The following is a 72,089-nucleotide window of genomic DNA, read 5'->3' as shown; positions in this document are numbered from 1 at the left end:
GAATCTTATTCAGTGCTTGGAGGATTATTATGGTGATGATGAATTTACAGATGAAGAAATTTTAGAGGCTCTTCATGACAATGTTTTTCAGCACCAAGAAGAAGGTATAACACTCCATGAAGCACCGCATGAAGAGCAACAAGAGTTTACCTGTGAAAACCATGTTTTATCCTTTGATATTGATGTAGAGATGCAGCAGATTGGTCCGGCTTCAGATCATGATGAAAATGAAATTGATTGCACCCAGCAAGAAGAAATATTGGAGGAAATTTTCTATGACCCTCAGGGAGAGGAAAAGCTTGCTCAATTTTGTAATTCCTTGCAGCAGCTTACTCCAAATAATAATCATAATAGTGAGGAAAATTCCATTGTTTATTGGAATGATTCAGAAAAGCAGCTGGATAGCACATCAAAAGAACCTTGTGTGGTTGCGAATCAGTTGTCTAAAGATGTGGAATATTATGATGATCATCAACATAACCATGTCTTCTTGGACCCTGTAAGTGAATATATGGACAAGCTTTGCACTCCGGTCTTTCATTTTCATTTGCATTATGAAGATCAAGTATATTATGAGTTGAGTTGGTCATCCCACTACCATGGTTATGTTGAGGTTGAATGCAGTCAGGAGCCTCCCATATCAGAAAAGACAATTGATTGGCTTTATTGGAAATATCATGTTGCTTGAGCTACAAGTGGAGCTTGCAGCCGTTAGGGTAGGTAGGTAGGTAAATGCAAATAAGCTCAAGGTTAATTGAGTATTTTTCTTTTTCAGTAGATGTAGCTTTCTTTCTCCTACAGTCATGTTGGTCAAGCAAGTTTTTGTTTGTCAAATAAATTCTATAAGGCACTGGAGCTGCATGTTCTTAGTGTACCACAAGGGCACACTATCCCAAGTGGAGCCACTGTTATCACTAAAAATTCTAATGCTAAATTTCTCAGACTAGCTTGAAGACAGTTTCGCAGCGCAACATCTTCTAGGTGATTTCGTAGCGCATAATCCATATTTTTCACTGGCTGCGCTACGAAATTGGGGATTTGTTCGAATCCATAGCAACTGTCATGCAAAATAGCTCTGGGGTGGATGCATTTTACAGGTGGCATGTTCTCAAGCTCCTACATGTATGCTTGTCATCAGTTTGGTCAGTGTGGGTTTCTTAGAGAGGGTGAAATAATTGGTTTATTGATGGATGCATGACCAATGCCTATCATACAGCCATTTGGGCAGCAATCTTTGTTCAATAAATATGTGGACAGCTATTATAATGATGCTAATGGATCTGTTCGTTCTTCATATCATACAAAGACTCTTATGGCAAATTTTTGTGCAATTCTGTTTTGGCAACGGTTTTTGAAGGACAAGCATCGATTGCAACGACTCATTCAAGTGGCTGGCAATGAGATCTTCACAACTCAGACACATGATTTTGCTTCAATTTCTCCTAGGCTTGAGTAGGAGTGGTCTTCTTTCCACCATTTGGTGCCATCATCACTTCGTGCTATTGCTGAGACATGCCCAAGTTTCTCTGCATGTTGGAAGGTTCACCATTGTATTACAATGATTATGATTTCAAGCACACATGCTTTCTCTCTCCAAGACAACGTGAAGCAAACTTGAGTTTTGACTGTTGGCACTGAACTAGCAGATGATATTGTAACAAATGTTTACATTAAGGCTTCATGTATTGACTCAAGGTCCTGTCATCATGATATTGAAACAAGGCATATTTCTCTGTTTTAAGTTGTCAACTTCCAGGAGGTATTTAGAGCAGATGAAAGTGTATTTTCAAAAATTGAAAGAGGCTTTTATTCCTAACATACTGAACTAGAAAAACCTCTTTCAGTTTCCTGAAATCCGTTACGAGCTGAGAAAATCGAATGACTAAAGTTGCGCTACAAAACTGCTGTAGATGCAGTTTTTAATTTCCTGTTTCACACATCTTTTTCAAGGCTCGATTCTGGGCAGCTGGAGTAGTTTTTCAAAAAACCAAAAGAGGTTTTTGTTAAGAACGGGTTGGTTCACAAAAACCTCCTTTAGTTTTGCCAAATACGTTTTCTGTGAGAAGCTATGAGCTCTGTCCCAAGAGCTATTTTTCAGGCAGAATAACAGTTTCGTAGCTGTAATGAAAGGTAGCAAAAGCTTTGCTAGTCAGGTAGATGCAGTGGCTGAGGTGTACACCTGGACGGTTTCAGCCATCAAACAAGCCAAACATGTCAGAAAGATGAACATGAGCCTGAGATCAGAAAACAAGATGTTAAGGAAAGAAGTCAGCAGTTTGAAAGGGAAGCTAGGCAAACTAGCTAAATGATTCAAGGACAAATATGCTTTCCAAATTTTGGTATATTTTAGCTGTCAACATTTTAAAGCTTTTTGAGACTTTTTGATATCCTTACACCTGTGTAGAATGACTGAAGAAATCACTGTGTTAAATTATTGTTGCTTTAAGGTTCTTATCTTAGTTTTGATTACCTACAGCAGTTTCGTAGCGCGCTACGAAACTGCTGTAGATGACTGTTTATATTGAAAACTTGAGTTTGAAGGCTGAGGTCAGCAAATATTTAAAGGAACAACTTAAGGCTAGCATGGAGACTATAGAAAGTCATTCAGATGTTTAAAAAGGTGCCAGGTGTAAGTATTGGAAGAAAAGGTGAAATTTTTTGTCTTTTGTTAAAGTCTTCTTAAAGTCACTTTATGACCGAATTATTAGGGTTTTGGTTATAGTCTTCGGTGATTTGGTTTGAACACATGTTCAGCTCAGAAGGCTTCCATCTCATTTAATAAGTGTGATGATATGCGTTGTTTGGGAAGAATTAAAGAGCAGGGGACATGTCATTAAAGTGATGAAGAATAATGGGAGACAGAGTCCGTAAAAATAGGAGCACATCTTTTGGCCAATTAATGAGCCATCAGCGCTTTCAAGCATCCAATATCAGTATTCATTGTATCTATAGATCAGCCTTCTCAACTCAATCAGCAAAAGGACATGTGTCAGCATCCAAGAAGAATCATATTACGAGGAGAAAGGAATTAGTATTTTAGTTTGATTGGGACTTTATGTAATCATAACTCAGCACTTTTGTAATTAATGAGTTGGTTTAGAAATAGATAAGGGTAATTAAGGGTAGATCATCGAGTTCTCCCTTCATGCTTGTTGAGGAGACTCAAGATAGATAGAGTTTGCTTGCCTATATATGGATGAATGTTAGAGGTAGAAAGGGTTGGATACCTAATAGAAAAACAGTGTTGTTTTGGGCCATTGTAAGACCTTTTTTGACAGTAATAGTAAAACAAAGTTATTCTCTTCTCAAGATTCTCGAAGGATTGTCATGATCAAATGTAGTGATGATGTGTGGTACCTTATGTTATTTTATGGTTTTGTTGTATGCAATCACTCAGAATTCATAAATATATGCTCTGACTTCCTGTGTATACAGCAAGCTATGTTTTGGTGAAATATGTTTGATATGTAATGCTAAGAGCCTTGATTTCTATGAGGTCACTGTGTTTTCCTTGTTTACTTGATATTATAGACTCCATAGCCCAATGAGAACTAGTTTAATGTGTTTCCAACCAGTTATGTTTTCATAAGTGAATAAAGAGTTAGCCATCTAGTGTTTGAAGGATTTTATCAAGAATTGTGAGAGAGCCCTCTCTGATCAAAGAGGCTAATCTTTGGTCTAAAGATTGGTTGAAATAGTTACATGAAATCATGCTTGGTTGCAGCCCTCGGTTGTGATTTTGTGATAACAGGTGTGATCGTTGTCGCTTTTCCAGGTGAGTTTTTATTTTGTCATCTTTTGCCACTTTTTCTGTCCATTTTTGTTGTTTAATTTGTGTGAGTGTTGTTTCACTTGTTTCTCTACATGATTGATGGTGTTTTAACTTGTTTTAGCTTGTAGAAGTGCTGTTTCAAATTATAGATTTCCTTTCCCAAGTGTCGCATGAGTTTTCCTGTTTTTGCACCAACGGTCATTGTTGTGACGACTCTCCTCACATTCTTCGTTTTCCTTTAGTTTTATCAATTTCTGCACTTTTTTCACATGTATGCATCAACACTTGGTCAGATTTACATCCAGATTCACACCATCTTTTAGATCTTCTTGTTTTCCACACTCCCCTTGGGCAGATCTGGGTCCCCTTTCTTGGATCTCACAGTGCCCAGCTTGCACTGCGCAATATGGAGACTTAAGCCTCTGGCTTGGCTTTTGGAATTGTGCAGAGCATAGCTTAGGCTGGCTCCAACTGCACACTACACAGTTCCATGAGCCATCCTCCCAGCTTGGCCATTAAGACTGCACAATGCGTAGTCTCTCCCAAGCCTTGGCTCGAACTAAACTACACATTTCCCAATTCCAGACATCAAGCTACCACACTGACTGCTGGGACTACACAGTTCCGACAGTTACTCAGTCACCCTTGTCAGTCAAAATCGCACAATCCTTCCCATCATGAGCCCGACTTTCTCCTTGAACTTGTCTTGAAGTTGTTTTTCTTTTGGTTGACATTTGCTTGCCATGAGTTTCCTCTTTATCCCACAGGTAAAATAGTTGTTGAGCATCTCTATTATAGTCACAATTAACATGCCACCCAAGAGAGCTACATCAAAGGAAACCGTTGAGAGTAGTACTCGAGAAGCAGTTGAGCAAACATCAATTGATTTACCTGTATATGCAGATACTAAGCTGTTTATTGAGAAGGGAGCAACACTGACATGAAAACATATAAAAGACACTTTTTTAGATGACTTTAAGGCTAACTTAGAGGATTAACATGTTTATCATAGTATCCAGTGGCTAGGGTTATACAAGATTGCATGAAGGTACTCTGCCTTCCTGTTTGCGGACATCATCAACTAGATTGTCTCACATAAGAATGAACAAACTATGACATTGAGCAGTGACAATAAGAGAAATCTTGCCACCTTCAGGGTAGAGGAATTTCAACAGATGTATCACGTACCTGAGTTTGTGAAGTGCGTGAAATCCCTCTTCTATGCTACCCATAGCTATGTGAAAACGAGAGACATTGTCAAGTGCTGGGTGAAAGAACCATTGAAGTTTAGACATACACCCACCCTTGTTTAGAAGACAAAGTTCCTCAGGAAGTCTTACCAGTTCTTGATCATATTTTCCTGCAGAATATATGGTTAAGAGAGCATAGAAACCTTCCCTGAAAGGTGGGTAGTCTTACTGGACTAGTTTGTGAATGATGGGAGGCCATTCAATTGGTCAGATATATTGGCTCATCAATTGAATTCCCATGTGGCTAAGGCTCAGAATCCTCCAAATAATTACTAAGAAAGGTTTTACATGTACCCATACTTACTGGATACAATCTGTGCACAACAACAATTCCCTGGAATGAGCTGGATATGGACACCAAAAGAGAATGTTGTGAACATACATTGCAATTTTCTTTCTGATTGCAACTATCAAGGGGGATGGCAAGGCTAACTGACCAATTTATCATCCCATTATACAAGCTTATATTTGAGCAAGATCCGCCTTGCATGTCTCGAGAAGAAATGGAGGTGATAGTAAAAATTGTAGACTGGTATGCTTCACTAGGTGGCACCTTCATTAGAGTGTTTGGAGGAGAGAAGCCTTTGCATGTCCTAACAAGGTATGCCACTGAAAAATTGATCATGAAAGAAGTTTCATACCACCTTGCTACACGGTTGTCAACATGATTTCATCCAAAGAAGAAAGCGCCATAGCCCGCTCTTCCTTTGTGGATCATATTATACGATATTAGGAGCTTGAAAGGTGCAGATGTCGAGGCTAAGTACATAGTGAAATTCGAGTTCGGCACCAATAATTTTAATCCATATGATCCCCATGGTATTTGCAAGGACCACTGTATGAGAGTTTACTTTCCGTGGATCCACGATACATTTCATTGGCCAGAGGAAGATCCTTGGAGGTACTGCTACAATGCCTCCAAACTCAATGAGCCAATCAGTATAGCAAGAACTTGGAAGGATGCTCTACAGAAAGAAACAACTCCAGAAGCAACAACAATAACAACATAAGGCAACAATCCAGTGCAGGACAATGGAAAGAGGAAGATTGCTGAGGACCCAGAGGGAGAGAAAAGCTGCAAAATGAAGGTGGATCCTATCCTCAAGAAGGAAGCTTTGGCAACAAAAGAAAACAGGGAGAAACAGATGAAGAGAGAAGAGTGGAGGAAGAGAGAAAAATAGATGCTGCAAGAAGTAGAATTGAAGCTACAGGAAACAGAGAAGAAGCTGAAGGAAGAACAAGAGTTGAGGAGGAGGGAAAGAGAAGAGAAGGATAAGTAGGAAGAATAAAAAAGGAAACGTGCGATGATAGAGGAAACAACATCGATACATGTTGATAAGATGGAACAACCAACAAATAAGGAAGAGGGTGAAAAGTTGTAGGATTGAAAGCTTGCTCAACAGATTGAGAAATTAATTGAAGTGAGATACATGGAGTTGAAATAGGAGTTGCAGCGTGAAGATACTGACCTGATGTTGAAATCACCATAGGTCATCTCTTAGTCTCCACCACCTCTAGTAGCAAAGCCAGCCTCGAGCGAGCAAGGAGATGTTGTTCCCCTTGATGGTGATTCGGTCATGGATATGTAAAATCTATCATTTGATGAGTTCCAAAAGAGGATTGTACAAGTGCGGAGGAAGATCTTTTTGGATGATCACGTATCACCTGCATTCATCATGGAAAGGGTGATAGTGTCAGACACTAGGAAGCATCCAACTTCTATTGCCCAAGCCAACTTGGCCTATGTAGAAGCAACAAGCTCAAATGTTTAGTACTTGATGACTGAGAATGAGCAACTTGAAAAGAATTTGCAGGCTTCTAGGAAAAATCCGAAAGAACTCCGAGCATCGACACCGAATGGAGTTTCTGCATTGGGGGAGATGAGGACAACGATACTTGCTGAAATATCAACACTTGGTGATACCATGCGGAAGCTCTGTGATGGATTTGTCACCGTGCATAAATAAATTGCCCGTTTGCATGGCCTACAATAGCGGAGAAAATAGTTTGTTCAAACTCTCAAGAGCATACATGCTGCCATAAACCATGTACAATAGTGGACAATGCAGTACAAAGGGGTCCCAGTTGACTTAGCATAAAATATGAAGTCAAAGGATGAGATGGATAAAGCGAAGGTCTGAATGTTGATTCAAAACAACAAGCAACTCCCCTCATTCATTGGTAGCACATAGGCCTCATATGCACAATTGTACAATAGCATGGATGTATTGGTGATAAAACACCAAACCCCATCAATCGGTTCCCTCATCGATGCTAAACCCAAGAATGATGTCCGACTAGAGATCAATGAGTACTTGGAGCAACTAAGATGAGAGTACACTAGGGAAGACTTGGAGATGAATGCACAAAACATGCAAAAGTACATCGGTGGACCTGTCAAAGTCAAGACATTTCTTCTCATGCTTCAAAATGAGTTGGATACAAGTTCCAAGACCATATACTTGGATACCATGGAGGCTAGAGTCCACTTCCAGAAATACACCGTCAAGTAGTTTGGGGACACCATCACACAGTACCAAGATTGGCACCGATATGTGACCGAGAAGCAACAAGAGGAGGTTATTGAGATGGACTTCCCCCAAACTCCAGAAACATGGTGTTCTGTCTTGTTAGGATTCCTCTATCCTATTTTGTCTTATATGGGTACATGTGGAAAATGTAATATTATTTGTAAATATGTTGTAAGTGAAATTCAAAGTGTGAATATTGGAATATGAAAATTCATCATGTAATGTAATGTGTCATTTAGTGAATAAGTTGAAGAGTCACGAGGGAAGTCAAAGAGTCATAAAGGGGAATGTTAAGGGTCACCCTTCCCTTTTTATAATATAACCTCATAACTCATAGAACAAGCTTTTGGGAGCCAAGGTTTTGGCTAGACTTAGGCTTAGAGAAGTCTTGAGAGTACTGTGAAGAGCCTTGGCTTCTCCATAGTGTAGAGCAAGTATAATTCTTTGGAGGAGTAGATGTTCTTGACTATAATGTTCCACTATTGGGGCTAGTGGTTGTCAAAGGTGTATGTATGGATGGAAATTTCACTTATAATAATAAAATTAGAGCCTACACGCTTTCATGCATATGTTGTTAATATAGTAGGACTATTATTGTTGTATTGGAAATGTATGTTATTTAACTTACGCATATGATTATGAACTACTTTGTATGCATTTGTAAGAATCTTTTTGAATGCATGTTGTTGGATTAACTCATCACTTTAACTTGTGGTCTATTCAACATTTTAGATTGTGATATCATTTCATTCATGTGTTCCTTTCAAGCTGTGTACTATTACAATATTCTAAGGGTGCACTTCCTTTCCCCCTTCATGTGTTAGAACCTTCATGCATCACACTTGACTCTCTGCAGGGTCACACACTTTCTCTCACCCAAAGTTATCATAGTTCCTTTGCATGCTACCATGGTTAAGGCATTACATTACTGCCCACTGTTGGGACTCCTACTCCAAACATTGTGAGGTCTAGTTGGGACTTCATATCGGGGAGATCCCCTGAATGTTGGTGTGTCGAGCACCGTCAACACATCGACAGACCATAACATTTTATCTAAGAGACCATTTTCAAACTTCTACACACCATTGGAAAGATCTTTTAGAGAACTTCCCAATGGAGAAGAACCGATGTAGGCTTCGAGCCCATCTTCTACCTGTAAAATGGATGAAAAATATCTACCGCTCTTTGCTCCTGGAATCCTGAAATCCCAACCACCATAGTCATCATTTTATGGCTTCTCAATAAATCCTGCTACTATGATGATTATCTACTGAACATTGTAACAACCATGGGATTCCTCCTGGACTCCCAATCACCATAGTCATCATTTTATGGATTTTCCAATAAGCCTGCTACTGTGATGATTCTCTACAGAGCATTGCAGAAACCATGGGACTCCTCCCAAGTCTGACACAATAATCATATCAATTCTAACCCAATTACCATCACAACTAGGCTAGGGAACATCAAAGATAACATCTGTTGCGAAAAGCATCCATGCTAGTTTGGTTGACATCAATGCCAACACTCCTGCCAACAGTTAGACAATGCCAACTTCCCAACACATCTCCCAACATGATTGTTGAAATCAATGCCAACACACTTGCATATATATTTACTAAGCCACTAGCCATCCAGGCAATGCCAACTATCCAACATATGGCGGGGCCACGAAAAATGGTGGTGTCCATTTTTTTTCCAAATAATATTATAACCACCTTAAATAAATGTGGCGGGGTTTGTTATAACAATGAACAACTTGTGGTGTAAAGGTGAGTGCCAAGATTAGTTGCTAAAAGGTTGCGAGATTGAATCTTGTCCAATTCATTGATCATAACTTTTTTATCAATGTGTCCAAGCCACATGGCCTTTCCCAATTGGGTCCCATGGGGCCCTCTCATTGGGCCTTGTGGCTCCTTGGAATTGGCCTAAATTCTTCTAATTACAGATTACCACTTTTCAAAATCTCATTGGCACTAGAACTATGAAGTGGAACCTTTCCTGCTAGGACCATGAACTTGACCGTTGATTTTGACTTTTTGACCTCCTTTGACCAAAACTTTGACCTTGAATAACTTCTGCATACAAAGTTGGATTTTTCCCGTTCAAGTTGTGCTGGAATCATTTTTTCGAGCTCTATGTAATGCAATGAGTTTCGATTGACTTTGATGACTTTGAATTTTTGGCCTTTTTGGATCCCATTTAGATAATTCTATGTGGGAGCAAGCATTGACCTAGCCATATTCAAGCAATATTTGCTGATAATATTGAGAAAAAAGATACAGAGAAAAAATTTGTTGTTGCTAGACTCACTTGTATATAGAAATGTCTTCCTATCTTCTCATGATTGTCTCCGACAACCTTATGTGCAAATCTCATTTCAGAATCATGAAATATACACTTTCTCTTAATCCAATGTGGATTGACCAAGGTGAGATTTGACTTAAGAAATGAAATTAATTAGATTACCACTCCATACCAAGTAAAAAATGAAATTTCCATTTGCATGCAACATAAATTGTTAAAATTAGCAATAATATACTTCAGTAAAACTTTGCAAGCAATTGTTGAAGTGGCACTTTATCCTCTCCACACATGTTTGGTTTTTATGAATGCACATATACCTTTTGATCTGTTTCCTGAATTTTTGACTCCCACAAGCTTCACAACAAACATGAATGTAATTTTGTTGCACATGTTATCTCAAAGCATTTGCATTTGTAAAGTACTTCAAACAACCAGACTCACAACAAAAAATGTGTACACATGATGTAGCTGCAGACAATAAACATCTCCACACATGTTTGACTTTCATGAATGCACATGTACCTTTTGATATGTTCCTTTAATTATTGACTCCCACCAATTACACAACAAGAACGATTGTAATTATGCTAGAAAATTATATATTATAGAGCAATGGAACACATAAAATATATTACAGAAATATAAACACAGAAAACACATAAAACAAGAGAGACACATATATACGTGGTTCACCCAATTTTGGCTACGTCCATGGGAAACAACCAGTCCTTACTTTAATATTATCCTGCAAACTGAAGAGATACAACCTCCAGCAGACCCACTGTAGTTCCCTCTCCGCTCTCACACAATCTCCTCTCTCTTTCTCACTCATAATACAATTCTACATAGACACAATACAATTCCCTCATATATAGCGAGGGGTTGCCTTCTTGGGAAAAAAAACCCTAAATTAAACATAACTTCTACCGTCAGATCTTCACCTAATGAACGACCCATATTGACTATGAAATTACAACATTTTCCAAGGAAATTTTACATCTATTTTTAGCTTCAGGGGCGCCGCCCCTGATCCCTTGCTAGAGGGGGGCGATCCTAAATATTGCTGCTACTCCCCCTAGACCCCCCTTTCAGTGCAAATATTATGGGAAACGTTGCCACCAAATTATGAACTAGGGTCCAATGCGGTGATACCTATGAATAAAGAAGATAATCAGGCTCCACACCCAACAATCTCCCACTTGGAGACTGATTATAGCAACTCCACCGCTGCTTCATTTGCTGGACAATGACTCCACTTTAGACTTGGCTATTTGTTATCTTCTTCATCATACTTGAAGACCAATTGCAACTGAGCAAAATCTCAGTTTCTCCTTGGTTACAACTTTTGTTAACATATCTGTAGGATTCTGGCTAGTGTGTATCTTTTCCAGCTTCAACTGTCCATCTTCCAACATTGATCGTATGAAATGGTACTTGAGCTGTATATGTTTAGTCTTAGAATGAAATGGAAAGTTCTTTGCAAGGTGTACGACACTCTGGCTATCACTATATAAACTGCCCAACTCCTGCTTCTTACCCAATTCATCCAGAAAACTTTGTAACTAAATCATTTCTTTACTAGCCTCTGTAGCAGCAACATACTCTGCTTCCGTTGTTGAGAGTGCAACAACACTTTGCAGTTTTAAAACCCAACTGATAGCTGTTCCACCTATAGTAAACACATACCCTGTTGTGCTCCTCCTGTTATCTCTATCACCCGCCATATTTGCATCAACATACCCCTGTAGAGCAATGTTTGAACCACCAAATCATAATTCTTGATTTGTGGTACCTCTCAAATACCTGAGAATCCACTTCACCGCCATCCAATGTTCTTTTCCTAGATTTTTCATGTACCTGCTTACAACTCCCATTGAATGTGCAATATCAGGCCTTGTGCATACCATTGCATACATTAAGCTTCCAACTATTGATGCATATGGAACTTTAGACATATAAGCCATTTCTTCATGAGTCTTGGGACACACCTCCTTACTTAGTTTGAAATGGCTAGCCAAAGGTATACTAACTAGTTTTGCATTCTGCATATTAAATCTTTTCAACACCTTTTCTATGTACTCACCCTGAGACAATATTAATTTTCAATTCTTCCAGTCTCTAGTTATTCTCATACCAAGGATTTGTTCTGCAGTACCCAAATCCTTTATTGCAAATGAGTTCGCCAATTTTCTTTTGAGCACATTTATTTCCTGCATGTTAGAACCTGCAACAGGCATGTCATCTACATACAATAACAATATAATATATCTGCCATCATTTTTCCTTTTGAGATAAACACAATGATCAAAGTGACATCTAGTATAACCTTGTTCAGATATAAACCTGTCAAATTTTAGATAGCACTACCATGGAGCCTGTTTTAAGCCATACAAGCTCTTCTTCAACATGCACACTAGTTTCTCCTTCCCTTTTACCACATATCCTTGTGGCTGTTGCATCTATATCTCTTCCTCGAAATCCCCATGGAGAAAGGCTGTCTTTACATCTAACTTCTCAAGATGAAAATCTTCAGCTACTACTAGAATTAAAATAGTTTTGATTGAAGTCATTTTAAGAACATGAGAAAATATCTCACCTTTTTCTACTTCCATCTTCTTCCTTCAACTTGTAAACCCATTTATTCTGAAATGTTGTTTTACCTGCAGGAAACTTGACTAAGTCCCAAGTCTGGTTATGTGATAAGGAGTCCATCTCTTCTTTCATGGCTTGCTCCCATTTCTTCCTAGTTTCTACTTGCACTACTTCTTCATAACATTCTAGTTCACCAGAATCAGTCAACAATACATAATATAATGAAGGAGTATCGTTCAGGGGGTCTACTTATCCTGGTAGATCTTCTAACACCACTTTCAGGTGTTTGAGGTGGTTGTTGTTGTTGTGGTTGTTGTTGTTGTTCTGGTTGCTGTTGTTGTTCTGGTTGTTGATCATTATGATTTTCAGGTACCATCACTTTTTCAGTGATCTCATCAAGCATTGTGTATTCTCCATTTCCTTTTTCTTGTTTCTTTTCTTGTAGTTGATCCTTATACAAAACCTTTTCATTGAATATGACATCTCTGCTTCTAATGATTTTCTATTTTTCATAATCATAAAAGCGATAACCAAAATCATTAACACCATCCAATAAAGGTACATTTCTTTGATTTTTCCTCAAGCTTTGTTCTATTTTCTTTATTAACGTGGACAAAGGATTCACAACCAAAAGTCTTTAAAAATGAGTATTTTACCTTTTTACCTATCCATGCCTCCTCTGGAATACCACCATCCAAGGAACTTGAAGGCCCTCAGTTTATTAGATAAACAAAAATATCTATAGCATCCGCTCAAAATTGTAAAGGCAATCCTGCATGCAATCTCATGCACCTTTCATGCTCCATGATTGTCCTGTTCATCATTTCTGACACACCATTTTCTTGTGGTGTTCCTGGAATTGTATTCTCTCTGCGAATTCCATTCTCTAAACAGTACCTATCAAACTCTTTTATGCAATATTCACCTCCATTGTTTGATTTGAGACACTTCAACCTTTTTCCTGTCTCATTTTCAACCAAAGATTTCCATTTCTTGAAAGTATCAAATACATCAGATTTATTTCGAATACAATAAATCTAGGTTTTTTTGGTTGCATCATTAATAAAAGTAACATAATAACAAGAGCCACCGAGAGATGATCCCTGAGCAGGTCCCCATACATCTGTATGCACAAGCTATAATTTTCGCTCTTCTTTTCTTTCCCAACTCTGAGGAATCTGACTCTCTTCTATTATCCATAAACACAATTATCACAAAATTTTAAATCAACATGCTTCAAACCTTGCAACAAATTTATTGAGTGAAGAATCTACAAACCCTTCTCACTCATGTGCCCAAGCCTATGATGCCACAATGCTGTATCTGCTCTTGTAGAGGTTAAAGCATTAACAGAATTAGAAATACCATTGCCTAAGTACAATGTCCCAACCTTTTCTCCTTTTGCTATTACTAGGGCTCCTTTTGTGACCTTTTAGGTTTTATATGTAAAAGTAGTTACATAGCCTTACCTCCTTCAACAACCATTGATTTCCATTCTGTTGTTTTATGAAAATTGTACCCATTCCAATGATTTTATAGGGTTTATCATCACCCAATCGAACCTGTCCAAAATATCCTTGAACATAATCATGAAAATGTTTCCTATCAGGTGTGGCATGGAATGAGGCCCCTGAATCTACCACCCAGGCATCAATAATATTTTCTGATGAAAGAATCAAAGCATCTTGCAACACATCACCTATCACATTTGCTTCATGATTGTTTTATTACTGTGCATCTCCTTCTTTTCCCTTCCGAGACTTGCAGTCTTTCTTCAGGTGTCCTTTCTTCCTACATTTCCAACACACTATCCCCGATCTAGACTTGGATCCACCTTTCCTTGGCTTACTGCGATATCCCGGGCTCTTTCCTCTTTCCATTTTTCTTCCTCTAGTCTCTGCGGTCAAAGCATTACCTGATGTCTCACCGGAGCTTTTTCGTCGCATTTCCTCGCTAAGGATTGCATCGACAAAATCATCAAACTTTAAAGTACTATATCCAGAGACAGAGTTACTAATGGCCATAACTAAACCATTCCAACTTTCTGGCAATGAGCATAGAAATAACAGAGCCCTAACTTCATCATCAAAAGTTACCCCTACAGAACTTAACTGATTAGTAATTGTATTAAATTCATTTAAATGATCAACAACAGATCCACCTTCTGACATCTTCATATTAAATAAACGCTTCATAAGAAATACCTTATTTGAGGCCGATGGTTTTTCATATAGTTTGGCCAATGCCGACATTAAACCCTCTGTTGTCATTTCCTTTGAAATATTAAAGGCTACTGATGCCGCTAGGCACAACTGTATTGTTCCAAGTGCCCTTCTATCAAGAATATCCCATTATGTGTCTGTCATACTCGTCAGATTCTTTACCTTTCTGCTCAATGGTTGGTACAGATCTTTTTGGTACAAATAATCTTCCATCTTCATTTTCCACAGTTGGTAGTTTTGGCTGTTAAATTTTTTGGCCCTAAACCTACCATCTTCTGCCATTGCTCCCACTCGAACCAGGAACCCTTCTCTCCTGCGAGTTTATCATCCAAATAGACCTTCGACTCTGATACTAGTTGTTAGAAAATTATATATTATAGAACAATGGAACACATAAAAATATATTTCAGAAATATAAAGACAGAAAACACATAAAACAAGAGAGACACAAATATATGTGGTTCACCCAATTTGGGCTATGTCCACGGGAAATAGCTAGTCCTTCCTTTGATATTATCCAGCAAACTGAAGAGATACAACCTACAACAGATTCGTTGTAATTCCCTCTTCAATCTCACACAATCTCCTCTCTCTTTCTCACTCATAATACAAATCTACATAGACGCAATACAATTCCCTCATATAGAGTGAGGGGTTTCCTTCTACGCAAAAAAAAACTAAATTAAACATAACTTCTACTATCAGATCTCCGCCTAATGAACAACCCAGATTGACTATGAAATTACAACATTTTACAAGGCAATTTTACATCTATTTTTAGCTTCGGCGGCGCTGCCCCCAATCCCACACTAGGGGGGGCTCCTAAAGATCACTACTACCCCCCCTAGATCCCCCTTGCAGCGCAAATATTACGGGGGGTACAATGCGGTAATACCTCTGAATAAAGAAGATAATCAGGTTCCACACCCAACAAATTATGTTGCACATGTTCTCTCAAATCCTTTGCATTTGTAAAATACTTCAAACATCCAGGCTCACAACAAACAAACTATACAAATGTTGTAGTTAAAGACAAGAAACATTTGCAATTAAGAAACAAATTACGAGTTTTCTAGCCAAGGGGACAATACTTTAAATATTTAAAGGAAATCTACACAAAACATTTGCAATTAAGAAAAATATTGCAAGTATTTTAGCTAAGGTAACAATACTTCAAAAATTTAAAGGAACCCTACACAACAATGTAGAACATATAGAGAAAAAAAGATTATTGTTGCTAGACTCACTTGTACATAACAATGTCTACCCGTCTTATCATGTCTGTCTTTGACAACCTTATGTGTGAACTTCATTTCACAATCATGAAATCTAGAGTTCAATGGTTTTAATCCAAGGTGCACTAGTCTAATGTGTTGATTGAGATTTGATTTCTTGAGAGAAATCTAGTTAGATTACCACTCCATACCAAATAAAAATGAAATATCCATTTTCATATAAAAAAATGTTAAAATTGTTAATTGTTGAAATGTGGCAACAAGAATATTCCAATTTAATTTGTCCTTGAATTAAATTGTGAATTAAAATCGAATTTAGTCTTAACAACTACTTGGAAATAATTAATTAAGTTATTTTGACTTAATTAGTTGGAGAAATTCAAGTTAGAAGTATTTTTGAAGTCATGCAAAAGTTATCCCTTAAATTAAGGAGATAAGCCTTAAATTAAGGAGATAAGATTGAGTTATATTTGAGTTGTAATTAGTTAACTCAGTTTACTGATTTAAGTCCAGTTAAATTAGTTCCAAACTGTTTGAGGAACTAATAGAGAGTTAACAGTTAGTTGATGCATGCATGCACTCAACCAGTGTACTCCAGTTAACTGAAGATTCCCTCATCAGAAACTCTTGCATGTCTATTCTGAGAAAGACCCAGTTGAGATTGAAGACAAGGACAATGTACTATCAGTTGCATGTGTTTTCCTATAAAGAAAACTCATGCCTGCAGAAGGAATCACTTCCTTGAGGATTGCACAGTTCTGACAGTGTATTAGAGCAGTGTTCCACTTGGTGAGGTGAGAATCATCCATTAGGAGCAACGCAAGGAAATAGGAGCTTGGAGGGCATAGAGGAAGGCTTGTGAGAAGCAAGGATTTCCTGTGAGCATCTGTGAGGATTGTACTGAGAGCTGGCTAGCTATGAGAGCTATGGCTTTGTATAATTCCTATGTATTTCCACCTTGCATGGTAATACAGATAGTGGGGTTTTTTAGCTGAGGCTTTCCCCAAAGTATTTTCATGTGTATTGTGTATTGATTCTTCTTATTCTGGTTATATTATTCAGCTCAATCTTTAAGCTTCCGCAAATTGTCAATAGAAGTAGGTTATAGTATTCTGCTTTTATTTATATTGCATTATCGGGTTAACCTACATAGTAGATTTTATACATGGTATCCGAGCCAAGTTTATCGGAGCTGTGAACAATATCCTGAGGAGAGAATTCGAAGTTTGAAGTTCGGGGTTGCAGGTGCAAATTGAATTCTTATCATACTTCAAGATTGGCCAATGGTGTTCTATGGCTTGAGACTCGAGTATGCCTTGGAAGGTAGCTCGAATTACATAGCATGGAAAGATAGAATGGAGGCTGTATTAGAAGTCAATGGCTTGAAGGAATTTATTGATCAAGAAATCCAAAAGCTAGCTTCAACTAATGCACAAGAGTTGGCTGAGTGGAATAAGTGTGTGGTGAAGGCGAGACAGATCATCCTTGAGGGAGTTTGAGACCATATTGTCTCGAGTCTCCATGGGAAGGATACTCCATTTTCAATGTAGAAGACATTGAAGGACCTCTACTAGAACAGAAGCGGCCAGAGGAAATTGGCGCTCAAGGATAAGCTTTGAAGAATCAAGATGGAGAAGGGTGATACTATTTCCACATATCTGAACAAGCTCACCACCTGTAGAGATGAGCTTAGCAGTGTGGGAATAACTACTGCCGATGATGATATGGTGAGCCTCTCTCTCCTTGGCCTTCCAAAGAGTTGGAATAGCTACCAAGACTCTGTAAATGGAAGGGAGAAACTTCCAGATTGGGAACCACTGTGGTCAGATCTGATGCAGGAGGAGATCAGGAGGAGCACACGAGATGGTTCTTCATCCAAGGATGATGATGAAGAAAATGTGGCCTTAGTGAGTAAGGCAAGGAAAGGGAAGGGGAAGGCTTCCCATTCCAAATCAAATTCTTCTCATGGAGGGAAGAAGGGTGAAAAGTCTAATGTGAGATGCTTTAATTGTCACGAGATGGGACATTATGCGACTAATTTCCCATCGAAGAACTCCAAGAAGGGATCCTCGGAAGGATTAGAAGGTGAGGCATTAGCCTTTCAGTTCGAAATGGACTTTACCCTCATTGCATGCATGGTGTCATCCATGATGGGTTGTGTTTGATATCTTGACAGTGGAGCCTCATTCCACATGATCAATGATAAAAGTTTATTTAGTGCCTTGGAGGAGAAAGACCTTAAGATGTGCATAGAGATGGGTGACGACGGAAGGTATAGTGTTTCAGGAGTGGGCACGGTTGCTTTTCAGAGGGAGCATGGAGCTCCTATCACCTTGACAAATGTGAAGTATGTGCCTGGATTGAAGAAGAACTTGGTATCAGTCACGATGTTGGAGGACAAAGGCTACGATGTTGTCTTCAATAAAGGAAAGGCATTCCTAAGACACATAGCCACAGGTCATACCAAGAGGATAGGGATTCAGGTGAAGAATCTCTATAAACTATAGGTAGATTATTGTGCAGCATTGAGTATGAAAGCATAATTGGTGCAAAGCTAAGATATTGGCAAGTTGTGGCACAGGTGGTTGGGCCATTTGCATCATGGCGCTTTGAAGATAATGTAACAGATATCTACAGGACTTCCCAAAGGTAAACTTGAGCAAGTTGAGACATGCAAAGGTTGTACCTTGTGAAAGTACACCAAGTCTTCCTTTCATGATCGAGACAGTTGAGCAAAGGCTATCTTAGAGTGAGTTCATACTGATGTGTGTGGACCATTCTCGACGGCATCCACAACGAAGCAAAGGTATTATGTTATTTTCATTGATGACTATTCTCGTAAATGTTGGATTTATTTCATGCAGAAGAAGGACCAAACCTTCTCAAAGTTTTGTGAGTTCAAAGCTTTGGTCGAGAAAGAGTCAGGGAAGAAGATCAAAGCCTTGAGAAGCGACAACAGTGGAGAATATGTCTCTCAAGAGTTTAAGGACTTTTGTGTAGCGGAAGGAATTAAAGAAGAGTTGATGACACCTCATAACCCACAATAGAATGGGGTGGCCAAGAGGAAGAACAAAACTATTGTAGGGGCAACACGAGAAATGCTGCATGACCAAGGCCTACCACTTCACTTGTGGGCTGAGGCATGCAACACAATGGTCTATTTGCAGAATAGAAGCTCACATCACATACTTGGGATGAAGACACCAGAGTAAGCTTTCTCTAGTAAGAGACCAGATGTGAGTCACTTCAGGATCTTTGGCTCATCGATATATTTCCATGTGACAAAGGATGCATGGAAGAAGCTTGAGCTGATAGTAGAGTTGGGGGTACTTGTGGGGTACAGTGATACACCTCACAACTATTAGGTGTACTTGCTTACCATTCAGAGGACAGTGGTTCACAGAGATCTCAAGTTTGATGAGCAGAGGGCCATGCGAGTTTCCCTTGAGAGGGAGCTCCAACTACAAGTTGTGGAGGAACTATTGGTTACTAAGGAGGAGGAGCCTCAGACTGATGCAGAGCAGCTGCATGTAGAGGTTCCAGGAGTGGATACATCCACTCAAGCAATCTTCCAGATATGGATGAAAGCGCACAAGAGAAGCTGACAAATTATTGCAGGATGCGAGAGAGAATGTGGGAGCACCATATTCTCAGCGCAAACAGAGGAGGTCACCTGAGAGGTACACTAGATACATGGCCCTTGCTGGGAATGTGTTGAGACCGAGCCATCTTCCTTTGAGGAAGCAGTGCAGCAGCCGATTTGGGTTGATGCTATGGTGGAGGAGTATGACTCCATAGTTCATAACAGTATTTGGGACGTGGTTCCGAGACTAGAGAACAAGTTAGTTGTGAGTTCTCGTTGGCTTTACAAGGTAACTCAAGCTGCTAATGGTAGTGTATAAGGCAAGATTTGTTGCTCGTGGCTTTTCACAGGGCAAGGGGATTGACTATCATGAGAATTTTGCTCCTGTTGCAAGGTACTCATCTATCAGATCTATGTTGGCACTATTAGCATAGATGGGTTGGAAGATCCATCAGATGGATGTGAAGACTGCATTCCTCAAAGACGAGATTGAGGAAGAGGTGTACATAGAGAAACCAGAAGGTTTTGAAACCTTCGATCGTGAGTTGCATGTGTGCCAACTCAAGATAGCGTTGTACAAGCTGAAGCAAGCACCTCGTGCTTGGTACACCAGGATAGAAAACTACTTCACCGGGTTGGGCTTCACAAAGAGTGAAGCAGATGCGAACCTGTACCACATTTTGGTGAAAGGTAAGCTATTGATCATTGTTCTTTATGTTGATGATCTCATATTGACTGGTGATGATCAGTCGATCATGTCTTGCAAGGAGGACCTTACAAGAGAATTCGAGATGAAAGACATGCGTCTCATGCATTACTTCCTTAGCATAGAAGTGTGGCAGAAGGATGGGGAGTTGTTTGTGTCTCAGGGAAAGTATGCCAATGAGATACTTAGGAGATTCCACAAGGAGAAGTGCAAGCCCATGCAGACTCCTCTAGCAGGTAACTGGAGGTAGGAGGATGCTACTTCAAGAGAAGTAGTAGAGGCTACTATGTATAGGTAGCTTGTGGGTTCACTAATGTACTTAGTGAACACACGACTAGATTTGTGCTATGTAGTGAACCAGCTGAGTCAAGCGATGGTCTAGCCTACCAAGATGTCTTGGAAGGTGGAAAAGCATATATTGACATACCTCAGAGGCACATCTTAGTATGGATTATGGTATAGACAGACAGAGGGAGTGAAGCTACAGGGCTTCACTGATGCAGATTGGGTAGGGAGTCCATCAGATCATAAGAGCACATCAGGAGGGATTTTCAACCTTGGGTCAGTGATAGTTTCTTGGTACAACAGGAAATAAAGGTCAGTTGCACTCAGCTCGGCAGAGGCAGAATACATGACTGCAAGTCAGGCAACATGTGAGGCCATCTGGATGCGGAAAATCCTAGTTGGTATGTTTGATTAGAGGATGGATCCAACTGTGATATATTGTGATAATTAGAGTTGTATCAAACTCTTTGAGAATCCATTATTTCATGATAGGTCCAAACACATCGACATCCGGTATCATCATCTCAAAGACTGTGTAGCGAGGAGGATCATGTTGCTGCAGTATATTTTGATAGAGGAGAAAGATGCTGACATTTTGACAAAGGCATTGTCAAAGTGTAAATTCGAGTTCCATTGAGACAGGATCAGGGTGGCAGACAATCCCTTTCTTTTTGAGAGGGAGTGTTGAAATGTGGTAACAAGAATATTCCAATTTAATTTTTCCTTGAATTAAATTGTGAATTAAAATCGAATTTAGTCTTAACAGATACTTGGAAATAAATAATTAAGTTATTTTGACTTAATTAGTTGGAGAAATTCAAGTTAGAAGTCTTTCTGAAGTCATGCAAGAGTTATCCCTTAAATTAAGGAGATAAGCCATAAATTAAGGAGATACTATTAAGTTATATTTGAGTTGTAATTAGTTAACTCAGTTTACTGAGTTAAGTCCAGTTAAATTAGTTACAAACTTTTTGAGGAATTAATAGAGAGTTAACAGTCAGTTGATGCATGCATGCACTCAAATAGTGTACTCCAGTTAACTGAAGATTCCCTCATCAGAAACTCATGCATGTCTATTCTGAGAAAGACCCAGTTGAGATTAAAGACAAGGACAGTGTACTATGAGTTGCATGTGTTTTCCTATAAAGAAAACTCATGCATGCAGAAGGAATCAATTCCTTGAGGATTGCGCAGTTATTGCAGTGTGTGAGAGAAGTGTTCCACTTGGTGAGGTGAGAATCATCCACTAGGAATAATGCAAGGAAATAAGAGCTTGGAGGGTAGAAAGGAAGGCTTGTGAGAAGCCAGGATTTTCTGTGAGCATCTGTGAGGATTGTACTAAGAGCTGGCTAGCTGTGAGAGCTAAGGCTTTGTATAATTCCTATGTATTTCCACCTTGTATGATAATACAGATAGTGGGGGTTTTTAGCCAAGGCTTTCCCCAAAGTATTTTCATGTGTATTGAGTATTGATTCTTTTTCTTCTGGTTATATTGTTCAGCTCGATCTTTAAGCTTCCGCAAATTGTGAGTAGAAGTAGGTTATAGTATTCTGCTTTGATTTATATTGCATTATCGGGTTAACCTACATAGCAGATTTTCTACATTAATAACATACTTTAATAAATCTTTACAAGTGCTTGTTGAAGTGACACTTTATCCTCTCCACACATATTTGGTTTTAATGAATGCACATGTACTTTTTGATATGTTTCTTCGATTTGTTGACTCCCACAAACTTCACAACAAACATGACTGTAATTTATTGCACATGTTCTCTCAAAGATTTTAAATTTGTAAAGTACTTAAAACAACGAGGCTCACATTAAACAACCTATACATATGTTCATACAAGAAACATTTTCAATTAATAAATAAATTACAAAACAAAAAAAATGTTAAAATTATCAATACATACTTTGGTAAATATTTGCAAGTGGTTGTTGAAAGACACTTTATCCTCTCCACACACGTTTGGCTTTCATGAATATCCATGTACCTTTTGATTTGTTTCTTCAATTGTTGACTCCCAAAATATTCACAACAAACAAATACATAATTTTTTTGCACATTTTCTCTCAGAGAATTTACATTTGTTAAGTACTTCAAATAAACAGCCTCACAACAAACAAATTATACATAAGTTGTAGCTGAAGACAAGAAACATTTGCAATTAGTAAACAAACTACAATTATTTTAGCTAGGGGAAAAATGGTTCAAACATTTAAAGGAACCCACAACACACAAATTACCAGTGCAAGAAAATCTTGGTGAAGTACACATATGTATCATCGGTAGAAAAGCAACAAAATTGATATTATTCTAAAGCAAACCTTGGACATGGTTTACGTAACAACAAGTATGTTGTAAATGATATATTTAATTTAGCACTAGATTTTACCAAGTATATCCAAGGTTGTTGAACCATAATGCACAACCTCGGGTTTCAAAATTTTACATGTTCATATTGTAAATAAATTTCATCTTTCTTGTACATATAATGATAAAATGATAAGAATTAGAAACACTCTTATTTCATTCAAGATATTATTTCATTGCCATCATTATTTTCACTAAATATTAAAGTGAGAATACCTGTAACAAAGCCTCACCCTAGAAAAGAAATTTTCTTGTCCAACTGTTGAAAAATGTACCAATAAATTCTCAATTTGATTTTGCCTTGATTAAATTTGGAAAATTCGAATTTCCACATTAGCAGAAAACTTGGACGCAGTTAAATTGTTTGACATGGATCTTGTCACTCAGTTAGCTTAGTAAAATTAGAGTTAATGAGTTGGAGTTTAGTTTGCATGTCATGATTTCTAATTTATAGCAATCCAATTTAGTTAGTTTCAATTGTACTCAGTTAAACTAGTTCAAATAGTCAATAGAACTAGTGCATGGTCAATTGAGTAGTGAGTAGTGGGACAACAGTTTAACTCAGGGATCATCTAGTTAACTGATCCATGCAGAGAATTCAAGTTCCCTAGTTGTGGTGGAGATTCCAAGGTAATGTAATATTAATTATATACTAGTTTGAGTGTATAGTTTATCGTATTGGTCAGGTGATCAACCCCAAGGAATTGTGCAAGCATTTTTAGGAAATTCATAAATAAGAGGGACATGTTTCCTCAGGAATTGCGCAAGAAAATAGGGGCTCAAGCAGAGGCAAAAATTGACTAAGTTTGGGGTAGAGATTCTCAGTGAGAAGAGAGATAAGTTATTCACTTGCAGGTTGTGATCAAATTGAGTTAGCAATTGTAATACATCTCTATTCATTATATTAATGCAAGCATGCATATGGGTTTTTAGTAGATTTCTTTCCCCTGGAAAAATACTATGTGCATGTGTGTTATTTCTCATTGCATGTTTGTGATTGATGTTCTAAATTGTGAATTGAATTCCGTAGAGAAGTAGAGTAGGTTTGTGTCTTGTGATTTTGATTAAAAATTGATGAGTAGTTGAAAATCTACACCATAATTTCTACATGGTGTCAGAGCAGGATTCACATTAGAATAAGAATTTCGAAGTTATTTCTCGGGAGGATCAATTTTGTAGTTCAGTGTTGTTGAAAAATGACAAGAAGAAATTCCAGTTTAATTTGTCCTTGAATTAAACTTAGAATTAAAATCGAATTCTATTCTCATAGAAACTTGTAAATAGTTAATTAAGTTTAATTAACTTAATTAGCTTAGGAATTTTGTGTTGGAAGTATTTCTGTAGTAATGTATATGTTCTCCCTAAATTTTTGGGGTCTAGTATGAGTTTAAATTGAGTTGTAATTAGATAACTCATTTTATTGAGTTATGGTTAGTTAAATTAGTTCTAACTATTTGTGGAACTAATAGAGGACTAATAGTCAGTTGGTGCACTGGTGCATCCACAAGTGCTACTCCAGTTAACTGAAGATTCCCTCATGAGAAACTCATGCATGTCAGTTCAGAGAAAGACCCAGTTGAGACTAGAGTGCAGGGACAATGTAATATCAGTTGTATGATTTACTGAGTTGTAAATATCATGCATGAAATCAGAGAAGGACCTATGTTTGGATTGCACAGTTTTGGAAGCATGAATTGCCTTAAATATAGGCTATTCATCCTAGAAATTGCACAGGAAAATAGGGGCTTGGCAGGCAGTGGAAATTAGCTAAGTGTTGGCAAATAGTGGGCTTGTGAGGTACAAAGTTTAGCATACTTGTGCAAAATTGTTCTTGTGACAACAAGCTTTGTATCTTCACTCATATTTATGATTTAATGCAATACAAATAGGCAGGGTTTTGAGCTATGGCTTTTGCGAGGAAAACTTGTTGTGTTATGTGCCATTGATTTATCTTCTTCTTGTTCATATTGTTTTTATCGATCTATTGGATTCCACTGGTTGAAAGTAGAAGTAGATTCTTGTCCTGTGCTTTAGTAAATTGCATGAGCTTGTGAATCTACAAGAAATTCTACATGGTATCAGAGCTGAATTCAATATACTAGAGGAGATTTCAAAGTTTTGAGTTTTGGGTTACAAGTGAAATTCGAATTTGCAATAGTATGCCTTGGAAGGCAGCTCAGATTATATAGCCTGGAGGGACAGAATGGAGATTGTTGTGCTAGAGGATAATGGCTTGAAGGAATTCATTGATCAAGACATTCCTAATCCACCAGCATCGGATGCACATAATTTGGTTGAATGGAAGAAGTGTGTGTCGAAGGCGAGGAGAATAATCCTTGAGGGATTTCGAGACCACATTGTATCGAGTCTCCATGGAAAGGAAACTCCATATGCTATGTGGAAAGAATTGACAGACTTGTATCAAGACAATAGTGACCAAAGGAAATTGGAACTGAAGGACAAACTGCAAAAAATCAAAATGGAGAAAGGCGAGACTATTCCAAAATACTTGACCAAGTTCACTCAATGTCGTGATGAACTTGTAAGTGTTGGAATCATGGTTTCTACAAATGATATGGTGAGTCTTTCTCTTCTTGGACTCTCAAAGAGTTGGAATAGTTATTAGGACTCTATCAATGGTAAGGAGAAGCTTCTAGATTGGGAACAACTATGGTTAGATTTGATGCAGGAGGAGATCAGGAGGAACACAAGGGATGGCTCTTCATCAAACATTGATGATGAAGAGAACTATGCCTTAGAAACTAAAGCAAAGAAGGGGAAAGGGAAATATTCTCATTCCAAATCACATTCTTGCCATGGAGGTAAGAATAAATACATGACGAAAGTTAAGTGCTTTCATTGTCATGAGCTTTTCCATTTTGCTACAAATTGTCCACTCAAGAAGTCCAAGAATAAGTACTCAGGAGAAGTGTTGGGTGAGGCTTTGGCCTCTCAATTCTAATTGGAATTTTCCCTAAATTGATGCATGGATTCATCAATGATGGGAAGTGTATGGTACTTAGAAAATGGAGCTTCATTCCACATTAATGGCGAGAAGGAGTTATTTAGTGACCTGGAGGAGAAATATCTCCAGATGCATATCGAGATGGGTGACAACGAGAGGTATATTGCTATTAGATTGGGCATAGTTACTTTTAAGAGGGAGCATGGGGCTCCACCCACCTTGAATAATGTTATGTACGTGCCTAGGCTGAAGAAGGACTTGGTAGCCATTTCCATGCTTAAGGATAGAGGCCATGATGTGATCTTCTTGAAAGGAAAGGCATTCCATCGACACATAGCCACGAGTCAAGTAAAGAAGATATGGATTTGAGTGAAGAATCTCTATAAGTTGGAGGTAGAGGATTGTGCTCCTTTGAGCATGAAAGCATAGATGGTGCAGAGCCAAGACATTGGATAATTGTGGCACAGGTGATTGGGTCACTTGCAACATAGGGCTTTGAAGATCATGCAACAGATCTCTACCAATTTTCCCAAAGGTACACTAGAGCAAGTTGATACATGCAAGGGATGTACTTTGGGTATATACACCAAGTGTTCCTTTCATGAAAAAGATAGTCAAGTAGAGGCTATTCTAGAGCGAGTCCATTCAGATGTGTGTGGAACATTCTCGACAACATCCATGACAAAACACAGGTATTATGTTATATTTGTTGATAACTTTTCTCGAAAATGTTGAATATGTTTTATGTGAAAAAAGGATCAAACCTTCACAAAGTTTTGTGAGTTTAAATCATTGGTGGAGAAAGTGCCAGGAAAGAAGGTTAAAGATCTACGAAGTGATAACTATGGTGAGTATGTCTCAGATGAGTTTAAGAACATTTGTGCAGCGGAAGGGATTAAATGGGAGTTGATGACACCCCGTAACCCTCAGTAGAATGGGGTGGCCTAGAGGAAGAACATAAGCATAGTAGGGGCAGCGAGGGTGATGTTTCATGATTAGGTAAGCCCACTGCACTTGTGGGTTGAGGCATGCAACACAATGGTTTATGTTCAGAATCGTAGCCCGCATCAGATACTTGGGATGAAGACACCAAAGGAGGCTTATTCCGGTAAGAGGCGACCAGATGTTGATCTCTTCAGGATTTTTGGGTCATCAATATATTACCATGTGACAAAAGATGCACAAAAGAATCTTGAGCTAGCGACAGAGTTGGGGATATTTTTGGGGTACACTGATACACCTCACAACTATTGGGTGTACTTTCCCATCAACAAGATGAAAGTGGTTAGCAGGGATGTTAGAATTGATGAAGAGAAGGCCATGTGAGTTTCCCTCGAGAGGAAGCTTCAACTACATGTGGTTGTTGAGATTTTATCTCCTAAGGTTGAGGATCCTCAGATTGATGGGGAGCAGCCACATGCAGAGGATCTGGGAGTGGAGACATCCACTTAGGCAGAGTCTTCCAAGGATGGGAGAAAGCGCACCGGAGAGGTGGATAGATTGTTGTCAGATGCTAGAGAGAATGTGAGAGCATCCACATCACATCACAAACATAGGAGGTTACCTGATAGGTACATTGGATACATGACTCTTATGAGTGGATGTGTTGTGATAGAGCCATCTTCCTTTGAGTAAGTAGTGCAGCAACCAATTTAGGTTGATGCCATGGTGGAGAAGTATGACTCAATAGTTCGTAGCAACGTTAGGGATGTGGTCCTGAGACCAAAGGATAAGTCCATGGTGAGTTCACATTGGCTTTAGAAGGTAAAGAAAGCTGCATATGGTAGTGTGGAGAAGCATAAGGCTAGATTTGTGGCCCGTGGCTTTTCACAGGTAGAGGGGGTTGACTATGATGAGACCTTTTCTCCTATTGAAAGGTACTCATCAATCAAGTCTATATTGGCATTATTAGTGCAGATGGGTTGGAAGATAGATCAGATAGATGTAAATACAACCTTCATTAATGGCATGATTGAGGAAGAGGTGTACATAGAGAAGCCTGGAGGTTTTGAAACCTTCGACTGTGAGTCGCTTGTGTGCCAGCTCAAGAGAGTGTTGTATGGGCTGAAGAAAGCACCTCGTGCTTGGTACACTAGGATAGATAGCTACTTCACCAGGTAGGGCTTCACAAAGAGTGAAGCGGATGCAAACCTATACAACATAGTGGTGGAATGTAAACTGTTGATCATTGTACTTTATGTTGATAATCTCATATTGATAGGTGATGACAAACTAATAAAATATTGCAAGGAGGACCTTGTAAGAGAGTTTGAGATGAAGGACTTGGGGCTCATGCATTACTTTCTAGGCATGGAAGTATGGTAGGGTGATGAGGAGTTGTTTGTGTCTCAAGGAAAGTATGCCAACGAGATACTCATGAGGTTCCACATGGAGAGTTGCAAGCCTATGGAGACTTTAGCTGGTAACTCGAGGAAGGAGGATGATACTTCTGGAGAGGTAGTGGAAGCTACTGTTTACAAAAATCTTGTGGGTTCACTCATGTATTTGGTGAACACACGACTAGATTTATGCTATGTAGTTAACCAACTTAGTCAATTGATGGTTAGGCCTACCAAGCTGTATTGGAAGGCGACAAAGCATGTATTGAGATACCTCAACGGAACTAATCAGTACATATTATGGTACAAATGGATAGAGGGAGTGAAGCTTCAAGGTTTCATACATGCAAATTGGGCAGGGAGTCCATCCAATATGAAGAGCACATATGGAGGGATTTTCAGTATTGGGTCAGCAAAAGTTTCTTGGTACAATAGGAAACAGAGATCGGTTACACTCAGTTCGGTAGAGGCCATCTGGATGAGGAAGATCCTGGTTGGTCTGTTTAGTCAGTAGATGGATTCTACAGTGATTTACTATGATAATCAGAGTTGTATCAAACTCTCTGAAAATCTAGTTTTTCATGATAGGTCCAAGCATATTGATATCTGATATCATCATCTCAGAGATTGTGTATTGAGGTCGATCATGTTGTTAGAGTACCTTCCCACGAAGGAGCAAGATGCTGAAATTTTGAAAAAGGAATTGTCAAGATGTAAATTTGAGTTTCACAGAGACAAGATCGGGGTAAATGATAATCCCTTTCTTGTTGAGAGGGAGTGTGTTTCGGGGAAAACTAGTGTCTTTTCGATCGACTAGCCCTCTAGGATTGGCAGCTATCCTAGAAACAAACAATCAAAGTAATTTGGGATTTCTTCTATGTATGATAGATAAGAAAGAGGCAAAGGAACCAACCTAGATCTCCTGCTTGACTCATTGCTTGATCTCTCTCCCCCTTGACAGAACTTGCAACTCCTCTCCTACTTATCCCGCTTAGAGAATACTTGTAGAAACACAGTAACAAGACACCGTCAAAGCATCTAGATCTATTATATCATAAGCATTACAGGATCAGAAATGTAATGAACACAAAATGGTATTCATAAACAATAACATTCACAAATTTCACAGTTATATGGAAGAAAACTCAAAGAACTTTATTAAATAAAAGGGAGAATTAAAACCCAGCTGTATGATCCAACATCATCCTCCCAGCATCAAATCCCTCTTCACCTAATGAAAATGAAGATCACACCAACAATACAATGCTCTTTCTCAACCACAAACTATTAGCACTTCCTTGCAAATTACAAAATTCTAGCCTCTAGATCTATCAAATGAGGGATCCATTTATAGATGTGTACAAGGGTGTGAGTCATCTCTGGGTTTTTGATTAGTGTCATTCCACTTGTTGTTCTTGGTTCCAATTGGAGATTTCTTGGATCTCTTACTCATCCTTGGGTGAATTCAGAGAGGCAAGTGTCATAAGAGAAGTTTCTAGAAGATTCCATGAGCATCCACTTAGAAAACTGTCTCGGACATTTGTCCATCCTCACTCATCGCACCCTACAAAAGGCCTCATCAACATGTATCGCACCTGGCTAGTGTAGGATTCAGTATGCATCGCACCCTGATAGTGGAGCAGTCAGTATGGTCCTATTTTGGTCAGTTCTGGATGGTTTTTGAGGTGGAAATTTTGGGGAATGATGTAATCAGTTGACCATGATCCTTTAGGGTATGAAACAACACTTTTAGGGGTTAAAAAGCCCTTAGTTTATTGACATATAAGATTGGGTTTGAAGTGCCCAAATATGTCTATAATAGTTGCCCCCTAAAGCATGAAGCTGTAAATCTTTGATGTTGGGTGAAATTCTTTATCATGAGGATCCAAGGTTTTCGAAACTGGAAGGTGACCTGTATAAGATATAATATAATACATCATCATAATATAATTTTCATGATCTAGTTGAGGCGGGCATTCCCATGCTCAACTTTATAAATTCATTTCATGTACATAGAAAAGATAGTCGTCTGCATATGCAGACTGGTGATTCTTCAAATGTAGATTCATCATCCCTGGCTTGGATGACCATCTATGCAGCTTCTGTGTACATTTGATGTCTTTATATCCCTAAATATATCGCAGCCTAGATGGATGAAACTAGATCCGGGGTCTTCAATCTCGTTCAATATTCGCCTGATGTACAAGTCGATCCATGTGAAGAGATGTTCTGAAGTCGAACATGGAAAGACATCATCTTATTACCAACCAATAATGTGAGATGTTAATAGACGCGAGAGGAATCACCGATAATGATAATGACCCTCAAGGTACTACAGTACAATTCATGTGGTGTGAATATATGATCCGATGTCGAACACCACACAAGATCTTTCGGTTGAAGGCCATTGACGTCAACCTGTCACCGGATGTGAGAAACTTGCCATTGAGGCATGCAAGCTTCAAAGTACTGAAAGGGTTGTTTCTAGGTCAACTTCTTGGATAATGAGCTGATGTTGACAAGAAGTGGCCAGTCGTAGGAGGGCCTTAATGCATCCCACATCTACGACACGAAACGAAGCAAATCATTTTCTAGAGGTGAAAATGATCTGATGTCACAAGGTTCAGGAATGGCGGTCATGAAAAATGGAGGGTGAAGGTATTGCAGTGGATGAGGCATTAACTGGATGGTGGTTTCTCAACTAAATGACTTCTCTTGAACATATCGATGACACTGAGATGGATTGGTAGCGTTAACCCCAACAGATGGATGGTGCGGAATACCAATGGTGAAATGATCGGTGAACGGAATAACCCAACCCGACTCAATCAAGGTGATGGAGTGAAAGTGTCATGTTCAAGAGCGACCTGCTACCATAAAATTCTTCAAGTTTTCTTCCCTTTTTCCCCAGTCATTGCTGACCAGTACCTCTTTATTTTTGTCAAGCTTGAGGAGGATAACATATGCTTGTTCTATAATTTGCCCTTCGGGCAAACTTGTCACTATATTTTAGCGAGTCTAGCGACAGTGAAACTCATTCTTGTCTAGGTGGACAAGTTTGTTGGTATTGTTTTAACGAGTTTAACAACAACGACAACTTGGTCCTTTTCATGTTTAGAGAGTTTGAAAAGGGACAAAAAGGAAATTTCAGCAGTTCTTATTCGTAGCATAATCCCTTAAGTACGAAAAAGGATAAAATAATACAAAAGGGATGACTTTTTTGATCACTTTAGCGAGCCAAAAAGACAAGCGCTTGAACGTTTTCGTGAGATAATCCCTCAGGTCCAAAAAAGATTAAAATATATAGGAGGGATGGCATTTCCAATCACTTTAGCGAGCTGGAAAATCCAATAGCTCGACAATCTTTTCATATTTAATGAGTCTGAAAAGAGTTTAAAGGAGACTCGTTTTTGAGGAACGAGTGGCGTTTAGGGTAGCAACTGGTTATGGGTAAGCTTGGAACTTCTCAAAACATGGTGATGTGAAGAGTTTGGCTAACAGGACCACTCATCGCAGCTGTCCCTCAAAAGGTTAAACAATCAAGTGGAAGCGTATGATCGGCCAAAAGGATGGAGGTGATGGCAGGAACACAACGAAGGTTCAAAAGGCTGATAGCATGGCAATCACAAAGGTTATTTATCGAAGTCAGGTTCACTTTTTAACGAGCTTGAACTGTGGGGAACTATGCTCAGATGGTAGGTTTATTTTTTAACGAGCTTGAACCATGAGACAACATATGCTCAGTTGGTGGTCAAAATGTTTAATTCACTGTTTAGCACATCATATTCTTTCGTCGTTCGTTCAACCTGCTCAATTACTCCATGAAACTAATTAGAAATATATATATACGTATGAAAAATGAATTAAAACTAACATTTTACTTGGAGTACATGGATAGTAAACATAAAAAGTAGCTTTACCTTTCATTTTCATCATTCTATTTCAAATTTGGGGTTTTTGGAGCTCTGGAGTGGTTTTCCCCCTCAAATTATACCAGTTGATTTCGGGAGATCTGGTGGACTATTCTCTGCATTGTCAGGACCTGGTAGGAGCTAAACCTGAGCTCTTCATTTTCATTCCATCCTTCTTTGATTCTGAGCATGTTTTTTCACATTTCTAGCCCTTGGGGTTTGAAGATCTCGTTCTCCAATCATTGCACCTTGCCATTATTTAAAGGTGCAATTCATACTGAGCTGCCAACTAGCCAGTCAGTATGCATCCCACCTTGCTCAAAGGCAGGGTGCGATGGGCACACAAGGGCATCTTTACACAGTGATTTTTCATCAAAATTTTGCCTGTTTTTGCTCAAATTTGGATCCTAACTCATCTTTTGTTTGCATTTAAGATTTTTTTTGGATCAAGATGGTTGTCACATGGTGTGAACGCAAACATGAAGAAGAGGACATGATTTCTTTACATGACCCGAGAACAGTTACTGCATTACGAAATTGTGGCTTGCTGAAGTTCTTCCGCATATCCAACATGAGGCAACAATTCAGTTTGTTGCAGTATTTTCTTGATTCTTAGGATCCGATTGACCAGGTATTCCAAATTAGAGGTAAATCCATTCCATTGACAGTTGAGGACATTTATTTTCTGACGGGCTTGTCGAGGCGTGGTGCCCCTCTTTCACTTTCAGGATTTGCTCGTGGGGGTGAATCTGTGAAAGATTACATTCATCAGTTCTGCAGAGATGGATCTCAGCCCAGTAGAGATGGCAAGATCAATATCCGGGATGTCACTGATCGGCCCCTGAGGACCATTTTATTTACCTTTGCTAGATTGGCTGGTAGCGCGGCTTTGCATTTGGCAAACAGATCTTACATGCAGTACGCCCTGGAATGCCTGGAACTGAAGGTGTTCAACTGGTGCGAGGTGGTACTTCCTATCATAAAAGAACAAATCTCCAAAGTAAAGAATGGAAGAACCAAGAATTTTGGCTATGGTTCCATATTGACTGCTTTTGCCTTGGAGAGGATTCCACTGATGCAGCCTCAGTACATTTCACTAGGATTTCCAGCACCGGGGGAACCACGGATGCAGAGATGGGTTGATCTTATGGCTAGACATGCTGGTCAGTCACAAATTTCCTTCTCTGATGCCTTTTTCGAGTGGTTCGACTGTCAGGAGATGGCCTTTGCAGAGTATCCATACGTCGGGATGGATTTCCGAGGCGACCCGGATTTGGCGCTACCAGCTGGCAAGCAGTGGAGTGCTATAGGTAAAATGATTCGACCACATCTTTGTTTATCAGTTTTATAATGTTTTTGTGTTTTTAAATGTTACCAAGACTAATCAAACTTATATGTGTGTGCAAATATTGGACCAGTGCAACTAGTGGCGCACCCGCGGGCGGCAGATGACGCTCTAGCAGGAGAGGCTGTAGGGAGGGCCGTCCTTCGAGATCTGGACATATTGGAGACCTTGGCCGTGCTGCAGGATCAAATCGATGGCCTCACTCTCGATATTTAGGATGTTAGGACCACTGAGTTACCTTTGAGGTTACAGTGCCATACTACTGGCGTGCCGAGTCGATGGACTAGGCTCCTGTGCATGATCGCACAGGTGATGACATGTTATCACCAGCATCATTAGTCTAGGATGCTTTCCTTCATTCATTTTTGAGTTTCTTGGTCATATGACCGATTTTGTCTTGGACACAAAACATTTTGTAAAAGTTATAAACAATTATATATTTTTGATTTTCGGAGTTTTATTTTGGTTAAGTTATGCAATCCCAATGAAAATGTTAATGTAAAATGCTTTCTTTATAAATGTTGCAAATGTCTATCTAACACATAGTTTGCTAATGAATCATTCAATGTGTTTAATCTCCTGGAAATGTGTTAATATTGAATGGAATCAAACTGTCTTTCCAAAATCCTGACTCTTAGGAACATGCGATACATGGCTGGGTTCTGAACGAAATAAACGCCAGTAAGGTGTAGAGTGACGAGCTGTGAATCTAGCCTGACAACAAGTCAGCATATGCCATGTGAAATGGCATCAGAGAGAAGTTCAATCAACGTGCTATACTCAGCGATGTTGTTCGTTTATCGACTAATACATATCCCCCTGAAACTCACTAACTCACCGCTTGGAGCGAAAATAGCCCAGGTCGCAAAGGACAGGTTCCACGTACTATGACTAGCTCCATTGGCATACCCAACAAATGGTTCCAAAAAGTCTGACATCTACAACAAAAGTGAAGTGGATTACCTAACCAAAATGACAACTCTAAAAGAAAACAAAAATGCAACAAAAGCATACATACAATAAGTGCACTACACTTAATCAAACATAGTAATGTTTAAGATACAACCCATTTCGGGGTTGCGACAGTGGAATCCCATCATAATCGACCAGCTCATAGGCTCCTTTTGTCAATACTCATTTAACAATGTAGGGGCCCATCCATAGTGGTTCAAACTTACCTACTCCCAATTTGTTAGAGTCCTAATCATAACGTAAGACTAGGTCACCTTCTGAGAAGACACGAGGCTTGACATTTTTGTAATATTGGGCCTTGATGCGTTTCTTATGTGCTTCGTTAGCCAGCACGACATCACGATAGGTTTCATTCAGGTGGATTAGTTCCAAGAAACGAGCCTCTTCTTAAGAAGTTTCAGGAAGCAGATCGATTGTGAGTTTGAGGGATGAGATTTCACACTGAATTGGTAAGACAGCTTCCAGACTATACACCAACTGAAAGAGCGTAAATCTGGTCGTGTTTCTCACTGAAGTCCTATATACTCATAGGGCTAAGTACAGGATTAAATGCCAATTTCGTTTGTGGACTCCAATCATCCTCTGCAACATGCGCTTAAGGGCTTTGTTGATTGCCTCAACCTGTCTGTTAGCTTGCGGATAATATGGAGTAGAACTATCATGGGACAATCCTAATTTGGCAGTCAATTCAACCATCACGTGATTGCGGAAATGCAACCCATGATCTGTGACTATGGCCTGTGGAACACCAAATCTAGAGACTACATGATTAAAAAAGAAAAGAGCAACCGTTTCGCCACTGTTGTTTAATGTAGGCATCGCCTCGGCCCATTTTCTAAAATAGTCGACGACGACTATAATATACCCATGCCCCCTGGCCGAGGTTGGGTTACATGTTTTGAAATAAATTCCCCATTTAGCGAATGGCCCAACAACAACTACTGGATGCAGAGGTGCTGGTGGTAATCTGGTTTTGTGATAAAAAACCTGACAAGCATGGCAACTTCTAACTTCAGTTATGCAATCTCTGAATATGGTGGGCCAGAAGTAACCTGCTTGTAAGATCTTTTGTGTGGTAGCGTAACCAGATAGATGCCCCCCACAAGCACCTGAATGAGAATCATTCAAAACTTTTTCGGCCTCCTCATGCGTGAGGCACCTTCATAGAATTGTATCGACACCGTGATGGTAAAGCGTATCACCAATGATCAGGTAATCTTTGGCTTGGTATCGAGTATGTCCCTGTTCAGAGTGAGAGGTGTTAGGCCTAAAATTTTGGGTTTGGAGAGAGACCAGTATATCTCCGTACCACGGATCGCTTGACGATATCAGAAACAGAGTCTCATCCATGATTGATGCTTTAGATGTTAAATCGTTGGACGATGATGGAAGGTCACAAAGTAACTCTGCAATGACGAGAGATTTCTTTGATTTGGATTTGGTGAATTCCAGTTCAAACTCTTGCAAAATGGCTATCCATTCGGAATATTTTCCCCCTAGTAATTGACGCGACAGAATGTAGGTCATAGGGTTGCAATCTGACACAACGATAGTCTTACCAAAGAGAATATAGTGTCGAAATCTCTGTACTGCTTGAACGGCTGCTAAAGCTAGCTTTTCAACATAAGAGTACTTACTTTCTGTATCATTAAGGTTGCAACTTAAATAATATATAGGATGTTCTATTCCATTATCTTCTTGCACTAAAACCATGGCGATGGTCATATCTACAGCGGCGAGATACAGGTTAAAGTCTTTTTGATAGTCAGGAGCATACATTAATGATGCTTTTATCAGGGAACCTTTTAAAGCATCAAAGGAAGCTTGCGCAACTTGATCTCAATGGAAGGGTACTCATTTTTGCAACAAACACGTATAAACTTTAGCGAGCTCGACATAATGTGGAATGAACCTCCTTAGAAAGTTAGCTTTCCCTTGGAGTTACTGAATCTGAAGCAAATTTTAAGGTGGAGGCATGTCAAGGATTGCTTGAACCTTAAATGGGTCGAGTCGAATTCCATCCTTAGAAACTACGAAACCAAGTAATCGATCAGAACCAACACAAAACAAACACTTGTGCGGATTGAGTTGTGTCTTGTAGTGTCGGCAACGTAGAAATATGTCTCTCAAATGCTGCGGATGATCAGTCTGCTTTCGCGAATGAGCCGGAGATCATCGAGATATAGTTGAACAATGTGCTTGATGTCATGGAAGACGTAGTTCATTGCCCTCTGAAAAGTTTCCCCTGCGTTCTTCAAACTGAGAGGTAATTTACGATACGCGAATGTGCCCCATGGACATATAAATGTAGTCTTTGACTGGTCCTGTGCGCAGAGATTGATTTGATTGTATCTGGGAAATCCATCCATAAAACAAAAAGATTTCACATCCAGCACATTCATCCACTATCTGGTCTATGAAGGGTGTAGGATGTCCTTTGGACACACTTGATTTACATCCCTATAATCGACGCACACTCTAATCTTTCCTTGCTTTTTCATCACAAGAACAATATTCGATACCCAATCAGTGAGAGGAACAGGGTAAATGAAACCAGCATGCAAAACCAAGTAATCGATCAGAACCAACACAAAACAAACACTTGTGCGGATTGAGTTGTATCTTGTAGTGTCGGCAACGTAGAAATATGGCTCTCAAATGTTGTGGATGATCAGTCTGCTTTCACGAATGAACCGGAGATCATCGAGATACAGTTGAACAATGTGCTTGATGTCATGGAAGACATAGTTCATTGCCCTCTGAAAAGTTTCCCCTGTGTTCTTCAAACTGAGAGGTAATTTACGATACGTGAATGTGCCCCATGGACATATAAATGTAGTCTTTGACTGGTCCTGTGCGCAGAGATTGATTTGATTGTATCTGGGAAATCCATCCATAAAACAAAAAGATTTCACATCCAGCACATTCATCCACTATCTGGTCTATGAAGGGTGTAGGATGTCCTTTGGACACGCTTGATTTACATCCCTATAATCGACGCACACTCTAATCTTTCCTTGCTTTTTCATCACAAGAACAATATTTGATACCCAATCAGTGAGAGGAACAGGGTAAATGAAACCAGCATGCAAAAGTTTTTCAACTTCTACCTTAATGGCAGTGGATTTCTTCGGATGGACCGGTCGCAGCTGTTGTCATACTGGTTTGACATCTGGATACATATTGATATCAAGTTCAACAATTCTCGAGTCAATGCCTGACATTTCTTCATATGACCATGCAAAGACATCTCTGAATTCTCGAAAGAGAGCATAGTAAATCTGCAGTTCTAATGGAGAACAAGATTTGCCAACATGAATATTCTCTACGACATTAGGTTTGGTCAAAATATTAATGGTGATAGTTTCTTCAATATTGGACAGATTTCACTCGGAATCCACTGTATTTACAGTATTTGATAGAAAATCAAAAACTGAAGGATGATTAAGGTCGCTTGAATAATCTTCATTGTTATCTTGAAGGTGGGAACGATGGTGGTAATCTTCCCATGGTGTCTCTCCTATCATCATCGACTGAATGATTCCTTCGTTTGTAGAATGTATACGAGACCAAGGATCGAAAGAGGTACCATACTCTAGAGACCTATCTATCCAAACACTTGTTGAGTGCTGATTTGGGTTTGCTACCTAGGCCCAGAAAATTGATTGCTACAAAGATTCTATGGGGCTTGGGGGCAATACCTCACGGTGATCCACACTATCAAAATGGTCAGAGTTCTTCTTAATCTTAGACGATGTAGAAGAGATCATATGACAGGTTTCCACTGTATCCACCTCCGCAAGTTCAGTTGGAGGCGGGAGGGCAAAAGTACCCATTAAGGAAGGGTCTTTTAGGAGACCTACTCCGACATTTTGAAGCGATTGAGAACTTCCATGGATCAATGGAATGCTTCCAGCAGTTTGTGAACTGTTAGGAAAAAAGGCTAGTTGGTCAACATTGTAATTCCACCTTGGAAGGGAAATGTAATCTTTCTAAATTATGTAGACACAACGGTGGCAAGAGCATAAATCTAGGGCCTTCCTAGTAAGATATTGTAGTCAAGGTTTCCATCAATGACCTCGACTTCAATCTCTACTGTCTTGCCCCCCAGTTCAACTTGGAAGTTACTTAAAATCCCATATGGCGTGTATTTTCTTCCATCGAATGCTTTTAATGTTGTTGATGATCGTGACAAGGGTGGTGAACCTAGATTTTTCTAGCAACTCATCGACATAATACAGGTGGATGCCCCCTCATCAATGATCGTTCGATGAACAGTTTTATTGAGGGCTTTTACCTATATAAGGAAAGTGAGTTAGGCCAGTAATTGAGGTGCATATCCTTTATGGTTAAAGGCCACAAGATTTGAATCCGCTGGATCAATCCCACCTATTGCTGATAACAAAGCCTACTTTTGGGAGGGGAAATTCTACAATACTTCAAGTGTCGACATAGCGGATTGCGATTGAGCCAGGTACTCCACTATATTATAATTCTGTGCAGCTCAAGCACGAGTATTAAATGTCGATTTTTGTATGACTCCCTTTGGTGGATTTATAGTTAATTCAGGAATAATGGGTGTAACAACTTCTGGCGAAGTCGTCGTCGAACTACTAGGTTGATCTGTAGCCTTGTTGTTTGACGATGGTGGATTCCCATAATCTTTGTTCCTTGTCGATATCAAAGCATCATTTTGCTATTTTGAGATAGATAACATAAGCACTTGGGATGTGGAAGCATGATCGATAACAACCAGATTAGTTTTTGGGTTTGGAAACGGATCAGTCAACACCGCTGAGGTATTTGAAGTCTTTAACAATTTCGTAACCTCAGCTCGATGTGGAAAATCTCTCGTCCAATGATCCCCATTACATATGTAACATGGATCACGAGGTTTCTTTTTCCCAGTAGGGTTCTAAGAAGATTTTTCAAGAGTTGAATTCTCCTGTTTCTTCTTTTTATCTTTCCCTTTCTTCTTGCCCCCTGGTTGCTTAGGATTCTTGCCCTTGTCAGATGACATGGCATTAATCTCCGAGGCAAGAGGTTTGTCATTTGATTTTTGATTAGAAACCGCAAGGGCTTTACTAGATTGAGCCTTTGCAGTTTGTGTGCTTGAGGTAATGATCACGCCATCACCAGCGTGAGGGTCCCTATTCGATTTAGGAGGGGGAGGAACGAAAAATTCTGATCTGGGAGCGTCAGGAATTTTGTCGTAGAGTGTGCCAGACTGAGTGTAGATCAAGTCTAGATATTGGGCACGCGTAATGACTTGCTCTTCAGTGACAACTCCTCCTTTTTCCACGTCCTCAGTTATAGATGGTAATAAGGACTTAATAAACCACTCAGCCAAAAGCTGATCAGGAACATACGTCTTTACCATTCAACGATGACGTCGCCACTCATGAATATGATCAGATATGTGAGTAGCCATGGTTTGTTTAAAGTTGGTAAGGAGTTCTATTCCTGTTTCGTACCTTATGGGTAACTGAAAGTGGGTTAGAAAAGTAGTGGCAAGGGCGCTGAAGTTATCAAATGAAGCTCTAGGAAATTCAATATACCATTTCACTGCCAGACCAGTGAGCGTTCTCTGAAAAAGGCAAAGCCTAATCGAATCATCATTTAGGGTGTTAGATGAGCACCACAAATGAAAATTCATTACGTGATTTGATGGATCTTCACCTGGATTTCCATTGAATTTAGGAATATCGGAGGGAAGTTTATGAGGAATCGTTGGCCACCAAGGGGCGTATGCAATTGGATCATTCGTCAGCCAGTTCAAATCTAGTAGTTCTAGAGTTGCTACAAAAGGCAATTACTGATTCAGGTTAGGTGAAGCATACCCAGGATAAGATGGAATCGCCTGAGTAGTAGGTCTTTGCATACTAGCATAATGTATCTGATGCTAGTAACTTTGATAAGGTTGTTGGACATAACCAGTATAGTGTGGTTGTTGATAACCATTTTGAAAATGTAGTTGTCCATTACCCACAAAGCCTTGTTGCTCAGGTCCTCGGTAGGTTTGCTGGAATTGCGGTTGTTGGTATTGTACCAGCCATGGTTGTTGGACCATTTGCTGTTGTCCAATACTGGAAGATTGACCAAGATGTGGAGTGATAATACCCATTTGAGCCTGAGTCATTCCAGGTAAGGAAGCACTAACCTGAGGTTGTGATTGAGCTGTAGAGACAAGAGGCTGTTGTATTGCAACCTGAGAGACTTGAATTTAATACACAATAAGTAGTGCTTGTACTTGCGACATAGTCACAATAGCAGGTGTAGTGGGAATATTTGACACAGGTTGGGTCGGTTGCATTGAATATACAACCCTTGGTTGTTGAGGCAGTATTGGTATCCAACCGCTGGATGTAATTCCAGTTTGACATAATTTTTTTTTGTAAACTCTCATATGGTTGTTCTCTAGGAGGGAACAATGAAAAAGCATACTGCCCTCCATATGGTGGCAGTCCAGTGTTCAAAGGATATATTGGTCTTTGAAGACTAGTTTGCCCAAATTGATACTGGCCTGTAGGATCAATTTGTTGAGTTTCAACATAAGAAATACCAGATGGGATTCCGGATGAATAAATAGGAACAGACCATGTCGTCGAAACAGCCCCTGAGTGGACTCCAGCTAGTGACTGATAACTAGTTGGGACAGATGGTATACCAGCAAACATTGTAGGAGTGGCAGCAGGAAGTTCTGCTGTGGCTGTATCTAATGACACAGTCCTAGATGTTGATGGTTGCTCAGACATGTTTAGTCTATCCAAAAGATTTCCTAGTGATTCGATAGGAACTTGCGATGAAGGATGATTAAAAGAACCAACTTCAGGAGTAGAAGGATATAGATGAATCCCAGTCCCAAAATGTAACGGGGTACTGGATGGAGGATCCTCTACTATCTCTTCTATAGAAATTAGTCTAGGTGGAAGAGGTAGACCGTCAGGTCCGTAAAATATTTATGGAGCCGAAGAAGGTATAGCTTCTGCAGTGACAGATACCGGAGGGGTGACACCTTCTGAATTCTGGAACTCAACTTCCAGATGTTCAGGTAAGTGAACTTCAGTCTCTAGATCAACTCTAGACGGAGCTGTTTTCGGTATAGAAGTGTCTCTCATTACACTAGGATCAATTCTAATGTCCCCTTGTAACTGCAGAACTTCTTCTCTAGAGGTAGATGTACCGGAAATGATTGGAGTAAATGTAGTCTCTGATGATGTTGAAACAAATGTTTCAAATAAACCAGATGAATTGGACTCAGTGAAACGAGACCTTTTTGCCCGGAATGGTTTCGTTTCCAGAGCCAAAGACGGTTGACTCGCTAGTCTTCGAGAACGACGGGGTTTTGATTGAATTTCTTCCACGATTGTCGATTACTTGATCAACTCAAAATTAAGGGGAAAATGATGTTATTCCAAATTAAATAAATTTTAATAACGCTTTGACACAACTTTGTTTTTTCAATTTTTAAGAGTTGAGGTAAAGCTAAAGATGACTCTAGTCCCCTTTGATTTTTAATGAGTCTGAAGTGACAAGTGCTCAGATGGACCTTTTCTTTTAAAGAGTCGAAAAGGAATGAAAGTGACTGCTCTGGAAATCTAGACAGAGGGATTACCAAACCAATCGCAAAACTGCAATATACACCTTAGTGATAAATTAAAGAGAAATTACCAAGGACTTATGTACCATAGTCAATCTTCCCGAATGCTATGTTCAGTGCATTGCGATCGATAGGGCGGCAGATACGACTTCCTATGGATAAAGGATGTAAGCCTATTGTGGTCTCCCAATGTATACTCGACGGTATGGGGAGCACAAGTCCATGCTAGCACTTGTCGTATCAAAGAGGAGGAATCACCCAACCTTCGATGAAAACGATAGTTACTAGATTTTGCGATGCCGTAACATGTCTCTATCCTAGACCTCTAGATGTGTTGCATTAGGTTCCAGAGCGTTGTTAGGTTCATTGAAAATTATTTTAGAGTTGATCTTATTTAAAAGTTTTTCTTTCAATGGCTCACTGCGTGATGTTGATTTGAAATTCCTAAAAATGCAATCTACAATGATAAACATTCGTTGTTTATTTTGATCAATGAAAATCCTAGCTATTAGGGAAAGAAAATTATGATTCTTTAAAACAAAGAGCAAAGAGAACACTCTAAATGCACTTTCCTAAATCATTTTTCGCACACAAGCTAAATGAAAATGCAAATGCATGTATTTTTTTTTCGTTCCCTTAATGTGAGAAATGCCAAAAAGGAAAACTAAGTATAGCAAAGATCTGAAATATTTCATTCAAAGTGACATTTCAACAATTTCTTTTTCAAAATAGAAAGGAAGACTAAACGAAACTTTTCAATTTCGAATAGAAAATTCTTTTGACACTTCAAATATGAACAAATCAAATCAAATATATGACAAAAAGTTCAATCGACTATTCAGATAAGGAAGACTCGACGACACTTCTCTTTTCAACACAAAACGATAGTTACGACACTTTTGTACCAAAATGACAGATTGATTTAAGCAACTTTTCGAAAAAGGATTGTAAATGATGGAAAAATACATAAAAAGATTTACTAATCCTAATCAATGGAGGTTGATCTATGTAATGCAAGCAGGCTTCAGTAATGAGGAACTGTTAATAAGCAGCAAATCAACTAAATAAAACTCAAAACAAGGACAAAAAACCCAAATTTCAAGAAGGGAAATAGGCTTAGTCAGTCATCGCACTTGGGCTTCATAGAAACAGGGATGAATCACACTTTTCAGGCTTGGGGGGTGCAATGCATACTAGTTGATAGTGATAGACAGTGCAATGGGCCAAGGAGCACAACTGAGGTGGGTTTTGGCTCAAATTTGCAGTTGATTTCAATGATTTAAGTTGAGCTATGATGGACAGTAAAGAGCAAAGTACAGAGGAATGATCTTGGGAGGTTACTGAGCTACCAAAAGGACATCTAGAATGCTTGTAAGTCAAATGTTCAATTCATAAACTAAACTGGAGATTGACTAAAGCAACATTCATCTACTATGCAATTGCAAAGCAAGAGCAGTTCGAAGGCTATCTAGCTAACTTCAGGCTCCGTCTATAGTTTATAAAGCAAACAACAATAAAAAAAACCATCTATTCGATCCCCAGTGGAGTTGCCATTTTGTTTTCAGGAAAGCTAGTGTCTTTTTGATCGACTAGCCCTCTAGGATTGGCAGCTATCCTAGAAACAAACAATCAAAGAAATTTGGGATTTCTTCTATGTATGATAGATAATAAAGAGGCAAAGGAACCAACCTGGATCTCCCACTTGATTCCTTGCTTGATCTCTCTCCCCCTTGACAGAACTTGCAACTCCTCTCCTACTTATCCCGCTTAAAGAATACCTATAGAAACACAGTAACAAAACACCGTCAAAGCATCTAGATCTATTATATCATAAGCATTACAGGATCAAAAATGTAATGAACATACAATGGCATTCATAAACAATAACATTCACAAATTGCACAGTTATATGGAAGAAAACTCAAAGAACTTTATTAAATAAAAGGGAGAATTACAACCCAGCTGTCTGATCCAGCATCATCCTCCCAGCATCAAAGCCCTCTTCACCTCATGAAAAGAAAGATCACACCAACAATACAATGCTCTTTCTCAACCACAAACTATCAGCACTTCCTTGCAAATTACAAAATTCCAGCCTCTAGATCTCTCAGATGAGGGATCCATTTATAGATGTGTGCAAGGGTGTGAGTCATCTCTGGGTTTTTGATTAGTGTCATTCCACTTGTTGTTCTTGGTTCCACTTGGAGATTTCTTGGATCTCTTACTCATCCCTGGGTGAATTCAGAGAGGCAAGTGTCATAAGAGAAGTTTCTAGAAGATTCCATGAGCATCCACTTAGCAAATTGTCTCGAACATTTGTCCATCCTCGCTCATCGCACCCTACAGAAGGCCTCATCAACATGTATCACACCTGGCTAGTGTAGGAGTTAGTATGCATCGATCCCTAACAGTGGAGCAGTCAGTATGGTCCTATTTTGGCCAGTTCTGGATGGTTTTTCAGGTGGAACTTTTGGGGAATGATGTAATCAGTTGACCATGATCCTTTAGGGTATGAAATGAAACTTTTAGGGGTTAAAAGCCCTTAGTTTATTGACATATAATATTGGGGTTGCAGCGCCCAAATATGTATATAACAGAGTGTTGAGAAATGGCGTCAAGAAATTCCAGTTTAATTTGTCCTTGAATTAAACTGAGAATTAAAATCAAATTCTATTCTCATAGCAACTTGTAAATAATTAATTAAATTTAACTAACTTAATTAGCATAGGAATTTCGAGTTGGAAGTCTTTTTGTAGTCATGTATATATTCTCCCTAAATTTTAGGGGTCTAGTATGAGCTTAAATTGGGTTGTAGTTAGATAACTCAGTTTACTGAGTTATGGTCAGTTAAATTAATTCTAATTGTTTGTGGAACTAATAGAGGAATAATAGTCAGTTGGTGCACTAGTGAATCCATAATTGTTACTCCAAGTAACTGAAGATTCCCTCATGAGAAAATCATGCATGTCAGTTTAGGGAAATACCCAGTTGAGACTAGAGTGCAGAGACAATGTACTATCAATTCTATGATTTACTGAGTTGTAAATATCATGCATGCAATCAGAGAAGGACCTATGTTTGGATTGCACAGTTTTGGAAGCATGAATTCCCTTTAAATACATGTTATTCATCATAGGAATTGCATAAGGAAATATGGGCTTGGCAGGAAGTGGAAATTGGATAAGTGTTGGCTAATAGTGGGTTTGTGAGGTAGAGAGTTGAACACACTTATGCAGAATTTTTCTTGTGAGAACAAGCTTTGTAACTTCACTCATATTTCTGATTTAATGCAATACAGATAGGTGGGGAGGCAGGGTTTTGGGCTGTGGATTTCCGCAGGAAAAGTTATTTTTTTATGTGCCGTTGATTTATATTCTTCTTGTTCATATTGTTTTCATCGATCTATTGGCTTCCGCTGGTTGAAATTAGAAGTAGATTATTGTCCAGTGCTTTAGTAAATTGCATGAGCTTGTGAATCTACAAAAAATTCTACAAGTGTAGAAGGATCTCTACATAGTTGGGAATATGAACTTCAACTAGTTGAGGCTAGAGTATGCCTCGGAAGGCAGCTCTAATTTCATCACATGGAGGCGGTATTGGATGGCAATGGCTTGCTAGAATAAGTCAAGACAAATGTTGCAAAACCACAAGCATCTGACACCCATAATCTTGCTCAATGGAAGAAGTATGTAGATATATCTAGGAGGATCATCATGGAGGGTGTGAGAGACCACATAGTATCAAAATTACAAGGAAAAGAGACTCCCTTTTCTATGTGGAAGACTGTCAATGAGCTATTCAAAAATAACAATGAAGCCAAGAAACTAGATTTGATGAACAAATTGAACATTGAAGATAAAGGGTATGAGGTAATATTTAGAGATGGGAAGACCTACCTCAAGCATATTGCTTCATTTCAAATCAAGAAATTTGGTGTCAGGATCGAGATCCTCTACATATTAAAGGAAGATGCACACATAACTTTGAGGAGCAAGGCAAGGATTAGAGATGTTATGGTTGAGAGGGAGCATGATTTATCTCTTAAGATGGAGCCTTATCCAGTTGGAAGTTGGGCTAACCAGGAGGATGATGATGATGAGGACCAACTAGAGACCTCCAATAAGAGGAGAGTTTGAGTTAAGTGTGCAGAGGGAGCACATGCAACCATACCTCCAGGTGTGAGGTGGGGCGATGTAGAGCCCTAGTCCCAAGAGTGCAAAAATTTGGGGTAGGGTCCATTGAGGCATTCTCCTCATGGATCATTACCTTGCTATAGGGGCCCATAATATTCAGTAGCAAGAGGATTAGTGTCATTCAGATATTAAGGAGTGCAAAGGAGTGTTGACAACAGAGTAGGAGGCTCCATAGTAGAGTCAGGAATAGCACAGTTCTCCTAGTAGACAATTGTAGACACAATTGATTCAATTTTTTTTGGATGCTTCTCAGTTGCAGATGTTGCAGTAGTAGAAACAACAATGAGAAGTGTTGTTATAGTACATTCCATAGGTGCAGTATAGGGGTGGTTCATAATCCTTTTCTTTCTTAGAGGGAGTGTTGAAAAATGTAGCATTAAATTCTCAATTTGATTTTGCCTTGATTGAATTGGGAATATTCAAATTTGTACATCAACAAGCAACTTGGATGCAATTAACTTTTGTGACATGGATCTTGTCACTTGGTTAGCTCAACAAAATTCAATTTAACAAGTTTGATTTTAGTTTGCATGTGTTTATTTCTAATTTATATCAATCTAGTTCAATTAGTTTAAGTTGTACTTAGTTAAACTAGTTCCAATAATCAATAAAACTAGTGCATGGTTAGTTGAGTAGTGGGACAATATTCTAACTCAGGGATCATCCAGTTAACTGATGCATACAACTAAATTAACTCGTTCATGCAGAGAATTTGAGTTCCCCAATTATGGTGGAGATTCCAAGGCAGTGTACAATTAATCATATATTAGATTGAGTGTATAGTTTATTGTATTGGTCAGGTGATCAACCCTGAGGAATTGCACACAAATTTTGAGGAAATTCCTAAATAATAGGGGCCTATTTCCTTAGGAATTGCACAAGGAAATAGGGGCTCAACCAGAGGCAGAAATTGACTAAGTCTAGTTCATAGCTTCTCAGTGAGCAGAGAGATATGCTGTTCACTTGGAAGTTGTTCTCATATTGAGCTAGCAATTGTAATACATCTCTGTTCATCATGCAAGCAGGCATTAGGGTTTCTAGCAGTTTTATTTCCCATGGAAAAATATTGTGTGCATGTGTGTTATTTCTCATTGCATGTTTGTGATTGATGTTCTAAATTGTAAATTAAATTCCACAGAGTAGTAGAGTAGGTTTATGTCTTGTCATTTTGATTAAAACTTCATGAGTAGTTGCAAATTTGCACCATAATTTCTACACCAAATTTCATTAAACCACGATGGTTGAAATACTCAAATGAAAATTTCAATAAGAAACAAGAAAAAGAAAAAAATTGAGCAAGTGATTTAATTTAGCACACTTGAAAATTTGAGAAAGCGGTTTAATCTGTGCAATGAAAAATTTGAGAAAGTGATTTAATTTGACACATTGGATTTAGTTCTATTACAATTCACTTCCAAAATAGTTGCTTAAAACCAATTAAGATTGATTATATTTGATATGTAAAATCTCCTAGACATCTTACAGGGAAAATATATGATAATACATTATTATGAGGCTACTTTCAATGCAATGTATATTTCTTTCTCTGATCATTTTGTGAAACATCCATATAGTAAAATCTATTTTGTGAAACAACTATATGGTAAAATATTTCAGCATAGGTCATTTTCTTGCAATCATAGGCTTATTTATCCATATTTAAGTCTATTATTTGAAAAAAGAAGAATATTGGGAGTACACTTGTTCAATTCAAACTCTACACCTCTGCCACAACAAGTGAGGGAACTTGTAAATACCCCATCAAACAATGCTGACAAAGGTTATTGCTGCATTTCCAAAGCAAAGTAGAATTAACTCCATGATTGATCCTAAGGTTGATCCAAGTAACTAGATCATAACTTATGGTTAATTTAGCCACCAAATATTAACAATTATATGAAAGTATCACCTCAATACTCCATTAATTTATAGCCAAATAAACATTTTTTTGCTTGCTAGATTAGGATCAATGTAGATTGGTTGGTGGATATCATGTAAAGCAGGTACAAATGCTCACATGTGCTAAGTTTTCCTAATTAAAATGAAACATGCTACTGTTGTAGCGGCTACAACACTCTCCAAAATTTTGGCCTGCATCCAATTTTAGAGCCTCCCTTGGGTTTTTACTTGATGTTTGTAAGCACTCAGGCTCACCCATGGGCTCGTGTGAGTCTTTTCACCCTCCTTGCTTGACCATTCAATGGATAATTTTTTTCCATGTTGGTCTCAATGCCACGCTTGTAGCCATGTTCTCGTCATGAAAAAGGTCCTCACTTTGTGTGTACATGTTGTATTCGCTATGGGAACCTCTGTCGCACTCACACATGAAGTCATATGCATTGTCGTTGTCATTCAACAATCTATAAAAAGCATCGTGCTTGTCACTCACACCGTCAATCAATCATGTTGAGCATATGTTTTCTTGATGGTTTGAGGTGTATTTGTTACAAATCCATTTGGGCACATCAATCCCATCATCTAGATCAGTGTTTTAGGGCTCATTAAACCCTAATTTTAGTTGCTACATGCCCTAAACAAGTCACCCCTTTGAATGCCTCCTTCCCAGACAGTTTCATGACTTGAAGACATCCAGAAATAGCCTCTAGAGGGACCAACACATGTAGGCCCATGTAAGGGTCTGCTGCAGAGCAGTTAAGTCCATGTCAGGGTGTTCTACAGAGAACTTAGGCTTCCTTTCACCTGCGCTAGGCGAGATTGAGTGAAATTCACATAGGGTTTAGGGAATATTCTTATCTCTTGGAGTCATCTAGAAGGTTCCCTCACTTATGAACTCCTATGAGCTCGAAAATGGATGAGGAATGAGTTGAGGTGCATCCTATCCTCTCATCCCTTCCTCCATGGAACTAATTCTAAGTATGGAAGGCCATTCAATGCCACCATTTATGACAAAACCTCCTTCATCTTCCTATAAATTGACCACTCATCTAAGTGATCAGGGGCTAAATTATGTTGAATTGTAAGGAGATAATGTTGCTATGAGATTTGGCTTTGAAGCAAGTATTGTAATGATACAAGTTTGTCATGCCTTTGATGTGATGTGGATGTGATCCAAGCTAGAGGAATGGCTTTGAATCAGACACCAATGGCTGTAATTCCTTCTTCTATTTAATAAAGTGTTTGAAACTTTCTCCCATATGTTTGCATTGTTTCATAATGCTTATATGTGTGAATTGTATCTGATTCCTTTCACTTATATTCAATAGATCGTGTGCTTTGATCGATTCTTTGTTTTCTGTTGTGTTTACAGGTACTTCTCAAGCGTATTAAGTATGGGAAGGAGCGACAAGATCGATACAAGGGAGATGAGAGGAAAGAAAAACTACAAGTAGGTCTTCTCATCTTATCTATTTCTTATACGAAAAGACTAAAACACTTTAAACTGTTGTTCTAGATACAACTACTTATCTAGGGAATTACTATTTATCCGTAGATACCAAATTCTCCAAAACAGTCTTGACATCATCAATTCATTTTGAGTGTGTGTTTGCAAGGTTGCGTATACACAAATTCACTCGCTAACACACTTGGTCATTTTTCTGAAGTTATGACAACTAGATCACCCTCTAACATCCGGACCTCCACCCTGCAATTGACTCAATCAACTGTCGAACAGAAGAGTGCAGAAGTGTCCAACAAGTCATTTCAATATGCGATACCCGCAAGCTAATCAACATACCCTCCTACTAGTCAACCAGAGAGTTGACAGGGCAGTGACCTCGGGATTCACTCCCATAAAATATTGCGCAGAAGCTGCAAACCTTGTCTACTCCACTGACTGAGGAAATTGCACAAATAGGCTGAACATACATCTAGTGCCAATTCTTGTCTCCCTCCAGGAATTGCGCAGTTTTTCCTGCTAGCCACCTAGATAGTTGACCGATTGATCATCCATAAAAATGCGCATATTTCTGAGCAAGCCCCTCAACAATCGAACATCTCGCCCAGTTCAAAAATTGCGCAGAGGTATTCAACAAGTCATCCTCCCAGAAATTGCACAGTTTTTGTCTCCAGCAACCCTGCAGCCTGTGGCCAGCTCCCTCCAGAAATTGCGCAATTTTTGCTGCCAAGCCATCTCACAGCCCGCTGCCAGCTCCCTCCAGGAATTGCACAGTTTTATCTGCCAAACCTTCTGAAGGTCGCAGCCAGCTCCCTCTAGAAATTACACATTTTTTGCTACCAAGGCCTTCTGCTTCCCACACTGCTTCCCTCCAAAAATTGCGCATATCTACCCTCCAGCCGAGCTAGTTCCCACAGACAGTCACTACTGATCCAGATTGTCCTTCTCAGTCTCCCAGTGATCTCTGTGCAATTTTCATTAGTAGTGTCCAGAGCTCACATCCCAGCTTGAAACTTGCCTCGCGCAGTTTCGCAACCTTGTCCTCTCTCTCGGTCACCTTCATCCGAAAGCAAACAACCATGCATCATGGTAGACTAGGAGGTTTATGGATTTGATGTTGTCTCGTCATGAGTAACTATAGATATAGGTACATGAATAGACATGACGAAATGATAGATGGGATGAAAAGGGAGAGTACATGCAAGAGGATGTGTTCGCGAATAGACAAACGAACAGTGCATGCGAGGGGATCTGTTCATGAACAGATGAACATGCGAGGAGAAAAATTCACGAACGGATGAACATGTCAAGCGTACCAAAGTACAAGCAAGGATAAATGTGTAAACGAAACATCAAGAAAAACCCAATGACCATCGAAGACTCCACACATCTTGCCATATGAAGGTGAAGCTGTGATACACCAAGAGGACATCCATCACTCAGCAGCACTGCAGCTCAACATGCACACTAGCAATAGCACGAACATACCAACATTGTCATGTCAAGTCGTGTCATGAGTCATGTCGACCACATCACTACTTTGGGCCATACTGTGTAGATCAATGTAATGTAACCTCGAAGTCCAAGAGACCCACATGTCATATGAAGAGTCGTGTAAAGCTAAAGAGTCAAATAAGTCAAATAGTCATGAGGGAAGTCGAATAGTCACAAGGGCCCATTTCACCCTTGGTTATAAATACCCCATCATTTGTACATGCAAAGGAATTTTTACCTTGGCTCCTCCCACATAGCCTTGAGAGTCTGTAGTATTTTCTTTGAGGAGCGAGTAGTGGCTCCAACGCCCCTTTCACGGGGTTAGTGATGTATGGTGTATCGATGTGTCTTGGAAATTTTTCTTAATTCAGAAGCTTGATCACAGGCCAACACGTTTTCACACGTGTTGTAACTGTTTGTAAGATTAATCTTGAACACTTGTAATACATGTTGCTTTAACCTGCATTAAACAATTGCATTCGTTCATTTGATCTAATATATATAATTATGAAAATGTGTTGTATAAGTTGTTAACACTGTCCTGCCCGTGTTGGTTACCTCCCTGGACATCAGACAAAACCTTTCACATAAACTTGTTATAATGACTGTCGCACTCGCGTGGGATTCTCCGCTGAGTGTTGTACGTGCTATCTTCTTGTGTGTGTTGTGATTACCGCATCCGTGTGGACTGCTCCTCCAAAAGTTGTGCATGTCCTATTGTGTTGTGTGTCTCTGACAGAGTTGGGACTCTTTCCCCATCTACTAGAGACTCAATTCCATCCTTTCCCTCTACTGTGAAAGAACCTTGACACAAGTCACACTATCATTTACTAGGCACATGAACCTTGAAGACAAAGCAGATCACTATCTCATGTTGACAAACAAGAGCTAAGGCAAACATTTAAGATAATGGTAATTGGGCCATCATACCAGATGGGACCCTAAACCAAATGGTGTGAGGTCTAGTTGGGACTTCATATCGGGGAGATCCCCTGAATGTTGGCGGTTCTAGCACTGTCAACATTTCTAGTGCTAGAAGGAGGGCCGCCAGTTGTTTATGGCTGAATGTCCTCTCACTCCCACTCATCAATCATTTGGTTAAGGCAATAACACACATTCTCTGTCACCTATGCGTGACTTTGAATTTGGTTACTCCTCACCTCCCAGGACTGAACAAGATTTTTCGTGGTCAGCTCCCTCTAGGAGTTGTGCAGTTTTTTCTACCAAGCCTCCAAAAGCCCGCAAACATCTCCCTCCAGAAATTGTGCAGTTTTTGCTGTCAAGGCCTTTTGTTGCCCGCACTTCTTCCCTCTAGAAATTGTGCAGATATGCCCTCCAACCGAGCTAGTTCCTGCAGACAGTCAATGCTGATCCGAATTTTCCTTCTCAATCTCCTAGTGACCTCTACGCAATTTTCACTAGTAGTGCCCAGAGCTCGTATCCTAGCTTGAAACTTCCCTCACACAGTTTCATAGCCTTGTCCCTTCTCCCAGTCACCTGCATCCAAAAGCGAACGACCATGCATCATGGTAGACTAAGAGGTTTATGGATTTGATGTCGTCTCGTCATGAGTGACTGCAGATATAGGTACATGAATAAATGTGATACGACGAAATATGGGATGAACAAGGAGAGTACATGAAAGAGGATGTGTTCGTGAATGGACAAATGAATGATGCATGCAGGAATATGTGTTCATGAACAAACGAACATAAGAGGATAAATTTTTGTGAACGGATGAACATGTCAACCATGCCATAGTACAAGCAAGGAGAAACATGCACACGCAACATCAAGCCAAGCCCCATGATGATCGAAGACTCTGCACATATTTCCATGTGGAGGTGAAGCTGTGATACACCAAGAGGACATCCATCACTTAGCAACACTGTAGCTCGACATGCACACTAGCAACAACATGAACATCCCATCTTTTTCCATCTTTGTCATGCCGAGTTGTGCCAAAAGTCATGTTGGCCACATCACTACTATGGGCCATATTGTGTAAATCAATGTAATGTAACGTGGAAGTCCAAGAGACCCACATGTCATATGAAGAGTCATGTAAAGCTGAAGAGTCAAATAAGTCAAACAATCATGAGGGAAGTCGAACAATCACAAGGGCCAATTTTACCCTTGGCTATAAATACCCCCTCATTTGTACATGCAAAGGACTTTTCACCTTGGCTCCTCCCACATAGCCTTGAGAGTCTATAGTATTTTCTTTGAGGAGCAAGCAGTGGCTCCAACGCCCCTTTCACGAGGTTAGTGATGTATGGTGTATCGATGTGTCTTGGAACTTTCGCTTAATTCAAAATCTTGATCACAGGCCAACACATTTTAACACATGTGTTGTAACTATTTGTAAGATTAATCTTGAACACTTGTAATACATGTTGCTTTAACCTGTGTTAAAAAATTGAACTCATTCATCTTCTCTAATACACATAACTATGAAAATATGTTTATTAGTTGTTAACGCTATCCTACTTGTGTTGGTTTTCCCCAGACATTAGACAAAACCTTTCACATAAACTTGTTATAACGACTGTTGCACTTGCACGGGCTGCTCCGCTAAGTGTTGTACGTGCTATATTCCCGTGTGTGTTGTCACTGCCACATCCATGTGTACTATTCCTCTGGAAGTTGTGCATGTCCTACTGTGTTGTGTGTCTCTGATAAAGTTGGGACTCTTTACCCATCGACTAGAGACTCACTTCCATCCTGTCCCTCCACTGTGAAAGAACCTTGACACAAGTAACACTATCATTCACCAGGCACGTGAACCTCGAAGACAAAGCGAACCACTCTCTTATGTTGATAAGCAAAAGCTAAGGAAAACATTTACGATAATGGCAACCAGGCCATCATACTAGATGGGACTCCTACATCAAACAGTGTGAGGTCTAGTTGGGACTTCATACCGGGGAGATCCCATGAATGTTAGCAGGTCCAACATCGTCAAAAACTACATAGTAAAAACTTATTTATCAATAAGAAAGCATAAATAATGGTTAATCAATCATTGGTTCACTCATGAGGTTGATGGAGGGTACTAGGCTCCATTCCTACAAAGCTCTATTATGCTCGAATGGCTTTAGTTTTAGGAGGTTTGGTGTTACTCCTAGAAAAATGTGGCATATAGATACCCCTAGAATTTGGGAAGGGTATTGTTCTTTATCAAAATCGTAATGTAAAGATAACCATCAGATCATATTTGTTTCATATGAGAGAAGAGATATAATGTAATTTACTAACAACAAGAAACCAAAAGATACCCTTAGAATTTGGGAAGGGTACTATTCTTTATCAAAATCGTAATGTAAATATAACCTTAAGATCCGATGTGTTTCATATTAGAGACAAGAGATACAATGCAATTTATTTAACAATAAGAAACTGAAAGATACCCCTAGAATCTAGGAAGGGTACTATTCTTTATGAAAATTGTGATGTAAAGATAACCATCAAATCATGTGTTTCATATGATCGACAAGAGATATAATGAAATTTAGTTAAAAATAAGAAACCAAAATCTACAATATGAACTCCCAAAAATATCATCTTACATGTTTCAATATGTGGAAGTTCATGGTTATTTAGAGTTCAATTATAACTTTTGGATTTTAAAACTGTGAAAGTCTACCCATCATCAAGGAAATGAGAGCCACTCTACCCATCATTCAGAAACACTCTAGCCATCATTGGGAGATTAAATTGAAACTTTGAAACTTTGAAGGGGACCAAAGCATCAATTGGATTCTCTAATGATGGATAGGTTTTCCACTCGAAACATTGGTAATGTTTCTAAGTTATTAGAGTTTAAAAATCCATTTTACTTAAATAATCTTATAGGCTATTTTTTCACACATTTTCTAAAATTGATTCATAATTTTAATGTATCTAATTTTTTCAAATACCTAAATAATTTTTATGTAACTAATTTTCCCAAATACCCAAATATCAAATTGTTAATTCTGGGGAAACAACTATCGCAAGTGCAAGAGAAAAATAAATGGTGTCACTCTACCTCAAACCAGAAGACACTTTATTAGTTGCCAAGACAAGCTGAACAATCAAGAGAAAGAAAAGGGACATCAAATTGAGACAATGACTGGGGATCAAGTTCCCCTGAAGACTCCTCATCTCTAAGCCATTTGAATGACAAAGAAGAAGATCACGACCCATCTTTTAGAAGACACAAATAAAGCATCAACAAAGAATGGCTTGACATTACCATGTCATCATGCATTCCATGTCAATAGTGTCATGTCATGTCTTTTCATGAGTTGTCATATGCCACATCATTATGGTGGATTTGTAATTATCTATTCAAAATGTATTGTAAAGTGGAACTTTAAAGGACACGTACATAATATGATGAGTCATGAAAAGTTGAAAATCATAGGAAGTTAAATAGTCATGAGGGTAGTCAAAGAGTCACAAGGAGTTGAAGCATCACCCCATTGGTTATATGTACACCCTCATTGTATAAGAAAAGGACTTTTCACCTTGGCTCCTCCGGCAAGGCATTAGAGAGACAAGCTAGTTCTTTTGGGGAGCAAGGAGTGGCTCCAACACTCCACTATTGGGGCTAATGGTGTTCGCTGTTTACTTAATACTTGAAGCCTGATGGCCAACACATTTTCATGCAAGGATTGTGAATAACTGTAAGATTGTTCTGTGAATATTTATGATTCATGATTTATTTCACTTGTACTAAAGTAGCTGAACTATTTCAGTTATTTTAGTTCTTAACTAATTGAGAATGTGTTGTGATGGTTGTTATAATTGTCGCATCCTTGTGGAATATTCCACTGTATGTTAGACAAATATTTATTTTTTATAATGGTTGTAATGACTGTCACATCTTTATGGACTATTCCGATGGATGGTAGACATATATCTTCTGTGTGTGTGTGTGTCTACTAGGATGGTACTATTACCTCTCTCCTAGAGGCTCAATTTGCTTTCCCTCCACAGTGGAAGAACCTTGACACATATATAACCAAACACTCACCAGGCATACTCACTTGTTGATATGAGATTACGTGTGCATAAATCTCTTGTGCTGAACTTTGTAACCAAAGAAAAACTATAAGGATACATGGAAACTGCGTCGATATCCCAGATGAGGCTCCTATTCCAAATGGTGTGAGGTCTAATTGGGACTTGACATCGGGAAGACCCCCTTGGTTGACGATTCTAAAACTGTCAACAAAATGGCACTAGAAGGAGGGCTAGATGACAGACTGTGCCTGTTGAGTCTGCTTTGAATCTCTTATTCAAAATGAATCTTCCCCAAATCATAATCATGAGATGTTTTTATAAAGAGCTTAAACTTACGACCCCTACGAAAGTTATTCATAACCTATCCCATTTTATGTTTGATGGTGAGGGCGAATTAAATCTCAGTGAACATTTGTTTCGAGATGTCTATTTTTTCCTTTCTAACGAAATACATTGTAAGGATGTCATGGCTAGATTACTCACCCTCACATTTGAAGGTCACGTTAATCAATGGTGTCATACATTACTTGCTACTTTTCATTCGGCTAGCTTGTGAAGGATCTTCATAACGCATTTGACATGTATAATTACCGGGATGTTATTATAAGAATTAATCAACTAATAATGAAGCCTAATGAACCAATTGAGGATTTTTATGATCGATTCCTTCACCTTTGTTATGAATTTCCGGGAGAAGACATAGATTGGGATTTCTTTAAATGAAAGTTTAAGCATTTGGTTCACATATCTTTGCATGGTGAATCTGAACCCCTTGATGTTTCTACTTCCCCAACTTTTGTAAATCATGAAGCACCTCTAATTTCAGAGGAGGAACCTACTACTCATTTTTTTCCTTGTCCTCCTCCTTTTCCAGTTCCGATGTGGGTGCCTCCTTGCGATGATAATAAACTTGGGAAATGTGAAATCAAATTCCTAATCCATCTCTTCATCCTCCTTTTGCTTCTCATGATTTATATATAATGAAAGAAACCCCAGAGTGGCTCATGGAGCCTAGGGTGAAGGCTAATAATTTCATTCCTAAAGATGAAATTGGCACTCTTAACATCAATCTTGAATCTTGTTCCATCGAAAGTGTTACTTCTTCAAGAGGAATCTCTCATTCTCTATCATCCACATGTCATGAATCTGTGTATCATTTTCGAATTGCTAGTTCAAATTGCGATCAGATACAAGGTAGTCACATTACACTAGTATAGGAGGAGGAAAGTGAAGATACTTTTGATCTCTCTTCCCTTTTTCAAAGTACCCCATGTCAAGATGATGCACTTCCATTCTTGGATGATTTTCAATATGCTAATATCAGTAGTGAATTAAATGCAACCAATTCCTTCGATCGATCCGTAACCTTGGGCAACAATCATTCTGATGATGATGAATTTGTTGATGTATGCGATCACGAATGACCAAGTGAACCAACTGATATTTCATTTTCTCAAGAAGCTTCAGTTTCGAAAGATCTAGATCTTAAATCTGTTTCGGTTAATGAATATTTTCTTATGAATAATTCTTCCTCTTCACCTCCCCATCCTTTGTGCTTTTCTCTTTACAATGCATCAACTTGCGATGGAAACTCTCAATGATCTTCAAATTTGTTATCCCATGAGTTGAATCTTGAAATGACATAGGATAGTGAGAAAATCCATGATGAAGAAGGAAATAATGAAATTATAAAACATCCATTCCATCCTTTATCATCTCCTTTTTTGTATGGGGGGAACTTTTTTGAATCAGTGTGATCATGAGATTTCTCCGATTCATACATCTTTACATTTGTGATAAAAATAATATTATGAATTGAGTAATCTGTTTGTTGAAGTTGAAAAGTCTGATCAAACCAATGATGTAAATAGTTGTGATCCAGATAATGGCGATTCTGTTAAATTAATCAATATCATCTGTCCACATGCAATTTGCGATCTGACTCAGTTTATAAAATGTTCTTATCTATCTTTCCATAGTTCCAGAACTTGTCAAGAAGTTGAGGAAATTCAACTCTCATTAATGGTTATGTTAGGATCTCACAATCTTGGTAAAATTCCTGAACCATGTCAGATCTATATTTTCTCTCAATTATTTCATTCATATTGTTTCACTGGATGCAAACTCATTCTTGATGGATTTTGGAATTCCTTGTTACAATTTTCCTAATTCTTGAGATTGGGTTTCTGATCATTCTATTGTATTAAATTCGTTCTCACGAAAATATCTTGTATTGAATTCTTGTTTAGGGTGTATACCTTTCATAAGTGTGCGTAATCATGTAGCTTATCAATTTGGAGATCATATTTGGTTGAAAATTCCATATATGTTGAGTGATATGACGAATAATCAACTCATATTTTTTCTTGTGAATGATGTCTAGTCAATTTAACGTCTTAAATTGCTCTACATAAATTATCAATCCGGGTATTGTAAACTGATGAAGTGTAGTGCACCATATGTGCTTAGTTAACCTTTTTCTTACTTCGTTGTTTTATAGATTTTATTTTGTTTTTGTTGGGTTCCTAAAGTGTCTAATGCAAATGGAAATCCTATTCTAAGGTCTTAAGAATACTTTTAAAGGTCAAGTATGGATGTAACTTTCAAGACAAAGTCTATGTCCCTAATGGTAACTTCCAAAACTTAGCACTTCAAAAGATCTTAAAACATGTTATTGATGGAATTAGTACTTAAACAAAAGTGTAAATATGTAGCTACTTCAATCAAAATAGAATGCAACAACCAAACAATGAGCTAGTGACTATGAAACACAGTATCCTTGCTACTGTATAAAAAGAAAACTGAACTTAAAGCAATTCAAAAACTGTAAGCAAAGTAAACTAAATCATATTACATCAACTCATATTCTGACCCCTCACCATTCGACTCGCTCTGGCTATAGGAGGTAATCATAAAAAAATTGAGTAATCTGATATCTAAATTGCATAAAATGAAACTAAGATCAAACTACGCATTCATACTTCAATCCCTCACCATTCGACTCGCTCTGGCTATAGGAGATAACTGAAAATAACATGAGTAATCTAATCACTAACTTGCAGAAAAATAAACTAATATCAAACTATGCATTCATACTTCAATCCCTCACCAGTAGTCCCGCTCTGGCTATAGGAGGTAACTGAAAATGACATGAGCAATTCAATAACTAACTTGCAGAAAAATAAACTAATATCAAACTACGCATTCATACTTCAATCCCTCACCAGTAGTCCCGCTCTGGCTATAGGAGGTAACTGAAAATGACATGAGTAGTCTAATATCTATCTTGCAGAAAAGTAAATGAACAAAATAAAACTGAAAGAAATAAACAATGCTGGAATTAGAACTAAGAAAATAAATCAGCAGAAGGACAAGATAATTCCATCATGTTATTAGTCATTAAAAAGCTATGTGCATTACTAATCTACAATCAACCGACTGAACACACTTGCATGAATTAAAATTGCATGAATGAAAAATCTAATCTACCAAACTTGAAAGCAATCAAATGACATAATGAAATCAAAGCAAAATTTACAAAATGAAATCTACTCTACCTTACATTCTAATATGCTCCATGACATCTACTTCACATCTCCTTCCATGTTGAGAACATCAAAGCTTTATTCAAATTCTTCAAAATTACAAAGTACAACAAAGTTCTCCAAAGCTTTCAAAAGCCATCAAGGAAGAACTACAACTCCAAGCTAAAGAACTCACAAGCTAAAAGACTAACAAATGAAGGAGAGAGATCTCCTATTTATATAAAAAGATGAGAAGCCATCTCATTAATGAGAGTCCATGAATCTCTCCCTCTACCTCTAGAGTTCTAATCAAAATAGGAACTGATAAGACACATGTCTTCTTAGAGTTACAATACAATTAGGAGATGTGAGACATATCCTCATGATCCCATGATTCTTTCCACTCAAATTCGAATTTGGCCTTAAAGTGCCACATAAGGGTCTTCTAGAAGCCTCCTTTCAACCTACACATGTCAACAATCTCAACCCATTTGTTAGGTATAAGTATATGCACATTATTTTCTAATTTTTAACCACAAATTCACTAAAAAGGCTTAGAATTAATAAAGATTGGAAAAACATAAATGTGGCCCAATGATAATGACAGTGGGATGAATGTGGTGACATAGTAGTGAAATGGAGGTGATATAATGGACATAATAGTGAAAGTGTAATGGAAATGAATGACATTTTCAAGACTCAACATACCCCCCAATTGAAGCTATTGCATGTCCTCATGCAATATATATTACATTAACTCTTTTGATCCTTGAGCTTTGGCTTAACTTTGCATGATATCATTTGATAATTTCATATTTCTACAAAGTGTTTTACTTGAATTGCGACATGGTTGGTTCTTGTGTTACAACCATTTTTTTTTTTTTTTTTGTTGCATTCTATTTTGATCTTTGAACTTTGCATAATGATATTTTGATTATTGTTGCAAAGTATATCTTTATTGGTTTGCATGATGGTTGGTTTTTGTATGACAACCATGATTTTGTTTGTATCCAATTCATCCTTTAAGCACTTTTTCAAAAGCCATTGTATGCTCATAATAGCAATGTAATAATTAATATATGTTGGAAGTATGTGGGCTCCTGAATATGATATGGATGTGGAAAAATATGAAGATGAATGTATCCCCCCCCCAACTGATGGTATTGACAATTTTATGAAATGAGGAAGAGAAATGTTTTTCCCACAATTATCATTCTAGCTTTTTATGGAATTCTATGGTCAAAAGTTAGAAAATGACGTACCTTCAATTACCCTTTGGAATGGATGAGTTGTATGTGTGGTGGCTGAAAAATTCTGATCATATTCTTCTTCAAGTGGCTGAACAAGAGGAGTCATGGATAGAGAGATAAGATGACTTTTTATTGCTTCTACTAAAACTTGCTGAATCTGCTCCAAAATGCTGAAAATAATAGTCTTCATGTCTTCAAAACTCATTGGCACAATTCCTACTATGTGAAAAGATGTTCTGATGTCGAACATAGTAGGAAATTGTTGGCTTAGTGGCCATTAATGGATGCCACTAGTGAACACGAGAACTATGACCATTGATGACAATGAGAGTCAAGATGCCCAAACACATCTTGCTAGGTACGAATGAATTTACCGATGTCGAGTCACCTAGAAGATCTAACGAACAAGGGACATTAATGTATTCCCATTGTTTTTCAGCATGAGAACTTGCCATTAAAGCATGCAAGCCTCAAGGTGTCTTTACAAAGAAATTAGATTCAAAGGACCATGGACTCAATAATTTGCATTGAAGCAGGGCTTATTTGGGAAATGAAAATGACAGGAAATGAAAGATGAAAATGGAAGATCGAAATGGAGAGTACAAATGGAAATGGGCAATAAGCATGTGAATGAGCCTCTTGTTTTTATTTGTAGGTTATGAATGGAGAAAAAGAGATGGAAAGTGTATGTGAATGTAAATGGAAAATATGGAATGAAATGAGGTGAATGGTTTATTATGAAGTATGGATGTGATGGATGGGTGTGATGGAGACAATAATATCTGAAAGTTTTTCAAGTGTTTGGATCTGATTTTGCATCAACATATTTCCTCTTTGTTGCTGATCATCCTTTTATGAAACAAATTGGTCTCTTAGAGAGACACCATTCTCTTGTAGTCATTTGTCCTTCCTCCTGGAACTTGAAAAAAAACCAATACTTCTTCTGCAATGGAATGTAAGATTATCAAAGGAGAGAGGTGATCAATCTCTCTAGTTATGATATTTACACACAAAACAAAGAATTTGTATTAATGAAACAAGTTTTCAAAGGAAAAATCAAAAGAATTTATACCTGCTTTGGAATTGGTGCCCCAAGTTGAATGTTGCTTTCTTTTAGCAATTTATTTCATTATTTTCCATTTAAAACTCTAATGATGGATTTCTCATTGTGTAGATCTTGTTGAGATATTTCCAACGGTACTTGAATCATCAAAATCTGATTTTGGATGAGAAAGTTAGGTTGATTTGAACAATGAAGTTTTTTTTCAGCTGCGGAATTGGACTTTAGCTGCGGAATGTGCACAGTTCTGTAGCTAAAAATATTGAATACAAAGTTAGCCATTCATCTTTCATCACCAGTCCAAAATTAATCAATACCTTCAGAAAAGTGAGCAAATAACTTATTCATTTCATTGATTCAAAATTATTATTTTTTCTTGACATGCGGCGACTCAGTGTGGCGACTTAGTGATAACACTCAATCTTGACTTCCCTTTGATCGGGGTCTTTTTCATCGAATTTGACCAAATGAATAGGACATCATCCATGTACTGACATTCCCCCAGCTACCCATGTGGCTTGTTTTTCTTGATGACACCTGCAACCTAGAGTTTAACAAAACAGTTGCGGAAAGTTGAACCAGCTGCGGAAAGTGGCTGAAACAGTGAACCATTAGTTTTGAAAATCTTTTTTCATTGTCTGCATGTAGGAACTCTGTGAATGGTAGTGGCATATGGAGCAAAACAATTTTAGTGATGGAAATGGAATACCAGAGTACCTACTCTTTTGCTGCTCATTTTTTTATTTTTATTTATTTATTTTTTAATTCTCTGCACTGTCTGTGTGGAGAAAACTATGCAAATGGCAGTGGTATATATGAAACAAAACAATTACAGAGATGAAAATGGAATATCAGAGTACTGTGAAAAGAAGATGATGGATATGGCAATGAAACATGGAGGGTATACGAAAAACAGAGTGGCTGTATGTGTAAAATATGAAAAAAACAGAGTGAGAGTTAACAGAGTGTAGAAAATACTGTGAAATGGAGTGGCTGTGTGCGTGGAAAAGAAAAAAAATGTGGAGGATGTAAGCAATTGCACACGTAGACAAAGTAGAAGTTAGAGACAAGAAACCAGTGTAATTAGCCCTGCGGTAGTCCCCCCAGAAATGCCTTGGCGTTGTCGAGGCTTGGGAAATAAGGCGGTTCTAAGTATATTTGGGTGAGTCCGTCGGGTCTATAAGAGGGTCTCCACGCTGCCCATTACTGTAATCATCAATTGGAAATAGAGTGATGCTGTGAAGAGTCGTACCCAACCAGATCACGTAATGGAGAGCCGTCTTAAATTGGAACTGTTGTTAATAGGCATTAATGAATTGCAAACGGGTGGCATTAAGGGCAGAAGACGTGGTGGCAAAGGGTGGAAGACGTGGTAGAGGTAGAGTAGGTGCCAGCACAGAACCAAATTAGAATTCCCCTTTTTCAGGCACACCGAATTCAATCACAATCTGTTCATCTAATTGAAAATCCGTTTTTTTACACGCGGCAGGCAAAAATGGGCTCCAAAGAACCGAGGATTTCTCCCAGACCACCAAAAATTTCTTCAAACGGTTTCTGGATTATCTAATTGACCCAGCTGGCGAAAAAACCCATGTTTTTTTTTTTCAAATTCGCCTCCGTCTAACAAAATCGTGCTCTCAAAGTTTGACGTTTTTTTGCTGTTTACGTTTTTCTGAGTTGCTACATTTGACTGTGAAATTGATTTTGAATTTTTTTTTAGATGCAATCACAGCACAGACAGATGTAACCATTATTCAGTATCTTCTTCGATTTCTTCAGCAAAAATATGCCTTCTTGCTCTTCCTTCAGTGCAACCTGAAGACCTGCCATCAGCGTGCAGTTCCCTACGACCTTTAGAGCTTAAATTAGACAACGACAAATTGCAAAGACATCTCACAAATTCTATCATCTTCGCATCTTCATTATTATTTCCTAAAACAACTTTGTTTGCCCTTATTTAAATAGCCCATGTTCTCTAGAATTTAAACTTCGCCATTTGCAATTTGGGATTTGGTTGTTGGCAAGATCTCTTCAACATATGAAGGTTGTCGCTGCCAGCACTTTGTCTCAACTTCAAAGTCATGGATTTTATTTGGGATCAGATTTTGCGATTAGACTATGTAAGCTTCCAATGCATATTCCACCATCGTTGTGATATAAACTCACTTCTAAATGCATTTTTTTTTAATGATTGTGCAAATTTGTTTCAGGCCAAAGCATGAACAGGGATGCAGATTTCTATTGAAGCCACAGTGGAAGCTAGGATTGAAGATAGCCATAGATTGTTTTTCTTTTTTTTCTTCTCTGAAATTGTAAAATTTTATAAAAAGGATTAATGATTTTCAATTTCAGGCAGCAAAGACTTCAAGAAAAACATGCTAAAATAGGGCTTTGACTGAGGTCTTAGGCTGGTTTTTTTATTGAGCTGAGCTGGGTGAATAGGATAGGATCCATGTCGGGACAATTCTGGAGATGCCCATGTGGTCGGTTTTTTCATTGGATGCTTGTAACCTGCTAAACTTGAAACAACTGCGGAATTCTCAACTAGCTGCGGAATCGGGCCACATTCCGCAGCTAAGTTGCAAAACCTTATTAAAATAGGATACAATGTTTTAAGGACCACTACTGACCATAACCAGTCAATCTTGGACAGCTGAACCTATCAAAGCAGTTGGGTTTCATTTTATTTTTTATTTTTTAATTTTTTTGAATCAATTGAAATGATGAAGTTTATTTTGTCTCCTTTTTTTTTTTTTTTAACATAACAATTCTTTTTCTGATCCTCCAGATCACACAAAGTGCAGGAGGAGAGCATACTCAAGAATTATTAATTTTTTTTTACTTAACAATCCTTTTTCTGATCCTCCAGATCACACGAAGTGCAGGAGGAGAGCATACTCAAGAATTATTAAAAAATTTTTTCAGATGTAAGAAATAAGGTCTCCTAATTACACTTCCCCGGCAACGACGCCAAAATGTCTAGTCAATTTAACGTCTTAAATTGCTCTACATAAATTATCAATCCGGGTATCATAAACTGATGAAGTGTGGTGCACCATATGTGCTTAGTTAACCTTTTTCTTACTTCGTTGTTTTATAGATTTTATTTTGTTTTTGTTGGGTTCCTAAAGTGTCTAATGCAAATGGAAATCTTATTCTAAGGTCTTAAGAATACTTTTAAAGGTCAAGTATGGATGTAACTTTCAAGACAAAGTCTATGTCTCTAATGGTAACTTCCAAAACTTAGCACTTCAAAAGATCTTAAAACATGTTATTGATGGAATTAGTACTTAAACAAAAGTGTAAATATGCAGCTACTTCAATCAAAATAGAATGCAACAACCAAACAATGAGCTAGTGACTATGAAACCCAGTATCCTTGCTACCGTATAAAAAGAAAACTGAACTTAAAGCAATTCAAAAACTGTAAGCAAAGTAAACTAAATCATATTACATCAACTCATATTTTGACCCCTCACCATTCGACTCACTCTGGCTATAGGAGGTAATCATAAACAAATTGAGTAATCTGATATCTAAATTGTATAAAATGAAACTAAGATCAAACTACGCATTCATACTTCAATCCCTCACCATTCGACTCGCTCTGGCTATAGGAGATAACTGAAAATGACATGAATAATCTAATCACTAACTTGTAGAAAAATAAACTAGTATCAAACTACGCATTCATACTTCAGTCCCTCACCAGTAGTCCCGCTCTGGCTATAGGAGGTAACTGAAAATGACATGAGCAATTCAATAACTAACTTGCAGAAAAATAAACTAATATCAAACTACGCATTCATACTTCAATCCCTCACCAGTAGTCCCGCTCTGGTTATAGGTGGTAACTGAAAATGACATGAGTAGTCTAATATCTATCTTGCAGAAAAGTAAATGAATAAAACAAAACTGAAAGAAATAAACAGTGCTGGAATTAGAACTAAGAAAATAAATCAGCAGAAGGACAAGATAATTCCATCATCTCATTAGTCATTAAAAAGCTATGTGCATTACTAATCTACAATCAACCGGTTGAACACACTTGCATGAATTAAAATTGCATGAATGAAAAATCTAATCTACCAAACTTGAAAGTAATCAAATGGCATAATGAAATCAAAGCAAAATTTACAAAATGAAATCTACTCTACCTTACATTCTAATATGCTCCATGACATCTACTTCACATCTCCTTCCATGTTGAGAACATCAAAGCTTTATTCAAATTCTTCAAAATTACAAAGTACAACAAAGTTCTCCAAAGCTTTCAAAAGCCATCAAGGAAGAACTACAACTCCAAGCTAAATAACTCACAAGCTAAAAGACTAACAAATGAAGGAGAGAGATCTCCTATTTATACAAAAAGATGAGAAGCCATCTCATTAATGAGAGTCCATGAATCTCTCCCTCTACCTCTAGAGTCCTAATCAAAATCGGAACTGATAAGACACATGTCTTCTTAGAGTTACAATACAATTAGGAGATGTGACACATATCCTCATGATCCCATGATTCTTTTCACTCAAATTCGAATTTGGCCTTAGAGTGCCACATAAGGGTCTTCTAGAAGCCTCCTTTCAACCTACACATGTCAACAATCTCAACCCATTTGTTAGGTATAAGCATATGCATATTATTTTCTAATTTTTAACCACAAATTCACTAAAAAGGCTTAGAATTAATAAAGATTGGAAAAACATAAATGTGGCCCAATGATAATGAAAGTGGGATGAATGTGGTGACATAATAGTGAAATGGAGGTGAAATGGAGGTGATATAATGGACATAATAGTGAAAGTGTAATGGAAATGAATGACATTTTCAGGACTCAACAAATGCCTTCACGACACCAAAAATCCTCTTGAGTGCTGGCAAGCGCTTGAGCTATTTGTTAGATCGGGTTCCTATTTTTCATCCATTTCATCCTAATGAACTGGTTTCGTATGATTTCTATACTAGTATTCCTTTTCAATTATTTCGATGATTGTGATGCTTGTATAGTTTTTCACCAGTTACGAGAAAACAATTTATCAAATTTGACATGCGAGGAGGCCGATTCTATTATTTAGAGCATTGGAAGAGATGTTTATTTTTATTTATCTTTGTTATCTACAAATTGTGAATCTGATGTTTTAATCAGTCCATTTTATCATGGTTCTGTCTCTAATGACTGTCATTCAACTTACCATCTTCACATCATCACATCCAATGATATTTGTTTTACATCCTTTGATCTTCATGGTTTAACATCTCATCCTTTGAGTAATTTTCAAATGGTTGATGCACTTCATCGTTTGCTGATGGTCATGTCGGCTCCTTGTTGTCTTGATAAGCCAGCTAAATATGATAAGATAAATTGTCTCTCACAAGATCCTCATCCTGATATCATGCTCTTAATTTCAAATTCATCTTTTCATAGATTTCAGAATGTTCAAGAGGATTGCTTTGAATTTCATGATCCAATCTATGATTGCCCAAAATGATCTTTCTTAGCAATCCCTTTGGCTAAGAGCAAGTTTCAGTATTTTCTCATACTTGCTAAGAAGGATGACACAAATGAAGGTCCATTCACAAGAAGCTCTCATGGTTTTCCTGCTTATAATGGTCATTGAAAAGGTAAGGAGATGAACTGGTTAAAAGTACTAGCTAAGTCCTATATTCCTGATAACAGGAAATATATTCAAATTTTTGTGCAAGTTATTCAGGATCTTATCTTTTATCTTACACATTATTTTATATATGTTTTACTTGTTCATATCTTTGTGGATGTAGGTCAGGAACAACTATGGTGGCTACATTAGAAATTTCATTATACGTGACCTTGACCTTCTAGTTGTTTAGGTGAGAAGTAGGATTGAATACATTCTAGTTTCCCCTTTCTTGCATTCATCCTGCCCTTTTTTTGTAGTCTTTCTTTGCTTTCTAAATTTTGTCTCACATTCTATTTTGTCTTTGGTTTTGTTTTATTGTTGTGTATTGTATTTTCTTCTGTTTTGTTTAATAATACTTTGCATGAAGGATGTTCCTGTTGGCTCAAAATACAATGTGGAAAAATAGAAAAGGACTTTGTGACACTGCAACATTTGCCTACTCTCCATCCTTGTTCCTTGTCTTGGTCACACCTTTTGGTTGATGATGTTTTGATAGAAAATATGATCCTTGCGTTAGGAAAGCCTTATGTCAAACTATGATCTCCACGTATATTATGGAAACCTCATGCCTACACTTAGGTATTTATGTTCGGTGCTTTTAGGATGATCTAATCAAGTACAGAAGGACAAGGGGAAAATCTAAACGAACAAAAAATATCAAAGGTCTTATATATGATTCTTTGAAGGGACAACCTCTCCTACTCTTAATAAATCAATATCCCTCTTTCGCTCATGAAATAAATAAGTGTTGATGCACCATCCTATATAAATACATAAATAAAGGAAAAAAAAGAGAAAGGCTTCCTGCGCAAAGAGGTGAAGCAAAGAAATCCTCTAGGGTACTATCCTGAAGTGACTCCACTAGGGCACTATCTAGGCCTACTGGTAGCATAACAACACCATAACTGAAAAAATATACTCTAAAAATCTAAAGCTCATGAACTTCATTACACTATCTTGATTCATAACATTGTGTGATTACTGACCTTATGTTTGTGTTTAACTGAGTAAAGGAATGAAGGGGACTATGTTTATGAATGGGGTAAGTGGGGAAGCCATGGTCATCTGAATGATTAATCAAGACTTTCTGAAGAACTAGACCCTACATGAAAGAAATGACCAAGGCAAATAAGTTGAAGTTCTACCTGTGTGTTGCCAAGTGTTGTCATTGCGATCAAAACCCTCCAAAATTTTGCCTATACTTGAATTTTGGAGCCTACCATGTATCTTGTGATCGACCTTTCTGTAGTCACTTCTAGCCCTGTTAAGTCTTTGAGCTCCCTTTTGGATTGGAAGTGTCGAAGTCACTTGCTCACACATGCTCAATCCATAACAAGTGCATGAGTGCATTCTTTTATGCAAGCTTGAACATGCATAGCACGGTCCATCAAGACTGTGCTTGTACGATGTCCAATCCATGTCAACAGTTAGAGTGCAATGAAAATGACAATTTCTCACTTCTAGTTGCGTTTGTACTCCTATTTCAATGATTTTTGCAACCTGTTGCTTCACACACCTTTGTTTTTGCGAGTGTCATTTTCATGTTTTCAGCTGTTGCTTTCACTCACTTTCCCTTTAATTAGTGTCATTTTCATGTTATCTTCGCCCAAGCATATGTTTTTTTAACCGTTATTTGCATATCGCAAGTGTCATTCACACTTTTATTTTCATATAGCAAGTGTCGTATTTTGGCATGGGAATTGCCGCTTATCATTGAAAGTGGAGTTTTGGTTTGTTTCAAGGGGAAATATTTGTAATAGGGAGTTGTTCTTATCATGTATACATATTCTGCACTCATTTCCAAAAAATGGTCATGCCTACCATGGGTACAACATGGAAAACATGTGTGGGACATCCATTAGTGGCCACACCTACCATGGGCATGAGATGGGAAACCTTTGTGGGACCTCCACCTCAGACCAGCATGATTGTTGATGATTATAGCTCGGACTGGTGCTTTTACATAGTATAAGAGTCAAGCATGCAGAAGATATCCAAAATCCTTTTTAGGTCTTTTCTCACGAGGAATAAGTGATTATTATGATTTATTTCCAAAGTATAACTTAGGAAAAATACATTCATTAATTTAATTGATTAATTTTTACTATTTAAGGAATTAGATCGAATCTCTACTGTTGATCTCAAGTGAGGTTTAAAATCTAATCCTAGCCACTCATCACTTGAGAGATTAGGGTTAGGGATTTGGCTTAATGAAATTATAAAATAAGTATAAGGGAGAGGCGAAAGTCACATTATTCTTGGAAGATAAATTTTCTCAAGAGTGAAACTCAAACTTGAAGAGAAGAAGAAAAGTGTGCAACAAGGAGATTCCAACAAGAAGGAATCAAGAGCCAAGATCTTCGAGAGAGAGGAGGTCGAGTTTTGTGAGAAGGCCTAGTTCCAGTGGAGGTTTGTGCATTGGTTCATACCACCTAAAAGAGAGATGTCAATTACTCTAATGCATAGGGGACAATACAGATGAAAAATAAGAGGTTGAATTGTAAGAGGAAGAGTTGAGGTTTTTAGGGGTAAAAAATATTCGAAGGTAGAATTTTCCAGTAGGCCAAAATTTCTAGGTGTTATTTCCAAGTTTTTAATTGATGTATTTTCTATGTATTCTCTGAGATCCTTGGGAAAGGAGCCCTAGTTTTCTTGGGTAATAAAAAAGTGAAGGAGAATTTGTTAGGAGAATTGTTGTTGTTATTGTGACTGGTTTTCTATTTTTAATTCCATTACAAAATTGTGAAGTTAAATACTAATGTATTTAATTTTAACAATTTTAGGTGAAACAGTTTTTCAGTATAAAATAAATTTCTAGGAAAATAAAATTAGTTCTGGTATTGAAAATTAACATGGTATCAAACCACTAAAACTCTGAGGAGAAGGAATATTAATTTGTCACAAGGATTACAACAAAAAAATAGTTTATTTTTTCAGCAACTATATTTTATGGGGTTTGATTATTTGATTTGGAAGTTATGAGGATGGTTGCAACTAGGCTGAAGTTTGAAGACTTGATGGATGGTGGATCCAACTATAGCCTTGTTGATTTTTGTGTAGCATCATGAGGTATTTTGGCACGCGAAAAGGCCTCCCAAGTCGGCAAGGGGAAATTATCAAAATGAAAAATGAAAATTTGTATATTTTGAGCTTAAAGTAGGCCCCAAATGGTCAAGTCAGCCCCACCATGAAGGGATGCGGCTTTTGGTCAAAAGTAACCCATTTGAAAAATATAAATACAAAGTTGACTTACTCATTTGACCAATTTGAATCACATTCTCTTATTTTCTAATCCACACGTGCAAGTCAAGAGGAGGATATCTAAAGTTTGACCCATATAAATAAGCTTCCATTTCATTGATTTTGACTTGCTCTGTTTGATTGAGAATTTTCCGTTTTGACCGAGAGTTTGATTGAATTTGACCGTAGAGAAAGGGGTTAGTTTTATCATAGAAAAGGAAAACTTTGACTGTAGCTTTTGGCTATTGTTAACCACAGTTAACCACAATTTACCACAAACTCTTTGACTGTAGAACCAACCCTGACCTCAGGCCGAAATTTCTCTAATTTTGGTGGTTTGCCTAGCACTAATTCGCTGGTATTTGAGTTGTTTTGAATGGTATCTTGGACTTGGATTTGTGGCATAGATTTTTAGAATTATCTTGGAATTGTAAATGTTTCTATAGAACAATTTCTCCTTAGAATAAAAGTTGTTGGGTTTTTTCGAGGGTAAATTTGTTGTCTTTATTGTGCATGGTTTTGTCTTTATGATCTTATTGTTTTCATTACATCATTGTTGAGTTTTTATGTGTATAATTGCTTAATGATATATGTGACATAATATAACTTGATTGGAAATCATTGGAAATTAATTATCAAATCAAAATATCACTTTCTACTATGCTATTGTAGAAAATTCAATTAGTCCATTGTTAGCTTCATACTCACAATCAAGTCCAAACTAATAAAATTAAGAAACTTGGAAAATATAATTCCTACTTGTCTTTGATTTTCTCATCAATTCTAAAATGAGTCTATTCCTAATACTTGGGAGTTTGTTATTTGAAATATTCTCTCCAACTAGTTAGCCTCCTATATTAGTGTGTGATTGAAATATTCACTCAACCAAGAGATTGCATGTTCAAGATAGACATAACTTGATGTATTTATATTGTATCATCATTCTTTGTGAATATACATTTAGGCTTAAAACCTTTTCGGCCATGTTTCTGTATCTTGAATTAATTTTTTATTTTCTTTAATTATCATCAATTGTATCAGAGCCAAATGGAGATCTTGGATTCTGAGCCAAATGGAGATCTTGGATTCTGGAACATTGTGGAATTGTTGTGTAAAAAGACTACTTGTGGAAGTTGAGTCCATGTAAGATGAATTTTGTGGGATCTGTGTGAAATTGAATTAAAAACCTGCGTATAGCGGTTAGATAGCTCAAGAAGCATTGATACATATGAATATAGGAGCATGGAACCAACATAAGGAAATATGAAAAAGCTAAGGATCTACTTTCCAGCTGTATTGACAAGAAGGGGA

The sequence above is a fragment of the Pinus tabuliformis genome, chromosome 3_2 (genome assembly GCF_031772625.1).
Source record: "Pinus tabuliformis cultivar Carrire ecotype Pingquan chromosome 3_2, CPIR1, whole genome shotgun sequence".
Lineage (NCBI taxonomy): Eukaryota > Viridiplantae > Streptophyta > Pinopsida > Pinales > Pinaceae > Pinus > Pinus tabuliformis.
Note: the sequence above shows the minus strand (reverse complement) of the source record.